The sequence below is a fragment of the Eschscholzia californica genome, unplaced genomic scaffold (genome assembly GCF_041429995.1).
Source record: "Eschscholzia californica isolate CP2 unplaced genomic scaffold, dmEscCali1.0.p SCAF_5, whole genome shotgun sequence".
In the NCBI taxonomy this organism is placed as follows: Eukaryota; Viridiplantae; Streptophyta; class Magnoliopsida; order Ranunculales; family Papaveraceae; genus Eschscholzia; species Eschscholzia californica.
In genome coordinates, this window is record NW_028238472.1 from 18743677 (window position 1) to 18815765 (window position 72089).

A 72089-nucleotide genomic window follows, 5' to 3' on the forward strand; every position below is an offset into this window, starting at 1 on the left:
AACTTGTTGCTAGATTTGTGTTGGGGTCCCTCCTTATATAAAAAGGATTCTTTGTTGGAATAGGATTTCCCTTATTCCTTATTTAGGGAGAAATAGAAGTTTCTATTTCTAGCCTAAAAAGGAATCCTATTTCTAGTAGAATACCTCCTTATTTATCATTATAAATAGGGAATGAAAGGGAAGAAATTATTCATACTTTCAGGTTAGAGAGTATCCTCCCAGTTGGGAGCTCCCAGTTGGGAGAGTTACAAGAGAATCCTCTCAGATATATCTTCTCAGGTTAGAGAGAGAGATAAGAGAGATGACACAACTTCCAGAACAAAGAGAAGCCAGAGAAAGAGAGATTTCTGAAGTGGTTCTTTCAAGAGAAATTGAAAGAGCAGAATATTGGTTTGAAGAGAAGAAGATTATTAATCTTGTGAAGCAATTTAGTTTGTGGTTATCTTCTTCAACCTTTAGTAATCTAGGAGTAAGAGATTTTATTTCTTTGTTTCTTTGTTCAGTTTATCCACCATAGGTTTGGTGAAAAGTTGTGTGACCCATTATTTAATTATAGTGGAAGATTTCTGGACTAGGTCCCGTGGTTTTTTACCTTCTATTTTGGAGGGGTTTTTTGCCACGTTAAATAATCTTGGTGTCTCTGCTTTTACATTCACATCGTTTATCTTCATATTCCTGAACAAGTTAATTAGGTTATTTTTCCTAACAATTTGCACCAGCCGTAAAGTCTATGATTAGTCCAAATCACCAAAACGATACGTAATTATATATTTTTGACGCGAACTCGTGCTTTTTTGTTGTGATTTTATTTTATTTACCTTTTGAAATCATGATTTTTTTAAAATTTGAGTTACAAATTGATAAAATCAATATTTTATTCACGTATGACATAAAAATTGATTAAACGGAAAAACCTAGCAAGAAATCGATAATAGTGAGTCCTAATCTTATGTCGGGACAAATATAATAAACCAAACCTAGATTAAAAGAATAAAAAAGAACTAAACCCTAGATTAAATCAATAAACATAATCAGGATGTTGGATTGAGTGAGCTCTATTTTGGATTGAGTGAGCTCTATTTTGAGGTGGTCTATTTCTAATTAAAATACCGATTAACTAATTTATATGAAGAGTTCTCAATATCTAAGTCTTGTATAGAATTATTATAATTCTTTAAATTTATGAAGATGATCTACATTGTGAATGTAACTCCGTCACAGAAACGAAAGACTTTTGTTAGGTGGTTCAAAAGGACCCTGGGAATCACTCGGGACATGGGACAAATGTGAGGAGGGTTCCCCCTTTCCCTTCTTTTGAGTCACCAAAAATGTGAATTGGAGGTTGCTTCAAAATGACACCCTAAAAAGGGATCACCAAAAGTGGAAAAAAGTAGTTTGCCATGAGAAATTAAGGAATTCTTTTATCTATTCCAAGTGCTGTAATCAGGGTAGGGTAATTCATGTTTATTAGAATCATTACTTTCCTGATACGCGTCAATAGATGTTTGTAAATTCAAATTTGATTCAGAGTTGTAGGTAAATAATTAATAGTATTTAAAAGCTTTATATGTCGAATTGTCAGCTAAACAGTCTCAACAATATCTCAGGTAGTTTTTATCGTATTTTAATTCACAGATACGGTTATCTGTTCAATTACTATTTTAGAAATAAAAATGTATTTTGTAACACAATATTTATTGTGATAAATATTTTTGATGAAGTAATGTTACAATTTGCAATTAAAAAAATTACTGCTACAACTTTGAACTTGAATAAGGAGAATCCCACATCACTTCCACTAGATCAATAGATGTGTAAGATTTCCTAAGAACTTTGATTTTATTTCAATCAACTTTAATCTCAATTACAATTTTGTTTATATAGAGTTTAGAGAAAAGAAGAAGATAACAACTAACTCTAACTAACTCTTAACTACTAATTATTAACTACTAACAGAATTAACAAACTTAGTTCATAACTAACTTTGTTAATCTTTATTTATTCAGGTACAAGTGGTGCTTCTATAGTTTGACTGGAGAGCTTGGAGGTGCTCCTAAACTTGGACTGAGAAACTTGGACTTGCGTGGGCTTCACAAAGACTATTTTACCCTTTGTATTACTTTAGAGTAAAAACCCTAGAGAGTCTGTTTTCATCTTCTATCTCTTTCGAAACCCTAGCTCTTACATCCCCCCTCAAACTGATGATGGCGGCAAAGACAAAGTCATCAGATTGTTCCTTATGCGAGAGAACAGATCATAAGGTAAACCCTTCGTAAATATATCCGCCAGTTGATCCTTCGTCGAGACATGAGTAATCACCAGAGACCCATTCGATACTAAATCACGAACATAGTGAAAATCTACTTCAATATGTTTCGTTCGAGCATGAAAGATGGGGTTGGAAGCGAGATGTTGAGCACTGATGTTGTCACAAAAGAGATTAAAAGGCCGATTCAGTGGACATTTGAGCTCATCCATAAGGTAAGATAACCATACCACTTCGGTTGCTGTATTTGATAATGCTTTATACTCAGCCTCTGTCGATGACTTGGCTACTGTTGACTGCTTTTTAGAACTCCATGAGATCAGACTTGAACCAAGGAAAATACAGTACCCACCTGTTGATTTTCGTGAATCAGGGCATCCAGCCCAATCTGAGTCTGAATAGGCTATTAAAGTAGAAATATTACCAGGGACTACACTAATTCCAGAACCCATTGTCCCTTTTAGATATCTTAATATCTTCTTGACAATAACCAAGTGAACTGTTGTGGGTGTTTGCATGAATTGAGCTGTGTAATTCACAGCAAAAGATATATCTGGACGAGTTAGGGTGAGGTATTGGAGAGCACCCACCAAACTTCTATATTCTGTGGGGTTTTCAAGCACTTCTCCATCAGTAATGGACACTCTTTGTCCACTGGCAACAGGAAGCTTAGAAGGTTTGCATTCTAACATACTTGCTTTCTGTAATAATTGAAGAGTATATTTAGTTTGTGTGAGAAATATACCTTTATGAGAAGTACTTGAGTTAACCTCTATGCCCAAAAAATAAGACAGAACTCCCAGATCCTTCATCTTGAATGCTGAACTCAAATCAGATATTAGCTTTGAAATTTGAGTGTTTGAGCTGCCTGTTAGAATGATGTCATCAACATATAGTAGAAGAATCATCATCTGATCTTGAGAATGATAAAAGAACATTGAGTGATCAGTTTTACTCTTATTGAAGCCATAAGCATGTAAAAAGTTTGCAAACTTGTTGTACCAGGCCCTAGGAGCCTGCTTTAGGCCATAGAGAGCCTTATGAAGATGACAAACATACTTTTCTTTCCCTTTTTGCTCAAATCCTGGTGGCTGAATCATATAAACATCTTCATCCAAAGTCCCATGCAAAAAGGCATTTGAAACATCTAGTTGTTTCATGAGCCAAGACTTTGTGACTGCAATTGTGAGAACAAGTCTAATAGTGTTTGCTTTTACCACAGGACTAAAAGTTTCTGCATAGTCCACTCCTTCTTGTTGATGGAACCCCTTGGCTACAAGCCTTGCTTTATATCTTTCAATAGACCCATCACTCTTTTGCTTCAACTTGAACACCCACTTGCAGCCTAGAATGTTCATAGACTTATGATGAGGCACAAGTGACCATGTCTGATTTTGTTGAAGTGCTAAGAATTCTTCATTCATTGCCTTGACCCACTCTTCATGTTTTGCTGCCTCTTTATATGTTGTGGGTTCAGTAGGTAAATGTAAGATAGATAGAAAAGCCATATCCAACATGTGAGGTGATGAATAATGAGCCACAAAGTCAGCAGGAAGCTGCTTGCTCTTGATTATGCCATTTCTGCCTCTAGTAATCACTTGGTCAGACTGTAAAGTCTGAGAATGCAACTCTGAATTAGCTGGTGTACTAGTGACATCATTAGGTGTACCTAATTCATGAGAGGGCAAGCTCCTATGTCTTGGAATAGTTGGTGAGCAAGTTGAATTTGATGTCCCTACTCCATTGACATTAGACTGACTAGTTGATAAACCAGGTAGAGGTAAAGAAATAATTGGCTGTTTATTCTGATCACTACTAGACTGTTGGGAGGAGATGTTAGCATATGGAAATTTGTTTTCATCAAACACAACATGTCTAGACATATAAATTCTCTTTGTAGTTGGTTCATAACACCTATATCCTTTGTGTTCTTGACTGTAACCCAAAAATACACATAGTAGGCTCTTGGGACTTAGCTTATCTTGTCTAAGTTCTCCTAAGTGAGGGTAACATGCACAACCAAATACCCTTAAGTATTTGTACTCTGGTGTAGTATGAAATAAGACCTCAAAAGGGCTTTTGCCTTGTAAAATGGGTGTGGGTATTCTATTTATGATGTAAACAGCTGTATTAAAAGCATCAAACCACAAAAACTTAGGCAGAGAACAATGAAGAGATAAGGTGTTACCTAACTCTGTGATATGCCTATGCTTTCTCTCAGCCTTCCCATTTTGCTGAGGAGTATAAGGGCAAGAAGACCTGAATAATATGCCATTTGAGTCTAAGAATTTCCTGAAATCACCTTGTTTCAATTCAGGAGCACCATCTGATTGAAAATATACCACTTTTGTTTTAAGTAAGTTTTCTGATGTTGACTTGAAATGAGTGAAACATTTGATGCTATCAGACCTATTTTTCATTGGGTATATCCAGCTGTATCTACTGAAATCATCTAGGAACAAGATGTAATATCTGGCCCCATTTGGTGTGGTAATAGGGGCTGGTCCCCAAACATCACAATGCACCAAGTAGAGTGGAACTTGTGATATAGTAGAAGAAGAATCAAAAGGTAAACATTTACTTTTACCCATAGCACAAGATTGACATAGTTTTTGATCAATAACAGTAGATAAAGTAATCTTGTTCTCCTGTTGAAGTTGTTTAATAACACCACAATGTGAATGACCTAGTCTAGCATGCCAAGTATCATAAGATGTAGCTACTTGAGCAGTATGAGCAGCTGTCCTAGTTTCTAGAACCCCATTACTGACTTCAATAGGATATAAATTGTTCTTAACAGGTCCTTCTGAGAGAACCTTTTTGGACCAAATATCTTTAATACAATATCCCCATGGCATGAATTCCACTGAACAGGAATTGTCTTTTGTAAACTTAGAAATAGACAATAGATTCCTTTGTAAACTTGGAACACATAGTACTTTGTTAAGGTCAAAAGAGCAAGAGGAGGTAGATAATGTAGAATTCCCTATGTTTGTGATAGATAGAAACTTACCACTACCTACCATGACTGCTTCAGAACCCTTGTAAGGCTGAGAACATGTTAAATTGCTTGTTGTGTGTGTCATATGGCTGCTGGCACCTGTGTCAGCTAGCCAAGAAGTATCTTTAGAACATTTTTCTGCTGAATTAGTTGCAGTATAGCATTCATTTACCATATCAATGTCAAAACTATCAGATAGACAATCCATAAAGCATTCTTCTTCTGTTTCAAGTACAATAGCAGTATGGCATTCTTGAAATTCATCATGCTCATCACTACTATACATATATACTTCTGCAGTATTACATTCAAGAAGAGGTTCATCTGCATATGAATAAGATTGAGGATCCACTTGTTCCATTTTTTCTTCAATTTTCATAGATACTTCTTGTTGAGTTTCTGTATGATAACTACTATGTGGTTTATTTTGCATATATCTGAAATAGCATACACCTGCAGCATGGCCCCATCTTTTGCATATCCCACAGGGAACAGAAGAGAAATCAAAATCATCTGCCCTTTGATTATGATTCTTTCCTTGAGGATTTTGAGAAGTAGATGATGAAATGTTATCTTTCTTAAAATGGGTAGCTTGATTCTTGTAATATGAAGGAGAGGGTCTACCATTATATCTGTTAGAAGGCCTAGGATACCCTCTCTTGACATAGTAAGCCTCTTGTTCTAATTCCTTAGTAGATAACCATTGTTCATGTTGTACTAATCTGGACTTTAGTTGAGCCAAAGAAAGGAATTCATTGTTGGCTCTAAGAGCTATAACAAACTGATCATAATCTGAGTTTAATCCTTGTAAAGCTAATCTTACTAATTCTGAATCTGAAATCCTATCATGCACAGATAACAGAGAATCAGAAATGGTCTTCAGTTCTCTTAGATATTCTGTCACAGTTGAATTTCCCTTTTTGATGTTTTGTAATTGCTTTCTTAATTGGTCTTTCTTAGACTCAAGACCCTCATTGTTTGTGAGGTCTAGATATTCCCAGATTTCTCTAGCTGATTTTAATCCATAGGTATCACAATAGATGGATTTTGACAAGGTACTTTTGAGGTAAGATCGAACAAAACTCTCCTTGGATCTCCATTGCTGGAAATCAGGGTTAACTTGCTCTACTCCATGAATTATTTTTAGTTGGGGTGGTTCCTCTATAGAACCATTTACAAAACCTAGCATATCATAAGTATTGAGAAGTGTCTCAACTTGATCTCTCCACATGAGATAGTTGGAGTCATCTAACTTCTCTGTAATAAAGCTAGTAACAGATGATATAGGTGGAAGATTACCTGAATTCAAAGAAGCCATGAAAGATCCTTGGAATTTGGTGATAAGCTCGAAAAAAAAACAGTAAGTTGCTGCTGAAAACCTAATTTCCTTTCTTTCTTAATGATGAAATTGAAAGCTTAAAGCTTTCTTCTGTTGTTAATATTGATTTGATTCTAATATTTGATCTTGTTTGATGTTGAATTTTGTATGAGATGTTGAATGTTGCTGATTGCTATTAAGTTCTTGAAGAAAAACCCTAGTATTTGGATCTAGCCTCGAGCTCTGATACCATGTAAGATTTCCTAAGAACTTTGATTTTATTTCAATCAACTTTAATCTCAATTACAATTTTGTTTATATAGAGTTTAGAGAAAAGAAGAAGATAACAACTAACTCTAACTAACTCTTAACTACTAATTATTAACTACTAACAGAATTAACAAACTTAGTTCATAACTAACTTTGTTAATCTTTATTTATTCAGGTACAAGTGGTGCTTCTATAGTTTGACTGGAGAGCTTGGAGGTGCTCCTAAACTTGGACTGAGAAACTTGGACTTGCGTGGGCTTCACAAAGACTATTTTACCCTTTGTATTACTTTAGAGTAAAAACCCTAGAGAGTCTGTTTTCATCTTCTATCTCTTTCGAAACCCTAGCTCTTACAAGATGAAAGTGAAAGTTAAGCAAATTTGAGAGCTATTTTGTGGACTGAGAACATGGGGTCAAACATCTGATTTTGGAAGGAGACTCTCTCAACCTTAGTAGCTTTTTGAATGGGTACAAAAATTCATTACACTGGACAGCAAGGTCAACCACTAAGGAAATCAAGTCTCGATCGCTTTCTTTCGCTTCTATTTCTTTTTCTTATGTATGTAGAAAGTTAAATAGCAAAGCACGTCAGTTGGCTATAAACTCTAGGAACTCCGGTGTGTCTTACTCATCATGTATTCCTAATTGCAACTCTTCTCATCATAACATGATTGTAACAAACTTATCTAATATGGTATAGATGTTATGTTTTGTTCAAAAAAAAATAAGGGGATCAGAGTCATTGACTCTAGTATATTGGTTAATTTGTCAAAACTAGAAAGAACTCTATTCAATCTGACATTCTGTCACGCTCATGCACATCCATTTTTTTTAATTTGAGGTTAGTTGACACTTGGTTGTGAAAGTGATTGAAAGTGTTAACATAAATTCCAAATTTTTTTCATTTGTAGTTTAATTTCGACAGGTATCGTATTTATCACATTTTGGTGGTGTATAAATGTCATATAATGACTAACGTAGAATAACGTATTTCATTTAAAAAAAAAAGATAACGAGGGAGAAAAACTTTTCGTGACAGTTACTTTCATGCCAACTCAAATGCATCTTTCTCCTGCGATTTTTCATCCCTTGATCATTCATAAAAAGTGTTCTAATTATTTAGGTCTTTTTGGTGGGTTACTGCATCCGATTTAAAAATTAGAGGTCACACACCCATACTTAATGGAGATGAAAATAATCTATCGTTATTGATTTTGTGTTTAATAAGAATTATTAATGACCTTTAAGATAGTTTGTATGACTTTGTGGATGTAAGAGTGTCTTTAGGACAATTCATAGTTGTTAGGAGCACATTACAATTTTAAGATGTATGCTCATGATGATTTCAACAAAAGTAAACACAAATTTATACGGTCCAGAGTTTGTAGCTACAATACCAAAAAACCATCACAAGCAACCCAAACTTCATAACTTCAAATCCCGCTACCATTTATTTGTCTTCATTTTTTAGATCTAGAATGATCTATAAACAACAAATTTCATTCTTTTTTGTCGATGAGATAACAAATTTCATTCTTAGGGAAAGAGATACAAATACCCCATAACCAAAATTTTACAGTGATTTTACTTTTATTACGAAAACTATTTTTGAAAACAATACGACCGTATCAACAATACGACCAAAACAAACTCACCAAACAAACTCCTATACAGATGATCAACCGTATCAACAATACGACCACCACGCCACTCAAAATTGAATCATTAATAACCAATAAATGAAGGAAAAAGCCAAGGCAACAACAATGGAGACCTTCATCGACACCATTTCTCAAAATTAATGTGGATGCTTCTTTTATGCAACTGACGGAACCAGCTGGAATAGGGTGTATTATCCATGATGAAGAAGCAAATTTTATCATAGCCATCGCGGACACTGTGAGAGGACAAAATCCAGAAGAATGTGAAAGCTTAGCTATACACTACGGTATCTTATGGGCGATCCAACTTCAATTCCAACATGTTCACATCGAAAGTGATAACCAAAACATCATCAATTACATCAATGATCAAAGTGACGATTTACACTGGCAATCCAAACAGATCATCTCTAAGTCACTAGATCTCAAGAACCAGTTCACAAACATCATTTTCAGTCATGCTCCCAGGGTATGCAAACTCCAAAGCAGACGCTCTAGCTAAATGGGGTAGAAATAATTGCCAGAAAAAAGTATGGAATGTTGTACATTTTTTTTATTTCCGCTTTAAGTTAGTTGACTTTGTAAGAGTTTTATGGTTTGCTTCATATATATTTCATCGCAAAAAAAAGGATAGGGAACCCGTCATTTGAGGACTCCCTTTGAACCGTCTAACTCATTTAGACAAAAAGACAAGGAAAATTCTAGACAGAGAAAGTGGTTTGGTCCTTCTCCTTTTGTCCAATTGAATTGAACGGTTCATAGGGAGTCCCCAAATGACTGACTCCCTAGACTTATTGTATTCAACATGACTACATTCACATAAAGTTGATTCATGTAACTACAATTTCTTTTACTTGCAAAATTTATTGGTGCCAATTCCCCTCAAACCAATAGTAATTTCACACTCGACTCAAGCAAAATTGGAAGCCCAAAATCCCTGAAATCCTTCTTAAAGAAGTATTTGGTATTTATTTTCGCTTTTCTCTATACACAAAAGGCCCCAATTTTGACTTCTCTCTCGGCTCCTTAACATTTGGATTGACATGTTTTCACCTCACCAAACTGCTCATATACTTTTCTAGATCAATTTTTCGTCATTTTCATACGCGAATTAGTTTTAAGTCACTAAATGTATGTTGTAGCTTGATATTTATGTTTCCCGATAATTCATATCTGTGTTTAAAAATTAACTAAATAAAATTGATTAAGATATTGTTTAGAACTCTATTGATTATGTGTTTCAACCCAAAAAATTTATGGTAGTGCGATTAAATCGTGGGTTGAAGGTAATGGATCAAATGACCGATCAACTCCATTCGACTCGATTTAGTTCAAAGGTCAACAGATTCAGTTTGGTCAGGTCGACCACTTTTTGCTTACCATCTTTTATAATAGCAGCCTGTTAATGTCATATCACTTAGTGATGAATGTTAGATATAATGTAATTGTCATGCTAAATGCATTAGACCTTTGTGCTCTATGTGGATGACTTGTTAGTTTAAGTGGGCTATCTTTACATTTTAATCTACAAGTAATCAACAAGATTTCTTTTCAATCAATTGTGTCAAAGAAATTTCTAACGAAGTATAATTATTTTGTAACTCATTATTTGATGTCTGAATGTATCACGTATAAAGATCATCAGGTGTTTGTTAGAGCTAGATGCTTTTCGTTTTTGAAAAAAAAAGGCAAATGCTTATAGATAGTTTTGAAAATGACCTGGGTGTTTAGAGAGCCAACCGCTTATAATATATACTTCTTCTTCTTCAAATAAAAAAAACCGCTTATAATATAAATGATCAAATTAAGCTATCAAGAGTAATTAAACTAATTTAAGAAAAATAGAGGTAAGATGTCCTGAGATAAGTTGTAAGTTTGGCAAATTCTGCATTTGAGTGACAAATTTTGTCAAATTGCTAAAGGTTTTGAGAAAGATTCTTTTTGGGTGAGGCTTCTGGCCACTCATTAGAGTTTCTCTCATTTTTATTTTTTTGTTGAAAGAGTTTCTCTCATGACTCATGGAGATTTAATCCATCCATAAAGACCATTCTCAATTTTTCATTTGGATACAAATTTCTCCTTTTCTCATCCCAAAGACCCCAAGTCTCTTTCAACAAAAAAAAAACGACCTCAAGTCTTCCATTAGAATACAATCTTAGTATCCCATCGGAATACTAAATCCAAGTCTTCCATTAGAGTGCAAATTGAATTGGTACATGCTTTTTAGGTTTCTCGTGGAAAAGGGCATTGACAGAGTCTAAGTTGTCAAAATTATAGAACCAATTTGCCCCATTTGGATAGCTATCTCCATTTACAAACGTATGTCACTTTCTTAAAAAGAAGCCGGGTCCAAGACTCCAAGGAGACTTCTCAATGGTATCTTCCTCCCTCACTAATATCGATAATTATTTGACGTGGTATTTATAAATTAAAATCCCTCCTCTATATTCGTATGAGTAAGATGACATATTTATACTCCATAATTCGTTATAACAAAATTAGTTAAAATTTATTTCGTTAATTTTTGTTTGGACTTCAACTTTCCTTACGGTGCAAAAGTACAATTTCCTTAATATGCATTGACGAGAGTATAATTCAGGCAGTGGACAAGGAAATTTCTATCATCTCACTCTTTAGAGATAGTTTGGTAGTTATAATCTTACTGATAAATTGAAAAGGCATAATAATGTATACAATTAGAAATAAATTTGAGAGATATAATCTCAACCCTTAAGAGACAGGTTTAAAAAATATAATCTTACACATTGTAGTTGAAAGTATAAGGAAAAAGATATCATATCTTTTTATTATATGGATCTTTACAAATTTACAATAGTTTACGAAAATAAAACAAATTCAACCGTGATGCAATGTCCGACCGCTATCCTGACTCAATTCCGGTCGAAGTATGTAGCCAGCTGGGATTTACACTGGAGAGGAAAATTATAAGGCCAAAATTCGGGTCAAAATAGCAAATGAAGTCCAACCCGGAATAATAATTCAAAAAAAACCCAAAATTTGAAATTACAAAACATTTATGAAAATTTCTGAACAAAACACAATTTGCTCTCAACAATTTTGTATTTGCTCTCAACAATTTTGTAAATGTATGAACAAATTTGTTTTTGTTCACGCATAATTATATATGTTGTCACAGTTTCAAAAGTGTTGTAATAGTTTCAAAAGTGTTGCCAACAGTTTAAAAATTGGGTTTTTTTTACATTATTATTCCCGAGTGGGTTTTTTTTTTCGTATTTGGGCCCAAATCTTGGGCTTTTCTTACATAGTTTCTTTACACTGGGATTGAGCCGGAACAGTGACGGGTCAGTTTCTCATTTTCCAAATAAATGATGGACTAGATGGTGAACCTTCTCCTTCATAAAAAAAAAAAAAGATGGTGAACCTTCTTTGTAATCGTGTCCCAATATTTGTAAGTGCCACGTGTTTGTTTAAGTATGGGCATATATCATTGTAGTTAGCAAGCACTTGATCATTTATGAGGAGTGGTAACTTTTGGAGATGTCCCACTACCAATTGGTACAGGGACATCACAGTCCCACAAACTAGGTGTCTTTTTACAACAATTAGGTGTCCCAATATCAATTACCTTCCTAGAGAACCACATAATCAAATCTAACCGTTCAGATTACATAACTTAACCCTAGTAAAATGAAACACAAGAATTAGACGGTCCAGATTTAGTTAGATCATGTGCTTTAATTTGTTATACGGCACAATACCCGGAACAAAGAAGAAGACCGGAAGATAAGTGAAATCCGTTTTTGTAGTTCCCTCTCTTTTCTCTCTCTCTCTAGTCTACTGTAAAATCTTAATCTTTTTGAAACGGTTTTTATTATAATCATAGATTTAGATTCGTAAGTACTGGTAAAAATTATATTTCAAGAAAAAGAGAAAGCTAAAACTAGACCAGCACAAAACGGTCTGTTTTTTACTAAAAAAGAAAAGCAAGAAAGTGAGAAACCGACTCATTTAAGTTGTAGAGAGAGAAAGAAAGAAAGAATCAGAAATGGTTGATTGATTGCCCCTTCTTCTTCTGGTTTTGGGTTTTAGAGAGAGAAAGAGATTTGTAGAGAGAGAGAAAGAGATTTTTAGAGAGAGAAAAAGATGCAGAGAAGGAGGTCTAGAACCTTGATCTTACTTCGGACGATTATATCTTGCACAATATTTGTGATATCAATAGTTGCTATCCTCTCTGTTCATTTGCACATCTTTCTATTTTCTGAAGTTACTCCATTTCCTGATTCATACAAGCTACCTTCAGTAATACTTCTTACTCCTTTATCTATTTCGATTTGTCTTTCTTTTTCTAGGGTTTTTTTTTCTTCTTCTTTTGAGATTCATGTGCTCCTTTTAGCATTTTTATTCATCTACTTGAATTTTTTTATTATTAGGAATTTATTAGTTGTCTTTCTCTTCACTGATTGCAATTTCTCTTTAAGGATTTGGGTTTTGTAAGATTTTTCAATACATGCTGATTGCTGTTTCAGTAGGATGATCTGTTTGTTTTTTTTTTCTTTTGGGGGATTTGCAGCAACATGACATTGGACATCAGAGATTGAAAGGGGAGTTGAGATGGACTCAGGAGATTTCTCAGCCCCAATTTTCAAAAGTTCCTCTTCCTTCTCACAAGGTTATATTGCTTAAAGTTATTTTATTTGTCAATCAAATTGTCTGCCTAGATTAGAATATATGTTTGATTCTATCTGATATCATATCAAGTGGATTGAACCCATTGTTCAGATTTGGTTTTCGTGTAGATAGGTTTGTTTTATGCGAAGTAGTTATGCATCTTTCATGTTTTCACTCCTTTAGATTTGACAGTTGAATGTTGAAAATCGAAGCCCTTATTTCGACAAGCTTTGGAAGCCTCCCCAGAATCACAATTTCGTACCGTGTATTGATCCCAGTCCATCCTATTCACGTAAGAGGGTTGTTGTAGTCTTTTTTATTTAGTATCTCAAATTGCAATCTTTTCAGTTCTTCAATGATGAATTGTTTTTCTGTGTCGTTTGTAGTTCCTACAGAGTCACGTGGTTACCTGCTCGTTCATACGAATGGTGGGCTCAACCAGATGCGAGCTGGGGTAAGCATCTCTCATGTTGAATCTCTGGGTAATCATAGTCATTTTACTCTCATGGTGTTCTATCTGAATTTTATTGGTGAAATAGCCAATGACACTTTGAAATGTTTTTTGGTAGTTCATTCGAGAAGTACTTCCTCTGTTGTGCTATCATCCAAATCCGCGGTGTTTTATTTTGTTATGAAGTAGAATCTAATAACAAGTAACATGCATCACCCAAAACTGAAGACAATCTCATTTTCAATGCAGATATGTGACATGGTAGCTGTGGCTCGTATTATAAATGCAACTCTTGTTATTCCAGAACTTGATAAAAGATCGTTTTGGCAAGATTCTAGGTGCGAAGTTTTTCATGTTTAAATTTCTTACATGAGCTAACATGAATGAGACGCCAATCATTTGTATTCTTTTGTCTTGCAGTACTTTCAAAGACGTCTTTGATCGAGATCATTTTATAAGTGCTCTGGCTAAAGATGTTAGAATTATTAAAAAGCTTCCAAAGCAACTGGCTTCTGCTACTAGAGCAGTCAAGTATTTCAGAAGCTGGTCTGGTATAGAATACTACCAAAATGAAATAGCTCGAATGTGGGATGATTATCAGGTTCGTGCCCTAGGAAAACTTCTTTCTTATATGTTACTGTATGGATTTCTTATTTCTAGTTACTGACATACAAACATCTTTCATATAGATTATTCGAGCAGCGAAATCCGATTCTCGCCTAGCTAATAATAATCTACCTCCAGATATTCAGAAGCTACGCTGTCGTGTTCTTTACGATGCCCTCCGTTTTTCCCCTCCAATTGAGGAAGCAGGAAAAGTAACTAATCAAATCTGACTATCTTTTCAACATCTTAGAGGACTGGTGGCACCTTTTATTAAACGACCATGTATTTATCGACTTCGCAGTTATTGGTGGACAGAATGAGGTCGTATGGTCCTTACATTGCTTTGCATTTACGTTATGAGAAAGATATGCTCGCTTTTAGCGGATGTACGCATGGTTTGTCTCCATTGGAAGCAGATGAGCTGACTATGATTAGGTAAGATGTTTATACGGCTCTTTCAACCCTGTTTTCACTATTAGACGGTAAGCTTCCTTCTTAGTAGTACTTCGTCAGAAACTTATTTCTCTTGCAGACAGAACACGTCATACTGGAAGGTGAAAGACATTGATTCTCAGGAACAGAGGTCCAAAGGATATTGCCCTTTGACTCCAAATGAGGTTGGGATGTTCCTCACGGCTTTGGGATATTCATCAAATACACCAATATATATTGCTGCAGGCGATATATATGGTGGGGATAAGCATATGGCTAATCTCCTATCTCGTTTTCCATTACTGATGAGCAAGGTATGTAGTGGATTCAAATCCTATAATTTCATATTTTACTATTGCTGGAAATATGTGATTGTAGAATACGTTACTGTTTCTTATTTGTGTGCATGGTGATAGAAATTTGTTTAGCATGGCATCACATCTTCTCGAATGCCTTTTTACTCTTCTCAGTGTACGTATTATAATTTGAAGCTCTTCAGAACCTTCAGAAAAAATCTTAATTTGGGTTGGGTAGAGTGAGACAAAAATGAGTACTTCCCAGTTTACCTTTTGGTAATTGTTCTTCTTTTGCAGTTAATCATGTATTCATGTTTGCATCTCCCATGATGATAGTCTTTTCTCAGTGTCTTCTGATATGCATAACTAATAAAAAAGATTCTCCTTCTGATGTATTGGTGTCTGTTTGTCCCTGCGAAAGGAGGAACTAGGAAGCATATCAAATAAGGGAAATGCTGATAAAAGGATTACCACAAAGTTACAGTTTCCCAGTTGATCGCAAATTCACAATTTCCACAAAAGATTGAATAGAAGGATTTTGTTTCGGCTTTATTTCTTTCTCCCGTCTATCTTCTATGAGCATTTTTTTGTCTACTTTAACTAGTTACTAGTTCGAGATATTAAGGCTTTGAGGAAGCATAAAAATCACCCGACATGGAAGTGTTGGGGACTATGCCTTTTTTTTTGTCTGCAGAGACGAATTAGTAGATTTAGTAGCTCGTTACTTCATTTGAGTTATCGAGATTTCAGTAATTTTTTTTTTATTTCGTTGGCAAATTGAAATTTGTCATGAATTATTTAGCGAGTTATGAGTATAAATATGAAATTTTAGATATCCATTGTTCTTCTACCTGCACAAGCTTAAGTATCCTTCTTACCCTGAAACTCTTTGGCAGGAAAAATTATTGTCTGTCGAGGAACTCGAACCTTTTACATGTCATGCATCCCAGATGGCGGCTCTTGACTACATCGTGTCAGTAGAAAGTGATGTTTTTATTCCTTCATACTCCGGAAACATGGCTAGGGCAGTCGAAGGTCATAGACGATTTCTGGGGCATAGGAAAACAATTTCCCCAGACAGGTAAGAAATTTTGTAACTTTAAGGCGTGCATATCATTTGAAGTTTGTATATCTAAGAATATGGATTTCGCTACCTGTACCAGGAAAGCACTTGTCCATTTGTTTGACAAAGTCGAACAAGGATCCCTAAAAGAAGGAAGGGGTTTATCTGATCGAATTGTAGAAATCCATAAAAGACGGTATGTTCACTTTCTTGTTCCTTCATACTTTTTGGTAGACAATGACGGAATGTGTGCTTACTACATATTTGAGTCTTTGACTATATATTCTTTATAATTTTCATATCATATCCCAATGACTGAGAAACTCATCAGTGAAGAAATTAGTGTACTCAGTCAAAATTATTTCGGTTGTTTATATTAGTTTAATTTGGACTTCACTCCAAAGTGAATGAATTAAGATCTTCCCTTGGTCAGTTAGCACCATACATAACCTCTTTATCCAGTCTATGGTAGCATTTCATATCCAAGTAGTTGGGTTTGGGATAGCATTTCATATAATATTGTATGTGTATATGTAATGGGCTTAGTGTTCAGCAGAGTGACTCCTGACTGAGTTGTATGGTTTCTGCTCGTACTTGGCCGAGCTATGCTTGAGTCCCAACGGCTAATCTTAACAAATGGGCATATCATCTTATACATTGTTTCTTGTTTTGGGCAGGCAAGGGTCTCCAAGAAAGAGGAAAGGACCAATCTCAGGAACCAAGGGTATGGAGAGATTTCGGTCAGAAGAGGCATTTTATGTAAATCCATTGCCGGATTGTTTATGTAGGAAGCAACCACCAAGTGTGAACATTTCTTTACAATAGTATAGATACATAAGATGAGATGACGAAGTACAGAAAACAAATCAAAGTTATTCTTTTTAGGAAGCAACTCAGGTCTTCTTGGTGTCTGGTGGGGTTCATCGGTTCTCTGCTAGAGCTGCTCCTGCTTCTGCCCCGTGTATCCTGAGTGTATAGCTTGGTAAGTAAAAATTCATATGTAGATGGAGAGAGAGCGAGATGAAGGCCATTCATATAGTATAGTATTTATTACAATGTAATCTAGGGTTAGGTCCAGGGTGTTGTTGGGGGAGGGGTTCCGCTGTGGGTTAATGATTCCAAGAAAAGAGAAATTCATGTTCCACTATTTTACGTGTAATTAGTTCCCATCGATCGGTACCTGCCCCCAGAGAACAGCAATACTATAAGAAAAATAATAAATTTCCATGTTCTTTCGTCATTCAACTGTTTCTGTTCTTTCGTAATGTCCCACCATCACTGCTCTAATATGAGTCAAGAAAGTTTATCACCCACATGGTTCTGTGAATGAGACCGTTTGCTTATATATAAACTTACATTTTAACTCTTGTCAACCATGATCATAGTCAATATCTTCATTCAAGACAGTCAAGAGCAGAACCCATGATTCATAAGCCATCAGGTAAGTAGAGTGCACTCAAAGGTAACCACATTCGAACGTCAAATTTATTGGTTTTGAGTTAACTCTATTTTGGCCCCCTAAGGATGACCAACTCACCAAAATGGCCCGTTTAGAGATGGCTAGCTTCTATTTTAATTTCTGTCATTCAGTCATTCAACTTAAACGACTAACTTAGCTTTCCTATTTTTTTACCCTCTCAAAACTCTTTTTCTCCCTACTTTGCCACTTTCTTCTTGCCGGTCCTTGGAGGTCGACCGCCCCTTCAAAACTCTATTCCTCCCTACTTCACCACTTTCTTCTTGCCGGTCGTTGGAGGTCGACCGGTCACCGATCGGCAACCATCATTTAGAATTTGTTTGTTCTTGTCCTCTACCCTCCTCCGGCCACCGCCACCACTTCCTCTGTCTGCCCCTACCATCTCTCCTTCATTTGATCTTTGGATCCCTCGATAGAAGCTTACAGTGGAGCCCTCAATCGAGTATGGAACCCTAGTAATTTGTCAAAAGATAACCCACAAGTACCTAGTCCTACTGCAAGAACGTTTTGTGAAGACCAATGAATCAGGTTAAGATGGAAATCATCTTACAGAGAAGAAGCATCCAAAAACTACAATCCATTAAACCCTCGCTTCAGAATCAATCATGTCAATTATCTATGGGAAGTTTTACAGGGGCTCCCCATTTTTGTCAAAAGACCCCACCTTGTGAATTTGGTACGAGCCTACCGAATTCACAAGAGATCATTCGGTACGAGTCCACCGAATTCACAAGGCAACCTTAAATGTTTTTTTTAATATTTCTCTTATCTCTCATTTTCCGATCACCAAATCCGGCCACCACCATCATCATTTTTCTCTTTCTCTCTCTCTCTCTCTCTCGTTAACTCTCACTCTCTCTTTATGTATCTATCACTCTTTCTGTCTCAAACTACATTTCTCTCTCTCTCTCTCTCTCTCTCTCTCTCTCTCTCTCACTAAACACATTTAGGCAAACCCCATAAAGAGAAATGGACTAGAAATGGTATTATTATTTTGATGAAAACCCAAAATAATTCAAATGAAGTAAAAAAAACGTTACAGAAATAACCCACATTGAATGATTAGGAATGTTTAGAAGAAGAATTGACATTGCTCAACAAAAGAGAAACAAAGAAGAATGAAGAAAAGAGGGGAAGAGAATAAACCGTGATGAGAGTAGGTATAGAGAATTCTCCAACCGTAGATATGATCTCCGACTTTGATCTGGCTTTCTTCAATTCTGTTGGAGAACAATCCCATTTCTCTTCTCTCTCTCTCTCTTCTCTCTCTCTCTCTCTCTCTCTCTCTCTCCCTCTCCCCCTCTCTTCTCTACAAACAAACATTATTCTTAGAAAAAGAGTATAGTCTAGTCTAGAGAGAGAAAGGGGGGAAGAAGAGGTAGACCAACCTACCTGTCAACTACTCTGTTGAGAAATGGATGATAGGGACTAGGTACGTTTCCTGACTTTTTGTATTTCGAGAGAAAAAAAGATAGACAATGAGAGAGAGAGGAGGAAGAAAAAATAGGAGAAAAACAGTACAGGTGATGGTGGTCGGAGTTAAGAACAAGAAATATTTTATTTCTCCTTAAAATTTGTTTCCCCAGAAATCTTCTAAATTTGACATCTTCCCTTTAAAAAATTTCACTCCGGATAGTGTTCTTATTTCCCCAAATCGGCGGCCTTTCTTTTATGTGAAACTCAAATATTATTTTTGTGAGAGTACCTATTAGGCCATGTTTGGCGTGAGGGAATCAAGTGGGGGAATGTGATTCATGGGAATTACAACCCTGACTACTGTTTGGCTCGCAGGAATGGAGGGGGAATCCTATTCTTCCAAATATGAGATTCTCCCTAAATGAGGTAATAGCAAACCCGGGGGGGGGGGGGGGGGGGGGGGGGTTGTGATTCCCATACCTGGCAATGATTCGGTTTAATATTTGTGAAAAAATAATCCTTAATAAAATATTATAATGACTAATATTAAAATCGTCATTTTCATAATATTTAACTATTTTCTTAACTATAATTTAAGTCACCACCATAACAACTCTGTCTCTCACTCTCACATACACCCACACCCTCTCTATGTCTAGTTTTTTCCTTCTCTCATTTTTTGTTCATTCAAATCATAACGTTTAAAAAGGAAAAAATTTAGCCGATACCTTTAATTATTTATTCTAAACAAATATTTAAATACAACTTAATTAGTGTATCGCGTTATTATTTCATATCTACAAATTTCAATAAATAATACTAACTAAAATATATATAACAAAATTCACTATAATTATGCAGTTCAAGTAAAAAGGATATAACATGATTTTTTTAAACAATTTACATTCCTATTCCCATACGAACCAAACACTAAGGCAAAAATCTATCAGGAATGGAATTCATATTTCATATTCCTGGTCAAGTCAAACATCAAACTAAAGTAATCTGATTTCCAGAAATCAGTTATGGAAAAGCGATTCCCGGGAACCACATTCCATTCTCGCGTGCCAAACATGACCTTAAGGTTTTCAAAATCAGAGATTAGGATTTTCAAATATGAGAATTAGAATTTTTAATTTGGGAACTATGACTTTATTAGTTTTTCAAAATAGTTAGATTATCAATTTGAGACAGAAGACGAGTTGGAGGGGAAAAAAAGTTCAAAACACTAACCTAGTATAAAGAAAAGAAACTCCAAGTTGACTAGAGAAGACGAGATTTTCAATTGGGATACTTAGCGTTAGAGTCAACAAAATGTACCGACATTAACATTTTCAATTGGAATATTTAACATTAGGGTCAAAGAAAAGTACCAACATTAATATTTGGGTCAAGGATTTCTTCTTCATTGGGACTTGGTCACAGACTAACCATTGACCAAGTTGACTAGAGATGGTCGTTAACAACCAGTTAGTCTGTGACCCAAATGGCAATTCTGCTATTTTTTTTTGACCTAAAATTAAATTATGATGCTAAAATAAAACATATTGATCAATCTAGCAAAACTGCAATATAATTCAAATACATAAATGTTCATCGGATTCTATATATCAATCATACAAGGAACATAAAGTAAGACAATGTAAAATGTGACCTATCCTAGCATTTGTAGGCAACATCTAGAACACAACATTTCTAAACTAAAAATTGAATCTTAGAAATGGTTTATTTTCTAGATAAAGGTTCAATTTTAAGCTTCACATTCAGATATTGCGTGAGGGCTTACTATAGATTCATCTCTGAGCATTCACTGTAAGTGTATCTTTCCCGTAGAGATATGTTCTAACTACTCTGCGAGCTGAGTCAACTCATGTTTTATTCTGCACTTAATGCACGCCCTCAAATCATTTCGTCTTTCTGATGTAAAAATTATTTTACTAGTGGCTCGAAACATAGGGTTCTTTTCCCTACAAATTCTCTAGAACACATTCTTTCCGTTCTCATGGCACACGTCTTTCCTTATTTTTATCTTTTTAGTGGGGTGTGAAGTAGGTTTTGGAGGATCATCACAATGTTGTCGCAAGGGTTTGTTGACGAAGATCTTTATCACTATGATGATGTTTTAACAGGTTGTCAATTTTCTGAAGGCTCTATGTTTTCCTCCGCTTCCTCCCCTCTCTCTATTTTATTCCATCAATCCTTTATGAGGAAGTTAGAGTAACTCCCTTGAATTTTGAATGTATACTTCAATCATTACTGAAATTGTGTTATGATTATTCATGGGATGTATATCTCGCACTTGATGAATCTGATGTGAATCTTAAAGTTGACTAGAGACGGTTCCGACGCCAATGTTTCAATGATTAAAAGGTAAACAGATATTTAGTGTTAGGGTTAAAAAAATTACCCACATTAGCATTTGCGTCAAGGGTTTGCTCGTTGTTGGGTTTGGTTCACATACTAATAGTTGACCTTGTTGACTAGAAACGGTTGTTAACGACCGTCTCTAGTCAACTGCAGATAGTCTATGATCCAGACCCAATAACGAAAAATCTCTTGATCCAAATGCTAATGTCGATACTTTTCTTTCACCCTAACGTTACATATCCCGTTCGACTTTATAATGCTGAAATACTGGTAGGAAAAGATGAAGCTCCTCCCCTCTTTGTGTTTGCGCAGCACAAAAAGCTTTACAATATTTACTATTTCTATTTGTTATTTTTTTCTAATTTCTTTTAGCTTTTGAGTGAGGTCAAGTTGAGTGCTAATGATAAACGTGGAATTACCTATAACACTAAGGTCAAACAGATAGCTAAATACAAACAGTGATTGTAGTCAACGTTGGTATATGTCTCAAACTCAAACAAGTTAAAAATCATGCTCCGAACTCATTATCTAGTTTCCACCACCTCTTGATGTAGTAGTTTGACTCCCACTCCGCAATCCAGAGGTCTTAGATTCGATTTCATGGAAGTCAAAATCTTGAAATCTTTGAACTTTGGTATAAATAAAGTAAAGGTAGATTAAATGGACTTAAACCATTAGGATGACCTCTAAGAGTTGATATTAAACCTTTAGGCCATGTTTGGCGGACGGGAATGGAATGTGATTCCCGGGAATCACATTCCCGTAACACGATTCCCGGGAAGCAGATCATTCAGTTTGATGTTTGGTTTGGCCAGGAATAGGAATTCGATTCCTGATAGATTCCTAACTTGGTGTTTGGTTCGTGTAGGAATCGGAATATAATTTTTTGTAAAATTCCTATTATATCCTTAAACTACATAAATAAAACGTCAATTTTATCATGTACTTTAATCAGTATTATTTATTCAAAATTGCAGATATGAAATAGTAACATGACACACCAATTAAATAGTATCTAAAATGCCAACAACCTTTGGTTGGAGTCGTAAAAGGTATAATCTTCCACTTCGGAGGTCAAAGGTTCGAGGGACGCTGGCCATTTAAAAAAAAATTATTTAAAATAAATAAAGGTCATGGCTAAATTTTTTTCTTTTTAAACATTATGAAATCGATTGTAATGAAAAAAGAACAAGAGAAGAGAGAAAAAACTAGAGAGGGAGAAAGAGTTACATTTGAGCGAGAGAAAGTATTGCTATGGTGGTGGCTAACCATAGGTTGTTAATTTTTTTAGTTGTGATATTGTGTGGAGGACGATTTTAATAATAGTCATTCTAATATTTTATTAAGGATAATTTGGTCTATAAATATTAAAACAAAGCATTCCCGGGAATGGGAATCACAAACCCACCCCCCTCCCTGGGTTTGCTATTACCCCATTTTGAGGGAATTCTATTCCCCCGGGAATAAGATTCCCACTGCATTCCCGCGAGCCAAACAATATCAGGATTGTGATTCCCAAGAATCACATTCCATTCCCACGCGATTCCCGCGCGCCAAACATGGCCTTAAGGACTCAGAATGTCTTAAAATCAGGTTGTTACACTATACTACTCAATTCATGTGTTTTAGTGTATTTTTACATTATCTCTTTATAATATATCAATTCCTTGCAATGACTCTTGTGGTCAGATAAAAGATAAAAAAAAATCTTAATACAAGAGTATTTATGACGGCCCTTTGGTACAAAATAACTCTAGATTATCAAACGCAAGAGAGAAACCCATGTTTCATCGTACTTGGGCGTCACATCTACCAAAGATTCAAATTCTAAATTATCAAACATTCAATCGATTCGACCAATATTCTTCCCGCCATTTCCTTCAACTACCCATTAGAACAATCTCTACAGAACAAATTTATACTTATAATGTCAAAATCGGGTCTCTTCTTCGATCTGGAAAACTCGAAGTTGCTCGTAATCTATTTGATAAAATGCCTGAAAGAGACGTTGTTTCCTGGAATGCTATAGTCACTGGGTACTGGCAGAATGGGTTTCTCAATGAATCGAAGAGATTGTTTGAGTTAATGCCGGTAAAGAATATCATCTCTTGGAATTCGATGATTGCTGGTTGTGTTGAGAATGAGAGAATTGATGAAGCTTGTGAGTATTTTTATAAAATGCCTGAGAGAAATACTGCTTCTTGGAATGCTATGATTTCTGGGTTGGTTAAATTTGGTCGAATTCATGAAGCTACAAACCTGTTTGAAGAAATGCCTGTAAGAAATGTAATTTCTTATACTGCAATGATTGATGGGTATGCTCAAAATGGAGAGGTTAAGAAGGCGCGGGCTTTGTTTGATAGAATTCCGAGAAAGAACTCGGTTTCTTGGACTGTTATGATCAGTGGGTACGTGGAGAATGGGAAATTCGATGAAGCGAGAGATTTGTTTGATCTGATGCCTGAGAAGAATGTTGTCGCAATTACTGCGATGATAACGGGATATTGTAAGGAAGGGAAGTTGGAAAATGCGAGAAGCTTGTTTGAAGGAATTCAGTATAAAGATCTTGTTTCTTGGAATGCCATGATTGCAGGTACTACCATTTGACTGTATTTCTTCGTAAGTTGCCTCTATGTTTGAGCAAGTAGCCATAACAAATTCAGAACTTGTTACTTCAACAACAATATAGACATAAACACGATTGAAACCATAAGCATACTCGACTAATTGTTTTCTTGAAATTGTCTATCTTTTGGAACGTATTTGAGTATATAGCTGATGAAATTACACTAACATGGTTTTCACATTTGTCAGGGTATGCACAAAATGGGGATGGTGAAGAAGCGCTAAAACTCTATGTAGATATGCGTGGTAAGGGTATGAAACCAGACCACTCTACTCTAATTTCAGTTCTTACTGCTTGTTCAAGTATCGTATCCCTAAGAGAAGGAAGTCAAACACATGTGCTTGTTATTAAGATGGGTTTGAACTCGAACATTTCTGTATCCAATACCCTGATAACCATGTATAGTAAATGTGGTAGTATCCAAGGTTCTGAGTTAGTTTTTGAAGAAATTGAAACTCCAGATCTTGTCTCTTGGAACACAATCATAGCCGGGTATGCGCAGCATGGCCACTATGAGAAAGCTCTAAGTTCGTTCTCTGAAATGGGTCTCCATGGCCTTAAACCAGATGGTGTAACATTCCTTGGTATATTTTCTGCATGTGGGCATGCAGGAAAAGTGATGGAAAGCATAGTTTGGTTCGATTCAATGGTGTCAGATTATAAAGTTGTACCAAGAGCTGAGCATTATTCATGCTTGGTTGATATATTAAGTCGAGGTGGAAAATTAGAGAAAGCTTATGAGATTATCCAAGAGATGCCCTTTGAAGCTGATGCTGGGGTCTGGGGTGCTATTCTAGGGGCATGTCGAGCTTATTTAAATGTAGAATTAGGGGAGTTGGCGGCAAAGGAACTTGTGAAATTGGAGCCTCAAAATTCTGGAGCATATATTATATTGTCAAATATATATGCGGCTTCTGGCATGTGGGAGGAGGTAACAAGAATTAGGTTGTTGATGAAAGAACTAGGAGTTAGGAAACAACCGGGGTATAGTTGGACGGAGATAGGGAATAAGGTTCATGTTTTCTTAGGTGGGGACATATCACATCCTGAAATCAACGATATTCATTCAGAGCTTGGCAGTATTGCCATGCAAATGAAGATGGCAGATGATTTTGAGGATGCTGTATTATTTTAGGACTATGACTTATACATGTCAAAACGTAGAAAATGGTCTCAAGAAAAAAAGATCAACCGGGGATTCGTAAATTCCTAAGGTGATCTATAGTGTTGTCTTTGACTTCAAATACTGAAAATATACTTGATTACAAGTTCCAATCTGTGAAAGAAACTAAAAACACAGCAATACTATGTCTGATCAAAATCGTGAGTAGAAAAATGCTAGCTAAACTTACAAGCCTTCTAGCCAATGGATGGCTCTTTCCTGTGGAAGCTAGTTTTCCTGATAAGATCTCCGAATCTGCGTAACAAAGCTTTTTTCTTTCTCTGTGAGCTTCTGTCATTGTCATCATCAAGCTGAGAGCCATCTAGCATATCAAATTCTTCGAAGTTTAATGACTCTCCTTCATCTGTAAAAGCTGGAGAAGGTAATCTATGGAGTTGGTGATGGTTGTCATTTGTTGATGATGGTGCAAGTGGTGAATCTGCAACGTCGAATATTGAACCCTTGAGCATCTCAGCCTTTTCCGGGTCCTCAATTTCTTCCTTATGTCCATGTGGGATTTTCACTTCCTCAAGTTTGAGACGCAGAACATCAGCTACTCTTTTGCTAAAACTATGTTCCTTAAGGATTGAGTTTTGTTTCTTGACGGCCGAGTTTTGTTCCTTGATAACTTCTCCTACATGCTTATCATCATCTGAAAAAGCCAGAGAAGGTGTTTTCCTGTGGCTGTGATTTTTTGGTGGTGGTGCATTTGGTGAATCAGCAACATCGAATATTGAACCCTTGAGCAGATCTTCTTCGGAATCCTCAACTTCTTCTTCGTATCCTTGTGGGACTTTGACTTCCTCGAGTTTGAGCGAGAGGACTTCAGGTAATTTTTTACTAGAACTACTTTCCTTAAGGATTGACTTTTGCTCCTTAGTGATCGAGTGTTGTTCCTCTACAGTGCCTCCCACGTGCGTATCTTCTGTCATGGTATCCATTTTTGATGCAGTAGATAGCAATCTCTTGAGCTCCTTGATATTTTCAAAAGCTGCTGCTTCGTTGAGTCTTAGATGCTCATTTTCTTGTACAAGAACCTGCAGCATTTTTTCTTTATCGAATAAACTGTCTTTTAGTTGCACATTTTCGGCTCTTGCAATCTCGGCAACTTCTTTCGCTGCAGAAGCTTCATTAATGGCTTGTTTTAGTATATCCCTTAGCTTGCAATTTTCTTCTCTTGCTATCTTGGCCTGTTTTTCTGCAGCTTTTGATGAGTCTATCAGTTTATTATTCTCTTGTTTTAAAGCTGCACTTTCCTCTTCAGCTCTTTTGATACAATTAACAAACCCAAGTTCTTTATCGTTCCAAGACAAGATTGAATCGTCCGCTTCTAATTTCAATCTCTCAGACTCATCTTTATACTGTTTAGTTTCCTTTCTGGCTTCATCTAAGAGCTCTTCAAACTTCTCCTCTGTGCTTTTAAGCATCTTCTTTAAGCATTCTGCTTCTTCTCTTGCATTTTCTAGTTCAATTTGGTTCGAGCAAAGGTGTTCTTTTATCTCTTTGTTTTCTCTTGAGACTTCGATCATAACTAAGGCTATTTCGTCCATGGCCTTCTTGCTGTTCTCTTCTGCTTCAGTAGCTGCTTTCAGTTCATTTCTAAGTACTCGTACCTCCTGAATTAAACTGGTCGCCTTTGTTGAATCGAGTTCTTCTCCTTCATGAGCACGAGCAAGGTCCTCTTTTACCAAATGAAGCTTAGACCTGAGAGTCCCAACTTTCTCTCTCATTGAATCGGCGTCAAACTTTGCTTTCTCAAGATTCTGATGAGATATATCAAGTTCTCTATTAGTTTCAGCAAGCAAATCCTCCATATATTCGACCTTCTTTTCAAGAGAATTAACCTCAACCTTCGATTCTTCGAGCGTCTCCTTGGTATTCTCAAGCTCCTTCATTTTACAAAGCAATGAATCGGTTAATATTCTCTCCGATTCCTTCGTTTTATCCAATTCACTCTCGAGCATTTGAATTCTTAAATGGCTTTCGGATAATAAATCTCTAGTTTTAGACTCCAACTCTTTTGTATTATTAAGCTCCCATACCATTTTCTCAAAAATGGCTGTTTTTTCTGCAACTTCAGTCTCTCTCTGCCTCATTTTTTCCAATTCAAGCTTGAGATTTTCGATATCCTTCTCTCTAATCTCTAAATCTTCGCTGGAATCGTCTAATTCTTCCTTCACCAAACTTAACTCGGCAGAGAGATCCAACGTCTTCCTAACATTAGCTCGAGCGATATATCGGGCCTCCTCTGCCAATTTACAAGCAGCATCTTTCTCTTCGGTCGTCTCGATTAGTTTTTTACGTATCTCTACAAGATCATGTGTTAAAGCTTCAACGTCTAACGCGTGTTGTTTTTGAACAGCTTCGAGTTCGAGCTGCCATGCTTGATCTCTCTTCTGAGCTGAAAGAACACTAACTTGTTCCAATTCAGTTACTAAAGAATTCTCCATCACTGAACTATTTTCTGTTTGATTTTGTTCTGATAGTACCTCACTTAGTCTCATATTAGCTGCATTTGAGACTCTTTTCATTTCTCCAAGTTCGTCGAGAACACGACTTTTCTCTTCTTCTACAGCTGCTAACTGTTCTTTTATTCTCTGTAAATCATTCTGAAGATCATCAACAAATTGCCCCATCTCTGATCCTATGACAACCCTTTCTTCTTTTTAATTTCAAATTAAGTACAATAAAATCCTTGAACCAAATTTGGGAGTTTTTCGATTCTTAGAATATGTTTTTCTGCAATTTTCAGAAACCCAAATCTAAAAGAAACAGCCAATTTAAAACAGAAAGGTAAGGATAAAATAGCAGGGAATCCAAAATGGTGGAGAAATGGAGAAAACAGGAAAGTAGAATTTTTAGATATAAGCTAAATTTAGAACCAAATAAAGAGGAGAGTGGAAGAATTAATACTTGGTTTTAGAAGTCACCCACCATCTTTAGATATCGATTTTGTATCCGTTAATGGCGATTTAATCTATGTTCATGCATTCTATTATTAGAAGGGACCCAAAAGAATAGGACGAGAAAGAAGATAGAACCAGGAAAATTTTAGAGAGAGATAGTTAGTTAAAATTAAAAAAGAGAGATCCAAAAAGTCGTTGATCTATTGTAACGACCTTTTCTAATGACCTTTTTTAGTTACATTGCCCTTCACAAGAGAGTTATTGTTTGATCTTGTCCACTCGACAATAATTGGTAATGAAAATTAGCCGACTACAACTGAAAACTAATGTGACCGGTCCCTGTTGGTCCAGACGTTTTTCTCTCCACCTGCCTGGACCAGTAGGAGCCGACTACGTCAGCTTTCGGCCTGTAGTCAGCTCCTATTTTCAGGTCAAATGACAGTTTTTATTAGTAATTGAGTTTACCTCTCAATAATTTTTACAGCCCTGATATTATTTCCGGCCGAGGGGCATTTGATCATTTTGGGCATTTGATCATTTTCCTTATTTTTGTTAGTAATTGAGTTTACCTCACAATAATTGGTATCTTGATGCTGAGTCCAACCATATAGACCTTTATTGGACGGGTTTGAGTCGGATCTTCTCCGAAGTTTTAGTAACAACTCAATTGAAGAAAATACTGAAGTGAGAAAAACTTAATTACAAGAGACTTCCGAAGTTTTAGTAACAACTCAATTGAAGAAAATACTGAAGTGAGAAAAACTTAATTACAAGAGACTTCCGAAGTTTTCGTAACAACTCAATTGAAGAAAATACTGAAGTGAGAAAAACTTAATTATAAGAGACTATTAGCTTGTTATTATTATGAAGAAGAAAACGGTAACCATTTATATGTTCTCTCTATCATAAATTATCGACAGCTCCATCGACTTAGAAAGTAAAGACCAAAGACAAAGAAGGTGAAGTAGTGGCTCTATTTGTCCATCCATATTATGCAGCGCAAGCTCTTTCCTTCTGCGAGTAAATCAAATGCCTTGTTTATGTCCTTAAATCCCACCTCATGAGTTATAAATCCGTCAAGTTGTAGCTCCTGTAACACCAAAAAGAAAAAAAAACAAATTATGTTACAAATATCAGTTTTGGTAAGGTTATAAAATGATGGAAAAAGTATTGTTCCGATTTAGGATTAGAGTTTAGTTTTTTTTTGCATGCCCAACAAACGAAACAGGTCGTTTGGAGATGACATTTTAACCCCTACCCATGTATATTTTGTCGAGAGTGTTGTTTTAAGTTGTTATTTTTTGAAACGGTCATATGATTTTTACCACCCTGCAAATGATGTTTTCGATATTCTTTTGAATTAACCAAATAACAAAAGATGTCGCGTACCTTATCAAGATAGCTTTGAGCAAGAAGTGGGATATCAGTTTTAGCTTTGATGCCTCCAAATAGGGAGCCCATTATGCTCTTCCCTCTCAAGAGCTCATAAGTGTTAATGTTTAAAGGAGCTCCATGCATTTCCACTCCTAGTACCACAGTCTTCCCCCAACCCTACACCCTCAATATGCCAACATTAGTTTCGATTTTTCATTCCTTTTATGCTTCAAACTATTATTTCACCATTCTCATCTAATGACAAAGAAACTTGTAAGAGGACAGATAAAATTAAGTGGTTTTGATGAAACTAAGACACAGTCTTCAAGGCTGCCTCTCCCATCACTGAGATCTCATAAACCACAGATGCATTTTTTTTAAAACATATCAGGATACTTAGATAAAATCACAATGAAATCACATATTGATTTCGGATGATAGGTATATAGATGGCATCGTAACGTGTGAAAATAGGAATTATGCACATTTTGTTGTAGGCTCAACCTACGCTACACGAGAGACATGAGCAGTAACGTCGTGGTACATGCACATCCCACATATGTTCGAAGGAAAGGCGAAACCATGAATTTTGTTTGTAAGATCCGAGCCACACATAGTAATAAATTGATTCGTAAATTTATACCAAACTCCTAAAACTTTTAAGTTTCTCCTTCTAAAATTCAATTTTCTTATTCGCTGTTTCAAACTAGACAAAACTCCGCTCTCAGATTTCATCTGTTCTCCTCTCTACCCAACTTTTTTTTTTCTCCATTTTGGTGCTCATTTGTTGTGGTTTTTGTGTGTTTTTGGCTTGACTTTGTGGTTCATCTCTCTCTTTCTCTAAATCACTCATTTTCTATAAAGTCTTGCTTGAATACTCATCTTATTCTTCTGCAATCTTCAAAATCTCTTTTCAACTCTAGGTTCTAAAATCGAATGAAATTCTTCTCATCCCTTCTTCTTTTCTCTGTACCACTCTCAACTCTCTCCCTCCCTCGCCCCCTCCCCCACTCTCTCTCACTCTCCCAGCAATGTCACAAGAGACCGTTAATACTCGTTCTTTCTCACCATTGGATATCTTAAAATACCTACAAAACATTGTCTACGTACTTGATATCTTAAAATAACTACAAAATATTTATATTGACTGTCCTGAAATATCTTGAAATGTTTTGAAATATACGTTTCGCCCAAAAACATCTCCAATGTCCCTATTCACTTAAGTGTATTTAAAGTGAAAGAATTACCGCACGGCAGCTGGTAAAAGCCTCATTCATCAAAGAAGCCAATCCAATGCACTCAAAACAATAGTCAGCACCTCCATCTGTCATTTCTTTAATAACCTTCATTATTCCAATCACATGCAAGTTTAATCATGATTACAATAATTAATTATTACTAGTATTCAATTACTCCATCAGTTAAAAAAAGAGAAAATGATATATATATCAACTGACCTCGCTCACAGATCTGTCTGTATGATCATTAGGATTGATAAAATCAGTTACTCCAAATATCTTCCCTGAATGTAAAAAACGAGGACAAAGGGAAGAAAAGGAACAATTAATCAGGTGATTTGAAATTTAAGATTAAAAACATATAGTCTAAGAGCATATTCATTTCTACCTTCAAAAAAAGAAAATATTTATTTCTTGAAATAAACATACTAGTGTTGAGTAGTCTTGGCCATCTCTCACTCCAAAAACTAGTTCAATATATAGGTAAGGTGGTTTTTACCACACTTATAAACTCAGTTCCTGCCCGCTCTACAACTAATGAGAGATTATAAGAGCATCTCCAATGCAAAACTCAACTAAGATCTCAAAGATGATGTGTCGAGAGTGGAATAGAGATATCTCAAAAGGACACTCTATTTTCAGAGTGTCCTCTTGAGATATCTCTAATTGTCCAAATCATCAATATTTAAATTTCAACCAATAGAAATCAAGTCTTCGTATATTTCCAAAATAACAAATTATTTTTTTACAAAAATAACCATGACACGTAAGTAAAATAAAAGAGTTTAGAGTGTTGCATTGGAGACATACAAGAATTGAGGATCTCTATTTTCGACACCTAGGAGTGAGAATCTCAATTGGAACTTGACAAATAGGACGAATAGAGATTTTTTTGAGTTTTGCATTGGAGATGCTCTAATAATCTCTCCCTCACACATTGGCTCTTAACTTTAGTAAGTATCGATCAGTGAGCACTCCGACTATGGTATCGATGTTAGATAGGCTTGGCCCTCTCACTAGAAAAACTAGTTCAACAGAAATGTATTTACACAATTATACATTCTCCCCTTCCCCATTCAACATCCAATGTGGGACTATCCTGACTAGCACTTGGAAAGTTTTATAAGCACCACTAAAGTTGCTTATAGTTAGACTCCCTTATAGTTAGACTCCCTTATAGTTAGACTCTTTAAAGCGACTATTGATATAGATACTGGGCTTAGGGATATCTGAAGAGTATAGGATTGGGTCTATCATCTAAAGTGACGAAATTCATTAAGACCTACAAACTTACAATTTTAGAGTATTTTTGTAAATCATTTTTTTTTTTCTGTCGGAAATATATGAATAATCAAGAAATAGAATTTGTAATATAAATTTACAAGTATTTTATCAGATCAATACCTGTTTCGAACTTGTCAGGGTTTAAATCGACACCAATTATTTTAGATGCTCCACGGATCCGCGCACCTTCTGCAACCTATAACATAAATTGTTTGAGTATTATCTTTCTTTTATTAGTCTATATACGATATTTTTAATGAGAATGTTAGAAATTGAGGCAGGACTTTATTGAAGGTCGGATTAAAATTAAGGTCATTAGAATAATTATATCAAGATCTCACGAGAATTTTAACTTATATTCCATTTAGTATCTAGTAAATTTGAACATATTATGTATAAATTAACATAGAAAACTAATTTTTATCACAAAATGTGAATTCATGTAAATTCCACATATGCATATGGAAACTTAGCCCGAGAAACATGATTGATAATGGACCTATTGCTAATGCGGCATGCCCAAAGTAAGAACCATAATAAGCATGCCACATCATTAGTCAGATCATTTCAGATATGTTTTGAGTCATGTAGTATTGTCCTACATATGCATATAAGATGATAATCAGTATAGTTTTCCAACTATTGAGATGAAAATTTACGGCAAGTCCGACAGCTCCAAGACCAAATATTGCGACTGTAGATCCTTCCTCAACTTTGGCCACTTTCCATGCAGCACCTAGACCTGATTTCCCAAACAAATAAGCTAAATTTTAGGATAAAAGTATGGGAATTAAGTTTTATTTATTTATTTATTTAACTATGTCTGAATTTTAGTTGGAATGAAAATGGGTTTTAAGTCAAAATATTACACATAATAAGCAAAAAATTTAGTGACTTTTTGAATTAACAAAATATATCTTATGGTTGAAATATTGCCTCCAATTTTTTTGGCTATATATATATATATATATATATACATATTTCATTAAAAAAATACCACAGTATATAAGAGCACATTCTTGTACTTCCCCCTTCTCTCTACTCCTCCTTCTTTCACCATACCGTAACCAAATTACATCTTTCACCATACTACAACTAATGACAGACCTAAGTTGTGACAAATTTGGGGGGTTTGATCTTCTTCCATTGATATTTTTTTCTTCCATAGTTAAGGATTTGTAAAATAAAATAGTGGGTAAGCTGGAGAAGTTAGAACTTAGATTCTCTTTCGTTATATGTTTGAGGTTTGTTTTGACATTGCGAGATGTGGAGGTGATGGAAAAACCTGACAACTTTACTTCCTTGCCCTAGAATTCGTGGCAACAAACTGATCAAATTTTTGTAGAATTCCTACTAAATACAAGCAGGGCAATGTGCCAGTTCGTTAAGAGCAACAAATTGCTCAATTTTAAGGGTTCTAAACTAAAAAGGCAAGATGGTCACATGTTGGGAGCCAAATTAGAATTAACCCCCAAAAATTACCTGTTGAGACTCCACAACTGAGCAAGCAAGCTTTGTCAACGGCGATATCATTGCTGATTTTGGTAACATTAGTAACATCGACAACAGTATATTCTGTAAAACTAGATACACATAGGAAGTTGTGTAAAACCTCTCCATTTGAATCTGTAAATCTGCTGGTGAGATCCCTTGGCATCCCCGGTTTAGTGGTGAAAGGGAATATAGTGCAAACGTTGCTTTTCTCTGATTTACAGTCTGAACATTTTTCACAATTTGTGAGGAAAAATGGTACAACTATGTCGCCTTCTTTCAATTCTTCTACGTTTTCTCCCACACTCTCAACCATTCTGATAAAAAAATGGTATTTTGAACGGTAAGTGATAGTCATTATAATATGAAAGAATAATGCTAGGGAAATACGCGAAAACTAAGCAAACTCTGGACAATAATCATATGTGGCTTGCCGTGATTCGCTGCTTAATATATCAGAATCATCAAAAGTACGAATCACGATATGTTATAACAATATGTTCAATATGATTGATTTCGAGGAATGGACAAATTATATGATAGAAAAATAGTTTTAACTGCTCGAAGTTACAACGATTAAGATGAAAGTAAGAAGTTACAACTGCATTGAGAGTATTCCAAAGGGAGGACAATTTAAAACCCAAAAGCTAGGGGATAATAGGAAACCTGGCCCAATTTCAAATAATATTTGAAAAAAAACATTTGTTAAAAGTACAACTTTACCCCGCGAAATCAATGTGAAAACCATTTCTGAAAATTTCTGAACAAGTCTTAGTTTGCTCTCAAAAATTTTGTAACTTTCTAAACAAATTCGATTTTGCTCAAAATTTGTCAACAATTTCTAACAACACATTTATATATGTTGGCCACGGTTTATAATAACATATTTATATATGTTCTCAACATAGAAGGGTAAAAATGAGATTATAAGAAAAATATGTCTGTCTTGTTGACAACAAAATTATATATGTTGTCGAAAGTTTAAAAAGTGTTGAAAATGAGTTTTTTTTTACAATAATTTTTTTGGGTCAAGATTTTGGGCTTTTCATGCATTCTTTCTTTTCCAAATGACAAAAAATGGGGAGAATAGGATTTATTACTCAAATCATAGTTGTTATTTTGTAACAAGGGTCAGTTTTTTTTCACAAAGCGAAAAAGTTATTTTTTAAGTGGAAAGTAAATTTGATTCCCTGATAACTATTTTTTAGGGTTATTTCATAATTGACCCCTAAAGTATGATCGGTTTCCGCGTGACCCCTTAAGTTTGCATAAACGTCGAGATGACTCCCTTTTCAATTTAACATGCATTGACTGAAAAGCCTGACAAATTCTTTTTAATACTACTCTTTTGTCTTTTTCTTCCTAGATATTCTTTTAATCCAATAGATAAAATCCGGTAAGGAGAAAAAGGCCATGGCCTTCTTCCTCACGAAGAAGACCAAATCAGGTCCTCCACGTTGAAGAAGGGCATACTAACCTTCTTTAGACTAAATCTGCCCTTTTTAGGCTACATCAATACCAGATTTGGTCCTCTTCGTAAAGAAGAAGAATGAATCTGGTTGATAATTACATATTTTCTTGAAAAGGACTTCCATTAGTGGAGATCATCAAATAGAAAGGAAGTAGTACTATACGAAGAAAAAAGATGTGAAAAATACAGAAAAAGTATAATTGATTTTTTTTTTTAATCTTTAATAATATTTAATGAAGAAGGTAAACATGAAGATAATATATAATGAAATGATGAATATGAAGATAAACAACGAAGATGGTGCATATGAAGTTAAAGGAATAAAGCTAATAGAACGAAACATAAAAGATAAAAACGAAGACTGGCATTTTGGGAAAGTGCAAGTTTGACTTTTTAGGCAATGCATGAAAACTGAAAAAAATGCAAGTTTGGGACACGAAACTATGGACATTTCAAGACAAATTTGTTTTGAGGACATTTGGAGACATTTTAGTATAAATTTGGAGAGCTTCTGGAGAGAAAATGTTTCTCAAAATTTGGAAGACACTTGGGGACATTTGAGTAAGGAAGATAATAAAAATTATTATTATTATCAAATTAGATTAATTATATTATATTATATTATTATTACATTATATTATATTATTATTATATTATTATATTATTATTATACTATATTATATTATAATATTATATTATTATTATATTATAATATTATATTATTATTATATTATATTTTATTATATTATATTGTATTATATTATATTACATTATAATATAATATTATATTATATTACATTATAATATAATATTATATTATATTATAATATAATATAATATTATATTATATTATAATATAATATAATATTATATTATAATATAATATAATATTATATATTATATATTATATAATATATAATATATAATATAATATGTTATTATATTAATATGGATGTCTACGAGAGTCGGAAAATATATATTTGAAATATTAATTAATTTTTTTAATTTCATATGGTAAGTTAGTAATAATATTAAAATAATAAATATCAATTAAATGTCTATCAATGTCCACAGATATTCACGGATGTGTACGAAAGTCAAGAAAATATATTTTCCAAGTAGTAATACAAATATATTATTTCATATGATTAGACAAAATGATAATATTAAAATAATAAATGTCTACCAATTGTCCACCAATATCCTCAGATATCCACGGATGTCAACAAAGGTCGAAAAATATATTTTTGAAATATAAGTACAAATATATTATTTCTTATGATTTGACAATAATGATAATATTAAAATAATAAATGTCTACCCGTTGTCCTTTAACAATGAGATAATAATAATAATAATAATAATAATAATAATAATAATAATAATAATAATAATAATAATAATAATATCCACTACACATTTTGTCATTGTCCATGAACTAAATGTGTTGAAATGTCTCCACGACATTTCGTCTATAAATCAAATGTCTTGAAATGTCCATAAAGATATTTTGTTTACGGACAAATGTCTTAAAATGTCAAACATTTTGTCTGAGTGTCCCCCAATGTTATTGCCCAATGTCCCGATCCACTACCCCTTAATAAATAAAACTCAAATTAAAATGTGTAAATTAAATTACCCGACTGCCTCATGCCCAAAAATCCTTGGGAAAATCCCCCCTGGACCCTAAACAAAATCACAAATAGAACAAATTCACAATTGGAATAATTTTGAGCTCATAATTTTGGAAACCAAATTTTATTCTTCTTTTTCTAGAACTTACCTCCATTTTCCAAAAGGTAACATCACTATGACATAGAGAAGTACAGAGAATCCTTATCCTAACTTCATAAGCTTTAGGTGGTGCTACTTCAATTTCTTCTATCACTAAAGCTTCTCCTGCTTTTCTGCATATTGCAGCTGCCAATTTCATATTATTAATTAGAGAAATGAGAGAAACAAACCTAATATATATGAACTTAAATTACAAATTTAGAATATGGGTTTGCATGAATTTACCTTTGCATCTAATGGGTTTTCCTGAGGTCTTCTCTAATGGAGTTTTCTCCATAGTTAAGAGAGAGAAACTAGGTAGAAAAATTGAGAGAGAGAGAGAGTTGAAGAGATAAGAGTTGGAGAGAGGTAGAAGATTTCAGGTTTGGGGAGTTGTTAAATAAAGAAGTGGTGGAGGGAAGGGTTTAGTCTAATATTTCTGTATATGACAATTGTCAGCATTAGCATTAGGTAGTGTTGTTTTTTTGCCTCTATGTGATACAATTGTCAGCATTAGCATTAGGTAGTATTGTTTTTTTTTTCAACTGACTGATTGATTGAAGTAAGATTTAATAATATTTGTCTTTATGTGAATGGTGATGATTAACCCATCTATAACTTATTGACTCGATTTGAGTTGGAGAATTCAGCACGTTAATTAGACAAGGTGCAATTCGGAAGTTAAAGAGAAACAAACACTAACTTAATTATCTTTAAGGGCGCCATCGACCTTTTTGCCTTTAGCACCCCAAATCCCTCTTGACTTCAGTCAGAAGAGTTTGACTGGCGTTTCATGGGCCCGCTTACCTTAGACTGGTTAATGATGATTCAAAAAACTGTCATCAATTGATTGAGGTCAATGACTCAAGAGAAGATCAAAATTTCAGTGGGTCATCCCGTGTCAAGTCAACAGGGAAGTCGAATTCGAAGGAGGTCTGCAACTCAAGTCCATAACTGAGGATCGACACTATCATCCTAGGCGCCTTAAGCCCTGTTTTGACTCAAACACAACCAGGTATGCCTGAGATTTACGAGAAGGCTAAGAAAGTCCACGTAAGCAAGGCTGATACCTTAAGTCCTCAACATGGAAAGGTAGAAGTTCGCCTCATCATCAGCGTCTATCAACAGTCGGCGAAAGCAACATATAAAAGGACATCAAATCACCTCGGAGAAGGTATGTTCACAACGAACTTAAAGGTTCACTAATTACTCAATCCTTCAACTGCAAGGGCAATCAGATTGTATTGAGCGTCAGAGAGTTATGAGCTACTTGCAGGTTCTCCCCCCAAGTTCTCAAGAGCAGGAGCGGGAGTCAACGGAGCAGATTGATCGATCAAGGCGTGGTCCACCATCAAGTCTCTTTTATTCTGACAGATAAAGGATTGACAAATTTTGACATCAACAAATAGTGCGACAGGGTAACTATACTCTTGAATGGGCCTAGGCCAAAAGCTTTCGGACAAGAGAGTTATGAGCTACTTGCAGGTTCTTTAATTACTCAATCCTTCAACTGCAAGGGCAATCAGATTGTATTGAGCGTCAGAGAGTTATGAGCTACTTGCAGTTTTTCCCCCAAGTTCTCAAGAGCAGGAGCGGGAGTCAACGGAGCAGATTGATCGATCAAGGCGTGGTCCACCATCAAGACTCTTTTATTCTGACAGATAAAGGATTGACAAATTTTGACATCAACAAATAGTGCGACAGGGTAACTATACTCTTGAATGGGCCTAGGCAAAAAGCTTTCGGACAAGAGAGTTTGAAATGTCTTAGACTGGACAGTCTGAGATATTGTTTTATGGACCACTCCGAAAGCATTTCAACCTTTTCAAATATGAGAAATTTCATTACTACTCACAAATCACTCTAAAAAACTTTGAAATCAACTCCAAAACGAATGATAAATATTTTTCGAATGTTTAAATACTTCGAAAACCTTTGATACGTTGTATTGAAAGATAAAATACCTTTCAATTTCTTTTTTCAGAGAATGAAATAGCAATGATACCCTTCGAAAAACATGAAAAATCTAAGAAGTATGATAGAGATTTTGAGAAAAAAATCAAAATGAAATAGAAGAACAAGTCAAGAAGTGCTCCTTTTCTGACTCGAGCACTCATAGATGAACATGTTTTCGGTCGGAGGCAATAGACCGGCGGGCTACAAGTGAAAATTGGGTCGCTTACAGACCCACCATTTCATTAAACTATCCAAAGTGGTGTTAAATTAAGGTTAATACCATCAAACTTGATGTCATTAGACATACAACTTATGTGGCCGGCTGTGATTCGTTGTCCAGTGAATTGGAATCATAAAAAACATGAATCAAAGCAAGCCACATAGGATGTATGTCTAGAGTATGTCTAGATTTTCTTGTTCCCTATCATTTTTCATATAATTATTAGTTGTCAACCACCCATGACAATTTCTGAGGAAGATTCCAAAGCTTGAATAGAATAGAATTGAGAGAGTTGGTGGTCCGGTTAAGTTGTGGCTTCCTCAGTTCCTCTCGTTTGGATCTAAAATAGGAGTATTTATTTATACTTTTTGTTTAAATCTGATTTTAAAATTGGGAAATGATAGAGTGACTTAGAAATTGGTACTTAGAGGGTGACATATTTCCTCATTTAGAAATAAAAGCGGTCCCCACCGTAGTCAAACTTTGAAAAAACCTTGTCTTTTAGTGATTCCACATCAGCTGGGCACTAAAATGCCAAAAAAATTTGGGCTCTCTAGCATCTCCCTTTAAAATTTCTGCATATTCAAATAGTTATAACTACCACATGCCTAAAATGAAAACAAGTTAAAATCAATTAAGATTACACGGCATCTGGCTTTTAGGCAAGGTCAACGCATGTCTGCAATAAATCCATCAAACTTTTAATTAATAAATAAGTATTCACCGATTGAATATAACCGACTTCATCGTGCTAGTAAGTGTACGAAAATAATATTACTAATGTATTAAATTGTTGATTCACAGATTGGGGATTGGACAATGAAAAATAAAATCCATTTCAAGAACTTAGCTATTCAATAACTACTCTATTTAAGATTAATGAACTTCGGGACAAAACTTGGTATACCAGCTAAATAATTGACCTAGATACAAGTACGAGAGTCACTTCCGATTGGGTATGCCAACTAAATAATTGAAATTAAATTAGTAATAGGTATGAAATGTGAAATTTAAACTAATATGTAAATCATCTATCCGGTTGAGTTCTTTCATATAAGTCTCCCTATCAGGCTATCCTCCTATTTAATTTAGTATTTTGTTTGATCGAAACTTAAAGGGAAATGCTAAGTGTACAAAAACTCGTTGACAAAATCCTTGACTCGATGAGTCACACGGTTAAAAGAATGGTTCGGATCAAAGTCAAACTTTGAGAAACTTTGAAAATCTTTTGTCTTTTAGTGAAAATGAGTCATCAAGTCAAGAATTTTTCCAATTTTTTTTTCATTGTAGCACTCCCGAGACATAAATATCTGGATCAATTTAATCAGCCCTCCTTAACTCAACTATAAGGGCAATGGGTAACCGTTTATCTAAAGTCCAATCAGAACCGTTTATGTTAGTTTTAAGTCTTCATCTGCAAAATGATAAAGATTTAATAACTGACAGTTATTACCCAATTGAAAACTATAAGATTTTAATGGGAATTAGATATAATCGACGAATGCTCAACAGGGCCGTGTATGACCTGGTGCGGGCGCCCCCGTGTATGACCCAGGGTTGGGCGCCCGCACTGGGGATTGGACAATGAAAAATAAAATCCAATTCAAGAACTTAGCTATTGTAACACCCCTATTTTCTATATATATCAAATTAGGTGGAAATAGCAAAACTCTAGGTCAATTTGGGGTTGGGCCTAATATGAAGAGTAAGTTAGTGTGGGCTTGAGCACCATAAAATAGAAGTGGGTTAGAAGGAAAACTAGGGCTGCTTGAGTTAATTATATAAAAAGGGGTCTAGAGTTCTTTTTGTAGATCTAGAACAAAACTTAGAGAGAGAAAGAGAAATAGTATTCTTTGGAGAAGATTTTGATGAATAAGTTGAAGAAATCTATGTATTGTTTATGCTATGGTTAGTATATATTCTTAATCTTCAACAAACCACTTTTTGTGAATGAAGAATGGATAAAGAAGAAAAGAGGTAGAGATGGAGTTCTCTAGAGAGAGAAAGAGGCATGATTGTGTTCTTGATGTCATCTAAGACAAAATAGGTAGATTTCTTATCTCCTAATTCTTTTGTAGGCTTTTTCAATTGATTCCATGATAGGTTTAGTATTGTTAATTACATGAAGTTCTATAAAGAATGATTGAATGATTTAGATATTAGTTCTATCTTGAATTCCATAAAATATCTATATATGACAATGTTTTGGTCTAACTTCAAAATTAGATCTAGATTTATTGGTAAGGAATCTAGGTGTCTATTTTATATGGTTGGAAAGGTCTGTTTGTCTACTTTTTAGTGCTTCAAATGGTGAGTTAATTGGATTTCCGAGCGAGGAGTTACAATAGTTTTCGTACGAAGTGTCAGAGCAGTCCATACTGTATTTCTGTCTAGATTAAAAGTAAATCTGGTATTGATTGGTAATGAGTCTTGGTGTGTATCTTATATAGTTGGAAAGGTCTGTTTGTCTACTTTCTATTGGTTCAAACGGTTATTTAATTGGATTTCCGAGCAAGGAGTTATACTAGTTTTCGTACGAGGTGTCACAGCAGTCCATACTGTATTTCGGTCTAGATTAAAGTTAGATCTGGTATTGATTGGTAATGAATCTCGGTGTGTATCTTATATGGTTGGAAAGGTTTGTTTGTCTACCTTCTAGTGGTTCAAACGGTGAGTTAATTGAAGTTCCGAGTGAGGAGTTATAATAGTTTTTGTACTAGGTGTCGATACAATCTCCTATGAGCGAATTGATTGAGATAATTCACATGGTTTCTATTCTTTAAGCAATGTATTTCCTAGGTATTTGATACCTTATATAGTGAGTCTATATTTGTTAACTATTATTGTTATTTGTTTGTTTGAGGTTGTGATCCATGTGGGGATCTATCATGAGCATCATTCATTTTGACTTGCTATGTGTTGTTGGCTTGAATGGTTGGGTGAACTTGTTTGTAATTCTTTATTAGAGCCAATATTTGTGGTGTGATGCTATTATGATTGTATGATGCTATTATATGTGTGATGCGATGGATGTGATGGAGGGTTGTATGAGTTTATGTGGTTGGTTCGACCCTCTCTACCGAAGGTGATGTAGGTATGGAGCGTATGGGATCGGCGCTAACACAATGGATGACCTTGTGGGCCACACTCTCATTCGACTTATGTTTGTTGTATGATGCTATTATGTGTGTGATGTGATGGAGGGTTGTATGAGTTTATGTGGTTGGTTCGACCCTCTCTACCGGAAGTGATGTAGGTATGGAGCGTATGGGGTCGGCGCTAACACAATGGATGACCTTGTGGGCCACACTCTCATTCAACTTATGTATGTTGTATGATGCTATTATGTGTGTGATGATGGAGTTGATGGAGGGTTGTATGAGTTTATGTGGTTGGTTCGACCCTCTCTACCGGATGTGATCGAGGTATGGAGCGTATGGGGTCGGCGCTAACACAATGGATGACCTTGTGGACCACACCCTCATACAACGTGGACACCAACTTGTCATATCATTCGACGAGAGTTAGATGATTGTGTCTTTTGGCATAATGTTTTGTTGACTTAATTGTCAAGTTAGGGTTCTATAAAGGTCTATCTTGGTGAATAGTGTGATCTTTTTATACCTATTGAAAAAGAGAAAGATTATTATCACGCGAGTTAAAATTGGATTAGAATACGAGGACGTTGAAAGCCTAATAACCAAGAACATAAATTGCTAATTTCTACATGCGTGTGGTAAATCTCGTTGTATTATGTTAGTTGTCACGTTAAATTTCAGATAACGCTAATAATGAATATGAATGAAATACTTCCTTGATTGGGGATTGAGCTTGCCTACCCGAGACTTAGGTTTGAGGAAATCTACTGCAGTTGGGTTTTAACCCAGCTATTTTATTTTTCAGGTATTGATTGTGCACTCATGGTAGGCGTCGCTCGTGGATCCAGTTTGAAGGTCTCAAATCTTCGATTTCAAGGCGGCTTGAGATTTAGGATTTGGGGCGCTACAGCTATTCAAGAACTTAGCTATTCAATAACTACTCTATTTAAGATTAATGAACTTCGGGACAAAACTTGGTATACCACCTAAATAATTGACCTAGATACAAGTATGAGAGTCACTTCCGATTGGGTATGCCAACTAAATAATCGAAATTAAATTAGTAATAGGTATGAAATGTGAAATTTAAACTAATACGTAAATCATCTATCCGGTCGATCTTTCATATAAGTCTCTCTATCAGGCTATCCTCCTATTTAATTTAGTATTTTGTTTGATCGAAACTTAAAGGGAAATGCTAAGTGTACAAAGAATCGTTGACAAAATCCTTGACTCGATGTGTCACACGGTTAAAAGAATGGTCCAGATCAAAGTCAAACTTTGAGAAACTTTGAAAATCTTTTGTCTTTTAGTGAAAATGAGTCATCAAGTCAAGAATATTTTCAATTTTTTTTTCATTGTAGCACTCCCGAGACATAAATATGTGGATCAATTTAATCAGCCCTCCTTAACTCAACTATAGGGGCAATGGGTAACCGTTTATCTAAGTCCAATCAGAACTGTTTATGTTAGTTTTAAGTCTTCATCTGCAAAATGATAAAGATTTAATAACTGACGGTTATTACCCAATTGAAAACTATAAGATTTTAATGGGAATTAGATATAATCGACGAATGCTCAACAGGGCCGTGTATGACCTGGTGCGGGCGCCCCCGTGTATGACCCAGGGTTGGGCGCCCGCACTGGGCCCCTTAGTCAATTGGGCCCACTAAAGCATACTTTCTGGCGTTTTTGGTGATTGATCTTTCAACTTTCAAAGTGGTTTCAAAAAGGATTTTGGTTTGTGTGGCGGTTTTAGATTGTTTAGCGGTTTCAAAGAGTGGGTTAAATGTTTCTTTTTTCAAGTAACAAGATTTCATTAACAAGCTGGGGCATTGCTACATGGAGAAATTAAGTGGAGATGGTGATTCCATTGTCGACCTAACCCATATTGTTTAGTAGTTGTGAGATAGAGGAGATAGAGGCCTGAAGGAGAGAAGGATCGAATGGTGAAGGAAGGTTTTAGCTTAACTGACTTAACTGTCTTGAACTGAGTTGGTGCAAGCTATGTTGAAGATGTTTAAGGGCGCTCCACTCACACACACAACTCACACGTTTTAGTTAATTAGATTAGTCTGTTAAGAGTCAGTTTAGTGTAACTAACAAGTTAGTTAAGATTACTTTCTCTCTCTATAATTGTTGTTCTTTATCTCTCTTTAGCTGCGAACTCAATGTATAAATAAGGGTAAAGAACTTCTTAATAAATCAGTTTTTACTTTCATGGTATCAGAGCCCTAAGTGTTTTCGATCAAAATTGAAGAACCCTAAATTGGGACGAGAGTGAAAGTAATCATAAGAGTTGGATTGTCTGTCATCAAAGAATCAGCAAACCAATCTCTTCTCAAAACAAAAGTAATCATAAGAGTTGGATTGTCTGTCATCAAAGAATCAGCAAACCAATCTCTTCTCAAACGAAATTGAAATTGAATCATCTGTGATCAGAGAATCAGTCATTCAATTAGGAATTTAACCAGCAAACCACCAAGAAAGAAGGGGATTCATCTTCTGTATCACAGAATCAGAGAAAGAAATCACTCGTGATGGAATTTACAAACCCTAATTCAGGTCAGATCTCTTATAATGCTAACATTACCAATTTAATTTCCACTAGATTAGATGGATCGAATTTCCTAATTTGGAAAGATCAAATTGAAAATGCTCTCATGGGTAATGACCTAATATGTTATATTGATGGAACTTTAGAAGAGCCACCTCAATTGACTGTCATTGAAGGTAGGGATGTAGTTAATCCAGCCTTTCTTCAATGGAGGAAGAATGATAGCTTTGTAAAGGCTTGTATTAAGGCTACTATAAATCAGTCCATTGCTTCAGACATATTAGGATTGAAAACTGCTAGAGAGATTTGGAAATACCTAGAACTTATCTATCTTCAAGAATTTGAAGCCAAGAAGTCCTCTCTCAGGAACAAGCTTCAAAACATTAAGAAAGGGCCTTCTTCTATCTCTGAGTTCTTGAGTAAAATAAAGAATCTTGCTGATTCTTTAGTGGCAGTAAATGATCGAGTTAGTGACTCAGAGTTATCTAGGATTGCATTACAAGGGTTAGGAAAAGAATACTCTCAATTTGTGATAGCAATCCAAAATAGAGATGCTGTTCTTAATTTTGCAGAGCTTAGGAGTAGACTCATACACCATGAACATTGGATAAAAGAACAAGAAATCTCTGAAGAAACCGAGTCCTATTTTGTAAAGAAATTTCCAATCAAAAGTGGTTTGAGATCACCATTTCAAAACAAAAGAATGGTGAGTCAAAACCAACCCTTTGATGGGAACTACCCAAGAACCCAAAATAGGCAACCTGTGAAGTCTAATGTTTCACAACAAAAAAACCCTTTCTTTGATTACACAACTATTCCCTGTGGAATTTGCTACAAGTGGGGACACACAGCAAGACAGTGTAAAATGAGGTTCAAGGACTTCTCAGAAGGAACCTCAAGCAAACCAATACAAAGGAATTTTGCTAATTTACATTTACAAGAAATTGAAGAAGAAGAAGAAGAAACTGAGTTCATGGATCAATTTACTGAGGAAGAGGAAGAACAAGCACACTACAGTGTGAATACAAAGGAACCCATCATTGATGAAACCTATTTATCTTGTTCAAACAAAAGAGACAAGAATTGGATAGCTGACACAGGAGCAACCAGCCATATGACTCACACTAAAGAGAATTTGAAAGATACCACTCCTTATCAAGGCAACAATGGAGTGATGATAAGTGATGGTAAGTCCTTGACAATTGATCACACAGGAGAAGCCACTGTTGTTGCTGGAACAACTGCTTTCCAACTCAAAAAGGTACTCCATGTTCCCACTATTCATAAAAACTTGTTATCCATCTCAAAATTCACGAAAGAGAACTTCTGTAGTGTTGAGTTCTTACCTTGGGGTTTCCTCATTAGAGATTTGTGGTCAAAAGATGTCCTTGCTGATGGGCCAATGGTAAACAACTTATATAGCATAGACTTCACTATTAGTCCTTATGATCCAAAACAAAGGAGTCCTGAAACAGCATATTCAGTCAGTGCATCTGCACAAACTTGGCACAACAGACTTGGACACCCTTCTAAAGACATAATTTTGGGATTAGATAAGGAGAAGATGATCAAATTGACTTCCAAAGACTTTCTCTCTGTCTGTTCCTCATGTTAGCTCAGTAAGAGCCAGAGATTACCTTTCTCTTCCTCTGAAAGTGTTACAAATGGTCCTCTTGAGCTTATACATGGTGATATATGGGGACCTGCCCCAATCACCACCAAATCTGGTATAAGGTATTATATTCTTTTCATGGATGACTTTAGTAGGTTTTTTTGGATATATCCTATGCATCTAAGATCAGATTCCTTGAAGTGTTTCCAACATTTTCAAAGACACTATGAAAAGCTTCTCTCAGCCACAATAAAATGTTTTCAAAGTGATGGAGCTCCTGAGTTAGCAAAAGGAGATTTTCAATCACACTTAAACAAATGTGGTATTCTATTCAGATGCTCTTGTCCTTATACTCTAGAGCAAAATGGAAAAGCCGAGAGGAAGAATAGACAAATAACATCCATGGGCAACACCTCGCTGTTTCAAGCTTCTATGCCAAAGAGCTTCTGGTTCCATGCCTTTGACATAGCTTCTTATATTATAAATCGAACTCCTAGCAAGGTATTATCCTATCAAACTCCCTATGAGGTCTTATTTCACAAGAGTCCAAACTACTCTATGATCAAAGTGTTTGGGTCAGCATGCTATCCTTATCTAGGAGACATTAGACATGATAAACTAAGTCCTAGGTCTGCTAAGTGTGTCTTTATAGGTTATAGTCCATCTCATAAAGGTTACAAGTGTCTTGACATCTCTTCTCAAAAGGAGTATGTCTCAAGACATGTAATTTTTGATGAATCATGTTTCCCATTTGCTGAAATGACAACCACTACCTCAGCTGCACCATTAGAACCCTCATCCACTTACCAAATACTTCCCTTACCATCTCTTTCCCAAAGTCCATTGTTATCAGTACCTTCTTATCATACAGAATATTCTCAAACTGATCAGGAGGTCTCTTCTGCTGTCCCTCCTTCTTTGTCATCCACTTCCACTTCCACACCCTCCTTTCCTATAGATGACCAGCCCTCCACATCAGTCCCAACTCCAACTTCACCTTCTGATATGGTAACATCTCCTATTACAAACAGACACCCTATGCAAACTAGACTCAAAAGTGGCATTACCAAACCAAAAGGGATTCCAGACCATGTGTCTCATTTTACTATCCCTCATCCCCTTCCTACCTCATATGTAGCTATTGTGTCTTCTATCATTGAACCAAAAACTTATAAGGAGGCTGTCAAGGATGAGAATTAGATGCTGGCTATGCAGTCAGAATATGATGCACTTATTCACAATAACACTTGGACCCTCACACCCAAGGAGTCTTCTATGAACATTCTTGGGTGTAAGTGGGTGTTTAAGGTTAAGTATAAGTCTGATGGTACTTTAGAAAGATACAAAGCAAGGTTGGTGGCCTTGGGTTATAACCAGCAAGAAGGACTTGATTACCAAGAGACTTTTAGTCCAGTGGTGAAGATTCAAACAATCAGGGTTGCTTTAACCATGGCAGTCACTCATGGGTGGTCTATCCAGCAGCTTGATGTATCAAATGCCTTCCTTCATGGGGATTTGAATGAGAAGGTGTATATGAAACAACCCCCTGGGTTTGAGGATCCTCATAAACCTGATTGGGTTTGTCTTCTAAATAAGTCTCTCTATGGGTTGAAACAGGCCCCAAGAGCCTGGTTCACAAGGATAGCCTCTTATCTTCTTTAATGGGGTTTTCTGCAGAGTACCTTAGATACTTCCATGTTCATCTTTCACTCAGGTGATCATATTTTAATCTTTCTCCTTTATGTGGATGATATCATCCTCACTAGTTCTAGTACCAATCTTATGAAGCAACTTATTGGTGATTTAGGCAAGGAATTTGCCATGAAACAGTTAGGCCAACTTAGTTCCTTTCTAGGCATAGAGGTGCAGCATTTTACTTCTACCTCCACACTTCACCTCACTCAGACAAAGTACATACTTGATCTACTTCATAGAGCTGACCTCCTTGATAGCAAACCTAGCCTTATCCCTGTTTCTCATGGAAAGAGGATCTCCAAATTAGATGGTGACTCTATTGACAACCCACTGTTTTTCAGAAGCATTGTTGGAGGCCTTCAATATGCCACCATGACAAGGCCAGACATTACTTTTGCAGTTAACTATCTAGCCCAATTTATGCATGATCCTAGAACACCACATTTGGTCCTTCTCAAAAAGGTCTTAAGGTATCTCAAGGGCACCATTGGTGCTGGCACTTCCATTTCCTCAGGAGACTTGTCAATTCTGTCTGGGTACTGATGAGACATGAAAATGTCCCATCTGAATCTCTTAACTCGGGTTAGTTAGTCCAACTCGAGCGGTTACTCTGACGATTTGTTTATTTCTTTTGTTCGGGTGTCTTTTACAGAGTTGAATGCGGAAAACGGATAAAATCGGGAGAAAGACACACTTGAGGGCATTTTGGTCATTCTGAAAATTTGGCTGTTCTAGAAATTTTAGTACCCTGTTGAAAAATAGAGTCCAAAAGGAATCCGTAGGCGAAGACAGAAGTTGAATCGGAGTCCGAATGAGAAAGAAAGACCAAGTCAAAGTTTTGGTTAAAGTCAGTTGACTGAAATGAAACAAAGATCCGTCGGAGACACGTGGCGTTCATATGGGAAGCAAATCTGATGGTGCGGATAATCCGCGGTATAAATTCGGGTAGTCCGGGTGTACTCCGGGCTTTTCTGGTTTGCGCTAGACAGATCCACGACCAGTTCTCTTTCCGCTACACGTGGAGTCATCCTGAACCCGCGTTGCACCTTTATCTCATTATCCGCGAAGCACCATATCGAAGTCCTCTTTATTGCCAGCTTTAAACCGATTGGGTGATTCCCCAAATTAATGGGAAGTCCCATCCTCTCGTCTCTATCCTCTCATCATACACAGTAGAGAGATAAAGAGATCTTTTTAGAAATGGAAATATATAGAAAAGTTGAAAGTGAAATTTTGAGGTTTTAGGGAAAGAATGAGATTGATAGAAGATTTTTGGTATGAGATTTCAAAGAGATAACATAAATTATAGAAAGTGATTGAAGATTTGAGATTCGGTTGAACTTCATGGAGATGATTAACCGAGAGATTAACAGAGAATCATCTCTTGAAAACCAAGTTTAGAGAGATAATCTCTCGGCTAAACCGAAATGGATAAAAGATTTCTTAGAGAGAGAAAGAGATTAGACGATATATTACAGTCAGACTTATGAAGATGTTTTTATTAAAGGAGAGAATTGGATTCGGTTTTGGAAAGGACAGAGAGAACTTCTCGTTTGGGATTCGATTACGTTAATTTTAGAGAAAGAAATCAGGGACTGAATTTGATGAGTTATTCTTTTTCTCCTACATAAGTGAACAGAGAGGAAGGGAGAAAGATCATCTCGGATTGGGGGAGCAATCCACTGAATTTAATTGGGTTTTGATCTTCTTCTCTTTTCTTCTCATTCTCTCCTGAGCTTCATCGAAATTATTGAAAGAGAGAGAAAGAAAGACAGAGTACTGTGAGCTTATTAAGACAGGTTTTATGTATAGAGAGAGAGATAGGTCTGAATCACCATCATCTTCTGTATTCTCTGTTTTGTATTTTTAGAGAGAGATAGAAACAGAGATTGTAGAAAGAGAAAGAAAGAAGAAATTACAGAGAGAGAGAAAACAACAAGAGTTTCAATCTATTTCTTCCTTTATTTTTATCCATTCGGATTGGTTTTATTATCTTCCTTGTTCTTATTTTACTATTGCCATTAGTGAGGAAGAGAAAACAGAAAGAGATAAAAGAAGCTTAAAACAGTAGAGAGAGAGAAAATAGTTGGGGAAGATGAGAAAATTGATGGGAAAATAATTTTCTCACAAAGAAATATTTTCCAGGAAGACGAGAAAATCGTTTTCCTGGAGGGTGCGTTTGGCAGAATGGTGGGAAAAACAGAAGGAAATCACTTCCCTAAGGCCCTGTTTGGTTTGAAAATAGCACGAAAGGTTATGATATTTCTTCCATTTTCTCTCTTGCTTTTCATATTTGTTTAAATCTCGATCATGATTAGCTAATACTCTCCATCTAGGATTTTACGATGAAACCCATTTTTGATCTTTTAGAGATATAATTTTTATTCATTAACTCTTGATTAGTGCTTCATAGTTTAATTCGTTTTAGTTTGATAAATAGATTTTCTTTACTATTTATACTGTTCGATTTGATGCATCGTGCTTATGTTAAATCATTTGACGGTTCATACTTATTAATTGATAAATAGTAGTTTAGAGATTTATTCATTTAAAATAAAATGATTACATTGTTATGTTTTATTCGGTTTTAACGAAAACATCTCCCGGGATTAGGATAGTTCATTATCCGAAATTCTGAGTTATAAAAAAAGAAGAGAATTAACCATTTTAAGTATTTGTTTCTAAAGGTTATTTTATGTGGTGAATTTCTAAAATCCTAGGTTTCTCCCCCACATTTGAGTTCATTTTTATTTCCGTTATTTTATTTAAATATTTTATTTATTTTATTTTAAAAACCAAAACCAAATCATTTTAAAACCGTCTTACTTCCAAGTCTTAGAATAGGTTTCACTTAGTCTCTGAGGAACGAACCGGTCTTACCGGAATTATTACTTGACGCCCGTATACTTGCGGGTGGTGACCTATTTAGGGTAACCTTTCTAGGCCCATCAGGTACTCAGACTCAGATTGGGGGAGTTGTCCAGATTCGAGAAGATCAACCAGTGGGTATTGTATTTTTCTTGGGTCTTCTCTAATATAATGGTCTTCCAAGAAGCAGAGTGTGGTCTTTCGATCCTCAACAGAAGCTGAGTATAGGGCTTTGTCACTTGCTACTTCTGAGTTGCTTTGGGTCTCTTATCTCCTGAAGGAATTACATGTTCAGCTTCATCTCCCTATGTATCTTTACTGTGATAATATGGGAGCACAGTACCTTGCCTCTAACCCAGTTCTTCATTCTCGAACCAAGCATGTGGACATTGATTTTCACTTTCTCAGAGACTTGGTGATGCAAAATACTTTGAAGATTCAATTTGTCTCCTCAGAAGCAAATTTGGCTGACATCTTCACCAAAGGGCTTTTACATTCCAGCTTGGTATTCATTAGAGACAAACTCATGGTTGTTCCTTCCTCTCCCCATGAGTTTGAGGGGGGCTGTGAGATAGAGGAGATAGAGGCCTGAAGGAGAGAAGGATCGAATGGTGAAGGAAGGTTTTAGCTTAACTGACTTAACTGTCTTGAACTGAGTTGGTGCAAGCTATGTTGAAGATGTTTAAGGGCGCTCCACTCACACACACAACTCACACGTTTTAGTTAATTAGATTAGTCTGTTAAGAGTCAGTTTAGTGTAACTAACAAGTTAGTTAAGATTACTTTCTCTCTCTATAATTGTTGTTCTTTATCTCTCTTTAGCTGCGAACTCAATGTATAAATAAGGGTAAAGAACTTCTTAATAAATCAGTTTTTACTTTCAGTAGTTTTGGCCATAGCATCAGATATGAGATTGACATATCTATTTACATGGTTAAACTTCAAACAAACAAAAAATTTACACATAAACATAGTTTCTTTGATCCATCTTTCTGTATTCCAATATGTGTTGGCGAGGTTCTCTCCATCAAGCTGAAAATTACATTCCTTGAGTCATCTTTCAAAATAAGTTTTGTAACTCCATTGGCCCTAGCAAAAGATAGAGTCTGTAATGCTGTTAAGGCCTTGCCTTCGTCTACTGATATGCAGTAGATGGTCCTTGTCTTCCCTACAACACAAACTGAATTAACATTGTAATATAATGAAGAGAATCCTGATTTTTCATAATATGATACTTATGATACATCAAAGAGAGCTGTAATAATGTCTTCACAAATAGGATCCTCATTGGTGTGTATTTGTGTTGTGTGTTTTGGGAGATGAGAGATAATAGGTTGTTGTGTTGGTATCTTTTGGAGAAAGAACTTCGTTAATTCTAAGTGTTAGTGGTATATTAGAAGCTTTGTTTTGGAAAATAGCTTCACATCTAACTTTCCAGACAATCCAAAAAAGGATTGACCATTGTGTAACAATTGGGCAGTTATTTGGATATGAGTTGTTGACCAATTGAATCCACTGATTCAACCATTCTTTGAAGGTATTGGCAACTGTATTTGTAGCTCTATAGGTTTTTGTTTAGGCAAAGGAGATAACTCTAGTAAATTCACATTCCCAACATAAGTGCTTCCATGATTGTTGACCCTTGTGACATAAGGGACATCGCGTATCACAGATTGAAATGAATTTGGATAAGATGGTAGTGAAGGGTAGAATATCTTGTGATACTTTTCATAGAAACAATTTGATTCTCAGGGTAACTTTAAGTTTCCAGAGTGCTCTCCAATAAGCTACATTCTCATTTGTTTCCTTGTTTTCCTGTTTGTGATTATAATAAGATGAGACAGTATAAGTGCCTTTGGAATTGAGTTTCCATCTTATTTGATCCTCATTGTCAGGAAATATAGGAATTCTCTCTATTCTTTCAATAGTGTCTCTGTCAAAGAGTTGGTGCAAGAGAGTATAGTTCCATTCATTATTCATTTGGAGGAGGTCTTAAAGAAACTTAACATTTGTGTTGTTATAAATGAAGTGTGAGAGACTGAGATCATCGATCCAATTATCCTTCCAGATATATGTGCTTTTTTCCATTCCCTATTTCTCATGTAGTTAGCAAACCAAATTAATTTTAATATTTCATTAGAAATTGCCAAAACCAGGATGCAGATCTAACCTAAGGGGTTGGTATATGTTTTTTGAGGATAATACTTCGTTTTTAAGAAGGTGATGTATAAAGATTTTGGTTGAGCTTGAAGATGCTATAACTGTTTTGTCATTAAGCATTGATTCATGAGACTAACATCCTTAATACCCAATCCACCTTGCTTCTTTGGACCTGTTATTTGATTCCATCTTCTGAAATAAAGTCCATGTTGATTATCCTTCTTTCCCCATCAGTAATCCCTCTGCAGGGATGTTATGTTTTGTTTTATCTTACTTGGAAGATTAAAACATTGTATCTGGTAGTAAGGGGTAGTAGTTGGAGAAGAGTTTATCAACACGATTCTACCTGCCTGAAATGGCAGCTTTGGTTTCCAATTTGTTAGTTTTCCTTTTATTTTGTGTAAGATAGAATTGAAACAATCTATCTTAGATCTTCCTACAAAAAGCTTGGTACTTAAGTATTTTACTTTGTGATTCATCTTTGAACCTTAAGCATGCTTGAGATCAATTTTTCTAGCTTAGAAGGAGTGTTTTTGGTGAAGAAAATTGATGATTTGTTGAAGTTTATTAGTTGGCATGAGAATCCACCAAACTCTTTTAATATATCCTTCAAGTGATGTATTACATCTATTTCCATTTTGGTGAATACAAGACAGTCATCTGCAAACAAGTAAGTGTGTTATTATTGGTGTAGTAAAATTTCGTTTGAACTCCTGAATATTTCCTTCAGTTTGTGCTTTCCGTAATCTCCGACTAAAGTACTCCATGCATAAAATGAAGAGGTATGGAGAGAGGGGATCTCCTTGTCTCAATCCTCATATGGGATGAAATGTGTTACATGGAGATCCATTGAGTATCAGTTACGTAGTAGTTGTTGAGATACATTGGAAAATAAGTTGACATACTTTTTCAGAGAAGCCTAAACTATGCAAAATATCAACTACCATTCCACTCTATCGAAAGCCTTGGACATGTCAAGCTTGAGTTCCATATATTTTTGTTTTCCTTTCATTTTATTCATTGTATGAACTATCTCATGTGCTATTATGATGTTATGTGTAATTTTTCTTCCTAGGACAAAGGATACTTGATGTGGAGATATTATTTCATCTAAATATGGCTTCATTCTGTTTGCTAAGAGTTTTGAAATCACTTTGTATGTTGTGGTGCAGAGACTTATTGATCTGAAATCAGCTGTTGTTTGAGGAGTAGTTGTTTTTGGTAAGAGTGTTATTTAATTGTTGTTGTGTTGTGCTATTTGAATGTTAAAACTACTCATGAATTGCCTCAAGATGGTCCAGAATCACCTTTGTTTAGAAAGTAATTTTTCTATCTCTTCCCATTTAATAATCTTTTTTTTTATTGAAAGTTCCCATTTGATATTCTAACATTCCACAAATAATAAACTCTCCAATAATTTTATTTTGTTGCCGACTATTTTCAACTTATTTTGTTTTTAAACTCTTTTACTTAATCTATATTCTTTTATACTAAAAAAAAGAGTTGAAGTTTATTCTCTATAAATTAGCTCTTGACATTTGATAGTGTTCTCCAATCTACAAATTCCTACATCTTCATTAGAAAAAGAGAAAAAACAACATTACTCGAGTTTTACTTGTATAATAATATCTGTGGCATTAAAAAAGTTTTCTTCAATCTAAAAATTTCTACATCTCCAATCTACAGATTCCTACATCTTGAGATTTAATTGTTTGTTATTTTCTTTTGAAATACATTTTCTTACGTTTGATTACACAAGGAGCCCCAAGTAAACTTTGATACCGATTAATTGATTATTATGCAAATCTCTAAGGTCTCCATTACTTCATCTATGTTAATTATATTATAATAACGTCACTTGAGTTTCTCACTAAGTATAAATTTATTAATTGATAATCAAAATATATTTCATTACAAATAGTAATACCAATTTCGAATATATAATAATAAAATTTGTTGTATATTTCAACAATCAAATTTATATCTCTTATTAAATAAGTTCTAATAAAAATAATTGGATTTGTGAATGAAGTATAACCTACCAAATATGTGTAAAAATGATTTAATAACTAGACTTAATGAGAACAATAATACCCGATCCCCGATGGATATCGCACTTTTCATAGGGTGTCATTTTGGACCCTTTTATTATAAAAGTGAGATTATTACAAATTAAAAGGGTGATTTAGTAATTGGCCCCCATTTGTTTACCGATATTAGGACTACACTCTTAAAATGATTATAGTTTAGGCGTTAACCCCAGTGGCCTATTTTTCGTCAAATGATCGTTACATGAAGGGTGTGCGACCTACACGCTTCTTCTTGAACGAAACTACTCCGTCTAAATCTGACCGTCAGAAAATACCAATGAAAATTCACTGACTAGATTATATAAGGTACCAACCCCAATGTCTCTCTCTTAACCATTCTCTGTCTCTATCACTTTCTCCCTCCCTCTCACTTTCTCTCTCCAAATCTTTCATTACTCAATTACCTAAAATTGATCGATCGTCGGGTTCAAGCCCCCGAAAGGTCTTAGTTGATCCATGATTTATGTTTCATCTTTCGTTTCCTTTTCGTTTCTTTCGAGAAAGACATCGATCCATTCTGATTCTTTCTTTATTCTATTACCTATAATTATAAATCTAATACCAATATCTTTCTTTGTTTTGTACTTGATGATGATGTCCAGACGTTGACTAACGTCTGAAGAGTCAAGATCAGACCTGAAGTCTACTGGGTCAACTCGGCTTAAGGCAGCAGGACCGCTAAGTCCCTGATGGTCCACCGAATATTCCCCTAACTGGGAGATCGGTCAGATGAAACCAGCTCTGCAAAACGCTCTTGGCATGGACAGATCAGCCCTGGGGTCTTCAAAGGAGTAAAGGGGGTCCACACAGGTTCGGCCAGTGTCTTACACCCATAACTGGGGAGGCAGCAGCGCCAAGCGACCTACCGACTTAATCCCGAAACTTCTAGAAAGATCTCAGTCGGCCACATATCTAGAAGTGTTTAAGCCAATTTGGACTCCACGTATCTGGAGGAGGAAACTTCTCCCTCAAAGTCTATCACTTCGGCAAGATATCTACGAAGGATCCTTAAACTTAAGAACTTCCGCTTATCAAATAAGATTCTTGTGGCTCAAGAGAACAAGAGTCAGAAGAAGATACCCGTGTTAAAAGGAAAAGGCAAACGGATTGCTAAACCTCAAAACAAAGTTATTCCTTCTACATCAAGATGTTTCTACTGCAACGGCATGGGCCACTGGAAAAGAAACTGCCCTAAGTTCTTAGAGGACAAGAAGAATGGAAAAGTGGTTTCCACTTCAGGTATAAACAATTAATTTATCAAATACCGTAAAATTCCCAATCTTTGGTATGTGATACCTAAAATTCCCTATCATTGTGAATGTACAGGAGCAGCTGGGAACTGAGTATTTGGCTAAAGAAGACAAAATCCAAGAGGGAGTAAAAGCCTAGACTGCTAAGGATGCTGAAAGGGATCGGAGTTTAGTTTAGGCACTAATCTAGATTAAGTGTTTTTCTAGTTTTAACCTCAACTTTGTACTAAGTATTATGGAGAATCAATAAATAAGTTCATTTCTATATTGAGATGTTATTAAGTGCTAAATTAAACAAACCATACCGAGAGATTCTAAACTTGGTTAAAAACCTACAAGACAGGTTCATCCAAATCAGAAAGGGATGAGGACAACAAGTCCAATTTAACCAAAACATGAATCAACTGACAAGAAAGAAAGTCTTGAGTCAGAAACTGAGATTGATCGTTGACGTACTTCTAACCTATCCATATTTGGAGTGTCCAAAAGGATAAAGATGAAGAATACGAATCAAACTCTATCCTCAAAAGTCTACTAAATCTAGACATAGCTTCCCACACATTTACCAAAAATCCGTCTAAAAGGCTAAACCTTGTGTAAAAGCGTTTTACGAGGATACAAAAAATTAGTTGAAATCTGACGCAATTTCTTTAGAAGAAATTTGGGCTTTTTCCACAAACGATCAAGAGAACAAAGTGATTGTTGCTCATGATAGTATTCTTATAGTAATTAGCATACCTAGTGTTCTGGGAGAAAAGTACTAATTATTACAAGAATAAGTGGGAGAAAAGTACAAATCGAATTAATTCGACCATGAGAAAAATCATGAAGAGTCATGAAGAACAATAATGAAAATTTGTATAGGCCGATTAAATTCGACCAAGAGCAACAAAACTGTTGAAAGACAGTAAACCGCAGTTCATCCGAAAAGGAAGAGGTAAAGATGTGATCTTAAAAACCTACCGCACTAAAGCGAATGTTAATTGGCAGGAGAACTCTCAAGCGACTGAGAGTATTTCAAATTGTTGTTCAAAAGCCCTTAAGGTCAAAAGTAATCTCAAAGATTCAGAAGGTAAAGGTTATTTTTGAAGAGATAAAAGACCTGCGCAGAGACGGAAACTGAACCTAGATTTTGGCTAGAAGCCAAAATCATCATGGAATCCATATCTCCTCATGACATGTAGCTTGATAATTTAAGTCAACGGAAGACCTAAACTAGTTTTCCAGAGTAGAAAACTGAGAAGGAAGGTAACATTTGAGTTTCCTGAAACTAGACAAGAGGAATGAAATTCTTCCAGTCCAGTTATGTCCATACGCATGCTTCAGGAATCCATCGACGAATTATAGCACGCAAGAGTCAGAATCTTCGATTCATAGAGGTAATCAAAGTAGTTTTGATTCCTGAGGAATGAAGAAATTCTTGAATCACGAAATTTCAAGAAGGTAAGTGGGAGTAACAAACCTTCCGGATCCGTATGCAGAGTACATACAAAAAATTGAGTACAACATAAGATATTGTATAACAGAACTGACTCAATAAAAGGACCACACACAAGGATAAAATGCTATTTTGGGCATCTAAGATCTATAAGCATTGATAAAAAAGATGATAGGATTAGAAAGACTTAGTACGCTGAGACGCTTGAGATCCAAAAACCGAAAATCTGAGACTCGGAAAAGTCAAAAAGAATTTTGACCCAAAAACTCATGACAAAGAGCGTTACAAGACTCGAAGCTTAAAAGACACCGATGAGCAAGCACGCATGAGAGAGACATTTATGTTCGAAAACATAAAGTCAATCATGCTGGACATGATTAGCATTTAAGTATCTAAATTCGGATTGAAAACCGAAACACTACTTAGAACATCCTAGAAGGCTAAAGGATGAAGTAGTACAAAAGTTGAAATAAGTCATCATAGCAAACTTCCAGACATGGAAGGAAAGTAGGCTGAAGGTATTTCAAGTCAGGAACTGTTGCAAATTCTACATAAAGAATAAAATCCTTAACTCTAGTAAAGGTTACTAGAAATTATCAAGGTTAAAGAAAGCAATCTTCAAATTAATTGATAATTAGCAAAGTTTAAAGCGGACTACATCGGTAGTCAAACTAAACTGTCACCTAAGACAAGGTATGAGATTCATACACAAGTCTAAGGCAAGAGGTATATTCTGAATAAACCTCGACAAGTAAAACTGAGCAGGTAAAAGGAATTTTACAAAAGAGGCTCAAAATTTACAAACTCTCGTTATCGGAAATAAGTTAATTATTTCACAGTCGTCTAAATTTAGTTTAGTATTTAAGTGACAGTCCACAGATAATAAAACATTCCGAATAGGTTTGTCAGATACGTGATCTGATGAATGAAACCCTATGAAGTGAACTTGAAATATTTATTATCATCTCCCTAGTCCAGGTCATTGCTTGGACAACAATGACCAAGGAAGACTAGCACGTGAGGTCGATAAGATTGCGCAATTTCATAGGCTATAGAATGGAAGTATTCGAGTCAATTACGTGGGTATGTAAAAGGTTTATACACTAGATAACCCTCTCATGAGAAGTACATCACTCGTGATAAACGTCAAACGCTTCTCATTAAGATAATATTGGAGAGATTCCTCAAAACATGAGTGTTTCACTCATCTTATGTAAGGAATGTCCGACTTTGATTCCGTCAAACGCCGCACCGTAAAAGGAGGTTAGAAAGACGGATACTGGGAAGGACAGGATAGATATGAAGTTAAGTGGGAGCGCAAGAATGGATTGTGTCATCCTAATCACATTAGGTACAAAGTGTCTCAAGGCCACTTGATGACTTGACAACTGAAAATGCGTGGCCATGCTCAAACGGATTAGGAGTTAATCGTTTGTCTTTTACAGTTGTACTGGATATCAAGAAAGTCTGAATGACGTGACGTATCAGATGAGATACTAATTGACACGGGAATCGAGCATTGCACTTGTTCTAAGTTCAAGTGGCAGTCTGAAGGAGATGTCCTTCGACCAAGATTGCATTACGAGCAATTTGTCGGCTAGAACAATTGATGAAGAAGGTCATCCAGTCCGATTGATTTAGGGGTGGTAGTGTTTAGATAGAAACCAACTACGATAGTCGAATTACGAAGTAACGGCTAACTTCGATCGGATCCTACAACGGGTTACACATAAGAATGGGTATTTAATCGGATGATATGACTAGTGGGAGTGTGATATAACCATGGGAATGTCCCATAAACATATCTCATTGGCCTAAAGAGAATTTAGGCAAAAGATAGCAAAAAGGCCCGAAAACGGGGTTTTGGGCCTAAATCGATTCGGGCACTTTTAGGGCTCGGATTGGGTTGATTTTTGGAGGGTCGTTTTCATATATTAGGAAAATTAATTATGCCAATTTTTGCTGGGTTTAGACGTCACCTCCTCAAGGAATTGAGAAAATATCAACTAGTTGCTATTTTCGGCAATTTCCTTAATCTTATTCAATAGGGTCTTTTAGGAAACCAAATTAGAGGTGGACTCTTATTAAGGATCTATATAAAGACTTTTAGGGCAGAGAATAATGTGTGGAACTTCTCTCTAAGCTTTCTTACTCTACCACATCAAGTAGAGAGGAGAAAGTGAGCTAATTCCCAAACTATCAACTAGTCAAACAAGAAGAAGGAGTTCTTATTATCAAACCACTATTAGAGGCTAGCGAGCTTTCAAGGAGGGAGATTAAATACAACGTTTGGTGTCCCAGTAGAGGAACGACAATTGGAACTCTTGGTCTTCTTAATCGATTGGAAAGGTTCGCGAGAAAATAACGATTAAGGTAATCATCTATTTTCTACGTAGTTTAATTGTTGGTTTATGCATAGTGATCTTAGGACGTACTAATGTCAAGACATGAGATGTCTGAGATTCCGCTTATACGACATTAGTAGACACCACCATAACCCAACAGCCAGTTCGGCAAAAGAGGCAGAGGTTTGCACCTGAACATAACAAAGTAATAAACGAAGAAGTAGAAAAATTGCTTGACATAGGGTCTGTCAGGGAAGTCCACTACCCTGACTGGTTAGCCAATGTTGTGGTCGTAAAGAAGAAAAATGGGAAATGGAGGGTGTGCATTGACTTCACTGATCTGAACAAAGCATGCCCAAAAGACTCATTCCCTTTACCCCACATAGATATGCTAGTAGATGCAACTGCTGGTCATGAGCTTCTCAGCTACATGGATGTCTTCTCGGGGTACAATCAAATTCTTATGCACCCCGAAGACCAAGAAAAAACCTCTTTCATAACAGAGAGAGGCATCTTTTGTAATAAAGTTATGCCATTCGGACCAAAGAATGCAGGAGCCACTTACAAAGGTTAGTCAACAAAATGTTCCCCAATATGCTCGGCGACACAATGGAGGTGTACATTGACGACATGCTTGTCAAATCCTTGGATGCTGCACAACACATCAACCACTTGCAGCAGGCCTTCGAGGTCCTAAAAAGGTCCAACATGAAATTAAATCCAAACAAATGTTCATTTGGTGTATCTTTAGGGAAGTTCCTAGGTTATGTAGTCACATACAGAGGGATCGAGGTAAATCCGGACCAGATACAGTCGGTAGTAAACATCCCTTCTCCCAAGTGTGTGAAAGACGTGCAAAAGTTAGCGGGAAGAGTAGCGACCCTGAGCTGGTTCATCTCTCGATCATCCGAGAAATGTCACCTCCTCTTTACTACTCTGAAGAAACCCAAAGACTTCAATTGGACACCAGCTTGTGAGGATGCACTTCAACAACTAAAGCAGTACCTTACTTTGCCTCCGTTGCTTTCGAAACCCAAGCCAGGTGAACCCCTTTACATTTATTTAGCAGTATCTGAAACAGCTGTCACTGCTGTCTTGGTAAGAGAAGAGGGCGGTAAGCAACTCCCAATTTACTACAACAATAAATCTTTACTCGATGTCGAGACTCGGTACAGTCAACTAGAAAAGCTGGCATTAGCTCCGGTGATAGTCGCTAAAAAGTTGAGACCGTACTTCCAGTGCCATTCTATTGTGGTCGTCACTGCCTTCACGATGAAGAATGTCCTGCACAAGCCAGACATGTCTGGACGCTTGTCTAAGTGGGCAATCGAACTAAGTGAGCACGGCATCACGTACCAACGAAGGACGACGATCAAATCCCAGGTATTAGCTGACTTCATTGTCGATTTTACTCCTGACTCTCTAACGCAGGCCCAAAAAGAATTGCTCTGTCTCATTGAGTCAGACCCTCAAAATAGGACTTTGTCCGTGGATGAGTCGAGTAACATGAAGGGAGCCGACCTTGGTATCATTCTGACCTCGCCACAGGGGCACATGGTCTAGCAAGCAATCAAGTGCGAATTTAAAGCAACTAACAATGAGGCAGAGTACGAAGCTTTGATTGCAGGTCTAACCATGACTAAATAATTGGGAATCCAGAACCTTGATGTAAGGTCTGACTCCCAGTTGGTGGTCAACCAACTTCAAGGTACATACCAAGCCAAAGATGCTAGGATGACAGCCTACCCCTGGTCTTGCTCCAATGGCCAGCCATCTGGAAGAGTCCACAACCAGAAATAACAGCTACACACATAGTTGACACCTGGATGACCCCTGTCATAAAGTACCTGACCAATGACGAGCTTCCCTTAGACAAAAATGAAGTCAGAAGATTAAAAGCAAAGGCCACAATATTTTGCATACTCGATGGTCAACTACTCGAAGTTCGTACTCAGGCCCTTACCTCAAGTGCATCACTCCAGAAGAAGGTAAGTATGTTTTAAAAGAATTACACGAGGGAGAATGTGGCAACCACTCTGACGGTCGCAGCTTGGTCAATAGAGCTTTGACTCTCGGCTACTACTGGCCGACCATGAGGGCTGATTCAGTTGATCATGCCAAACGATGTGCAGATGCCAAAGGTTCGCCCAAACTTCTCACCTCTCTCTAGAGAAATTGAATTTCATACTATCACCTTGGCCTTTTATGAAATGGGGCATGGACATAGTGGGAAGACTCCCCACCGCCCCAGGCCAGCGCCTATATATATTGTCCATGACCGACTATTTTTCTAAGTGGATCAAAGCAGAAGCCTTCCACCAAATAAAAGACAAAGAGGTCATGAATTTTGTCTGGAAGCACATAATTTGCAGGTTTGGGGTACCTAAAGAGATAGTCACTGATGGGCCTAAAAAGAGAAATGAAGTTTTTTTTTAAAGAGAGAGAAAAAAAGAATTTTAGTTTGAAAGTCGCCGGCCGGAAATTTGGCCGACCGACGACCTCTGTCGGAGAAGGTGATGAGGTGGCGTAACAGATGATGTGGCGTGAGTTGGCAGAGAGAGAAAACATGATGGAGGGACGGTGTTATAACGGAAGGGGGCCATATGGGTATTTCTCGTAAAGTAGGGGGCCAGGCGGGAAACTGGTCACAAAGTTGGGGGCCATTAGGGAAATAACCCAAAGTTTCCTAAATAGGTCTACACCCGCAAGTGCACGGGTGTCAAGTTGTAAATTCTGGTAAGACCGGTTCGTTCCTCAGAGACTAAGTCAAACTCAAATTCTAACCTTAAAACTATTATGACTTCAAAAAGTGGTTTGATTGGTAATATGATTCAAATAAAAAAATAGCAAGTAAACTTTAAATAACACTTAAGTTGATATTTAGAAAAGGGGAACCTAGGGTTTTCGAATCCATCCATATAATCAATTCTAAATATGAGATATTTGCATTAGTTAATCAATTTTCTATTTAACTCGGGTTTTATAACATTAATGGTATAAAATCCGGAATATATCATCGCTTAAAAGCAATAAGACTTTAAAATATAGGAAATTCGTTCTAAGAATTGATTAACTCACATATAAATCATATTAATAAAACTAATTATGGACTTCATCTAAATCCTAGATGGGAAAATTAGTTTTTCATGATAAAAAATGGAAGTTTAACTACATCAAATGTGGGAGAAAAGTAGAAAAAGTTGGATTTCTTACTGATTTTGCAGCCAAACAGAGCCTTAAGGAAATATATTCCAGCAGGTGAGAAAATATTTTTCCCCGATGAACCAAACAGAGCCTTAGGGAAAACGATTTTCTCGTCTTCTCGGAATTGAATTCTCTGTGAGAAAATGTTTTTCTCGTCTTCTCCAACTCTCTTTCTCTCTAACTTTCTGTTTCTCTCTCTCTTTCTACTAGAACTCTCTGTAATCTCTTTCTCTTTATGTATTATATCTCTCTCTCACCAAGAAAACAGAAACAAAAAAAAAAGAAAAATAGAATACAAGATGAAGCTAATAGTTTATCAAAACCGAGTCTCTCTGTTCTATTTCTCTTTCTCTCTACAATATCTCTCTTCTTAGTCTCTCTGTAATCTCTCTATCTCTCACAAATAAAGAGAAGACAGTCAAATAGATTAAGGAAAACAGAATAACCTCCCAAATTCTCTCTAAACCGTGATCTGATCTCTCCAAAACGTGATGCCTTTTTCTTTGGGAACTCCTTCTGTTTTATAGACCCAGCCAAAACCTCTCCAACTCCAATCCGAGATAAACTCGCCAGCTCTCTTTATCTCCTCCCTCTTTCTGTTTTGATTTTGAATTTAAATAATATCCTCTCTATCAAATCTCTCGGTCTAATCTCTTTCCTTCTCAATTCGGTTATAATGTCCAGCTTTCTTGTTGAAGCAGTTTCCAAAAGAAGCCGAGTCTCTCTTCTTTACTGTTTTATAGGAAAAGAAAATCTCTCTCTTTCTCTAAGGTTTATCAATAGAGATAAGAGAGAGAGAGAGAGAATATAATTCCACGTAATATGGGAACTAACCAGTTGCCGTTAATTACCATTAGGAGCTGATGGTGTATGCTGCGGGACACCAAAGGAGATTGAGACGCATTCCCAGATAATGCCACGTGTACGGGTAGAACCCAGGCCGTTTGATGCTCGCGGATGTACGGTAGTCTTTTGGTCGCGGCTATACTGGATCTTTCATTCCAGTGGACCCTGGGGTGCACCTGCAATGCCCCGGAGGAAGAGGTCCGCCCTCACCTCCTCACCCGACCGAAATAGATAAGCACTTCCAGCTCTGGATAAAGAAGTCCGTCCTCACTCCCTCAGCAGACCAAAATACGGAAGTACATCCGGCTCTGGATAAAAGAGGCCCGTCCTCTCCTCCTCAGCTGACCTCTCTTCGTGTACCAGTTGGAGGCGTTACCGTCATTCAAGATGACAATATCCCGAATATATCCGTTGGATGGGAGTTACGATATCTCCATTCATGGTTATAACTCCGTGCGTTACCGTACTCAAGGCAACAACTCACCACCAGGTGACGGTTGACTAAAATGGACAGTTGACCACAAAACTCTATATAAAAATCAATTGGTAATCGATTAGGGTATCGAACTACGTATAACAACAACCGAGGCCTAAGTTCATTTGCAATCGGCTAACCACCTATTTTCTCTCTCACATCAATCATAAAAACCACTAGCAGTCAACTAACACCTGCTCAAGAAAGGACGGTCAGACGACCCTTCATTTTCTCTCTCATACAGAGGGACCAATCAGTCATCTATGACACTTCCACCACCACCATCGTCTTATTCCTTCCCTGTGATCGACTAATCAAATATGCATTGAACCACATACGACTGATCAGAAGGAGGTCGACACATATTTCTTCCTCCTGACGACCACTCATTAAAGGAGGTCGACTTACAATCAAAGGAGCCCTATCTTTATCTCTCCTACGACTACTCATCAAAGGTGGTCGACTTACAATCCAAGGAGGGCGACCTATCTTTATCTCTGCTACGACTAGTCATCAAAGGAGGTCGACTTACAATCAAAGGAGGACGACCTATCTTTATCTCTCCTATGACTACTCATCAAAGGAGGACGACCCATCTTTCTCTCTCCTGACGAAGTAAGCGAACCACTTTATCTCAACAGGGTTGTCTCATCCACGAGTATTGTGACACACTCTCTTTCCAATAAGTCAGTCAATCCGTAGAGAGCGAGCTCCGGTCACTCTACGAGCTGTGCCTAAACTCCGACACCAACCAACGGTAATATTTTCAAGGATATCATTTACGCCTCGATTACTCCTCTTGCAAGTTTACTGACTTGACCGTCGGAGCCCCTTAGGCCGGCACCATCCCGGTGTCTTACGATCACGTGTGTTGTTGTCTCTTTTGTCACAGGTTGAGCCCAAAACGTCATCAGTGGCCGCAAAATTATTAACAGGTGGAGGTTCGACGTTCGATCAACGACCCGGTCCTGCTGACTTCTTGACCCGCGATTTCCTACCCTCACAAGGATGTCAGCGAAGCTAAGAGGGTACGCAGGAACGCTTAGAGATATACCTTGCTTGGAGAACTGTTATACCGGAAGTCCCTTATTCATCCCTTGCGTCGCTGCTTAGCAAAGGATGAGCAAGAATACGTAACGACAAAGATACACGGGCGGGGGGGGGGGGGGGGGGGGGGGAATGAAGCAGGTCCATGAACATTGTACAGATAGTTGACCCTAGCTGGGTATTACTGGCCAGGAATGCTAGAGGATTGCATAAAGCATACAAAGTATTGTGAACCGTGCCAAGTGTACGCCGACGACTATCGACTACATCCCACCGAGCTAACGCTGATCACGAGCCCTTGGCCCTTTGCGCAATGGGGAATTGATCCGGTGGGACCCTTCCAAGCAGGAACAAGGGGGAAAAAGATGTTGTTGGTCATGGTAGACTATTTCACCAAATGGGCGGAGGCGGTAGCATTAATCAAGACTCAGACGAAGGAGATTATCAGCATATTGTGAAGAAACATAATAACGCGGTTCGGGGTTCCAAGGATTCTAATCATGGATAACAGGCCGCAGTTCAACAATGAGGCCATGAAGGAGTTTCTTGCAGAATATGGGATCAAACCAGCGTACGTTAGCCCAGCACATCCTGCCGGAAACAGACAAGTCGAGGTAGCTAACAATACTCTGGTTAAGTACATTAAAACCAAATGCCATGAAAATAAAAACTGGTTGGACGACCTCTCTGACGTACTGCATCACACCGCGAAGAGCCACAGGAGAAACGCCCTTTCGGATGGTATACAACATGGACGCGGTGCTACTCGTAGAAATAGGTAAACCGAGTTTAAGGATAAAACACTTTGACTCCGAGACCAATGAACGACTAGCGTTAGAACATCTGGACCTAATCGATGAAGTCCGAGATTGGGCAGAGTTGAGAAACCTCGCCTTCAAAGATACAATGACTAAACAGCACAGATCTCACATGAAGATAAGAAAGTTTAATGTCGGAGATATGGTATGGAGGAATTCCAAATTTAACCAAAAACCATCGACAGCCAAACTCTTCCCCACATGGGAAAGGCCTTATAAGATAGTGAAAGTCATGGGTCCCGGTACATATAGATTGGAGAACACATCAGGACAGATCCTCACACATCCCTGAAACGCGGAACATCTCAAGCTCGCCTTCCAGAAGAAGAATACTGATGTACCTTGAACATGGTGAAATCAGCTAGGCCCACAAGACAATAGATAAACCCGTCTGTATGATGTTATATCAAATAAGAATGCTATAGAAAATCGAACCAGATTTTAACGCACTTAGAAGCATGCACAAGTAAAACTCACTCGACCCTAATAGAGCCGGCAACCTTGACAACTGAGGTAACGATCAGAGATGCCAAGGAGGAATCCTGGTTAAACTCATTTCACTTCGGCAAAACTGACAACTCTGGTAGCCATGACGATGACCCGAGGCCGAAAGGAGGAGTCCTAGTTAAACTCACCTTGCTTCCGCAAAACGGATAGTTATGGTACCTAAGGCGACGACCAGAAGCCTCAAGGAGCAGTCCTAGTTAAATTGAAACTTTACTCGAGTAAAACTGACCCTTCACCAAGGTCCCAGGGAGAAGTCCTAGTTAAACTGACCGTGCTCAAGCCGGCAAATTAGGCAGCTCTGGTAGCTGCGGCAACGACCAGAAACCTTATAAGGAGAAGTCCTAGTTAAACTCCCTTTACTCGAGTGAAATGCGGTCCCCACTGAGGATCCTAAGGAGAAGTCCTAGTTAACCTACAACCCTGCCAAAGGTGACCGGGGGTATAAGGAGAAGTCCTTGCGAAACTAGTCATGCTTAGGCAGACAAAACTACCCTGGTAGCAAAAGCAACGACCGGGGGTACGGGAGGAGTCCCGACGAAAACTAGTTGCGCTCAAGCAAACGAAACTAGCCCTGGTAGCGAAATCCACGACTAGGGGTCCAAGGAGAAGTCCTAGCTAAACTAGTTGCGCTGAAGCCAACGAAACCAACCCTGGTAGCGAAAGCAATGACCAGGGGTCCAAGGAGAAGTCCTAGCTAAACTAGTTGCTCTCAAGCCAACGATAACAACCCTGGGAGCAAGGGCCATGATCAGGGGCAAAGTCCAGACCCGAAAATCATTCTAAGCTACGCTAACTTGGGTTTTATTTTGCAGAGGGAGTTAATCATTTAGGTCATGCTAGAATAAATCTAACTTTTCTTTTGTGCAGGAGCGATCATTCAGAGCATGCGTAGTAAGCTTAGGGAAAGTGCATTAGTAAGCTAGGTCTTATGTTAACAATGATAACTAATTAACTTTGTAGGATCACCAGAAACGAGAAAAACAAGTATGAAAGCAACCCTGCAATCAGCAACAGAGGGGACACAACAGTTCAGTGAAACAAAAGAAAGATCCAATTAATAAAAGAGGTCTATTACAGAAAAAATTGCAACCAAAGTACATCAAGAAGAGTGCGACCATTCAAATTTATTACAGAAGAAATTGCTAAAAGTTAAAATAAGTTGAAGGTAAGAAAGTGCCAAGAGGACCGAGATCACCCCTATCTCGTGGATCGAGATCAGAACTTCAAAATGACACACAGGAATTCCCATTTTGTTCTTCGAGAATTTTTCTTGTTTCCCCAAAACATTGACCAAAATAAATTGTCTGAAATTCGACTCAAGTCAATTGATCAAATATCAAACCAGAGCACTTCAACCGTCATCAAATTCACAAAAAGAAACTAAATAGACTAACTTGGAAGTATAAAACTAAAAGAATACTTTAGGGTGTCTTGATACCTAGCTCCTCAATGCACATAGGAAATTCCTTACTTTACCCATGCCACCCATCCATTCGCATTAGTAATCTCCTTCTCTTATTGCTTTTTGTTTTGTTTTCACTTTTTTGTTGATGTGGAGGGCTTTTAAATGATTGTCTGCAATTAGTCTATTAAGACGATGAAGTAGGTTTTGTCGATTGGTGCTTCTCTTTCACTTCGTCTATTAGTAACATGTCATGTACCTGTCATCTGACATCAATACGTGATTTCATTCAAAATCAGTACATGATTTCAGATGGTAGTTACTTGCGTGACTTTACCCGATGTGAAAATGAGCACCACGGTCCGTGCACGTATGTGTATATATAAGCTCGACCGAAGATGACGTTAGACGAAGTGAGTATGAAATCACGGTACACACACTCAGAGATTGATGAAATGTAACTTATGTGTAAGATTGGGATTTAAATCTCCGTTAGAGCACCTCCAATGCAAGACTCAATCTTAAAATCTCAAGTGACACTTAGGGTTTTAGAATTTTTTCAAGAAAAAAACCTCTCAAATGCAAACCTCAATTGAGATCTTAAGATGATGTGGAGGCTTAATTTTAAGATGTCTCAATTAGAAACTCTATTTGTGAGATCTCTTTTGAGAGTTTTATGTGTTCGCGTCACCAAATTTGGGAGCCCCGGGATTGGGCTCCCGGTGGGGCTGGGAGGCTCCCAACCCCAAATGTTACCGTTGGGAGAACAAGTAGGGTGGATCCCACTAAAAAGGGATCCACCCCACTTTACTTATTTTTCTTTAAAAAAAATTTCAATTGACTTTTTTTTTTGTTTAATGGTTTTGAACTATCTTTTTCTTTAACTTTCTCTTTTTTTTAATTGTTTATGTTTTTAAAATTATCTCTCTAGAATAATATCAAATTTTATATTTTCTATTTTATATTTGGAACTAATAATTTATAGTTAGGAATAGAAATCAAAATCTCATACACATGCATCACACACGTACATAATTTGCGTTTGAGAGCTCGACGTTGAAATTGAAAAAAATCAGGGGCTCTCAAAATTGGGAGCCCGAACCCCTACATTGGACTTGCTCTTGGCAGCAATGAAGAGTGTTTATCTCTCAACTACTTTTTCCTGATAAATATGTGTGTGACATGTGTAACTATTAGCGTTTTTTAGAGTGTTGCATTGGAAAAACACTTGAAGTAAAGACAATCATATATGCCATATAAAAAAAGAGAATCTCAATAAAGAGTTGACACATAAGCTAATTAGAGTTTTCTTTGATTTTTGCATTGGAGATACTCTTAGCCTAAAAAGACCTACCGTACCCGTAGGATGAGGTAAACACCTAGTATATGTATATAATATGATTATGTATGAGAGAAAGAGAGAGTGGGAGATGGGTAGTGGAGATTCAGAAACAAAGGATAAGGAGAACTTAAAATGTAGAGGAAGAGGTTGTCTAGGTTACCATTTTAGGATTTATTGGTTGAGACTTGAGAGAGAGAAAGAGGAAAGTCACTCTTATAAAATGGGCATTATTGGTTAAAATATCGTTTAGTTAGGCATGCTTCTGCCTATTAGATTCTGGGCACCTGCCTAAATCTGATTTGTGTTCTTCACATGGTGGCCCCTAAAATAGGTGGCCCCCAAACCGAAGCTTTGCTCGATTTCGGTCTGGCCTGGTCCTGAGACATCTTAACCGATTTTGATATTTAGCTTTTTTTTAATTATTGACAAAATACATTTCTACTATGACTAGATTCACATGAAGATGATTTTATATTACCTGTTGAATGTGATCTTTATAAAACTTAAAAAAAAAGAAACTAGACAACCTGACTTATCTCTCCCATAACCGATTGACATATTTTATTATAATAGATTTTTGTGAGAGACTCATACTAACATTGACAAATTAAACACAAACTAACGGTTAATATTTAACAAATTCACCCACAGTTGTGATTGAAGTTAATCGGCAGTTAAATTCTCTCACAGTTAATATCAAAAGGTTACATCTTTTTCACAAGATGGAGAAGTTATCCACGCCTTTTACAAAATAAAATGATAATCTTGCTTTATTAGCGCATCTTATTTACTCCTTTTTTTGGATTTTTTTTTCAATCATATGAAAATTTTACACTTTAACAAAGGAAATGAATTGAAGAGTTTTTCATGATGTAAGATCCTTGAACCGCAGGGAATTGGAGAATTATTCTTATAATTACGACCTTGAATTCACGTGAGGTAAAAGCGGTATATTTGTAAAAATAGAGATTCACAATGTGACATGGAAAACAATATTTTAGAAAAATAGACACATTGAGTAAGAATGGTATTTAAAGAAACTAGAACCTTAGGGTTCACATCATACGGAAGAAGTATTTCTTGAAAACCATGGTTTTTCAAAACTAGGGGCTCGTCGCCGCAGTTTAGAGAAACAACTATGGGCTGTAGCTCTATATAAAAAGATACACCATAGACACTTTCTTTACCATCTTAAGAAAATTTCTGTCTCAAATGATAGATATGGCGTTTGAGATACACAAAGAAGAGGCCAAAGGGATCAAGAATGATGGTAAGTTTAGCTCGTTCTGATTTTGTCCAATTTATTTTATTTTGAATAAATTTTATCCTCAGAGTTGTGTCTGGATCTAAGTTTCTTCTAAATTTTCTTTCACATTTTTGTATGGAATCGAAATGTCATGCCAATAGGGATGTTGGTGAAGTGAAACAATATAGGAATGTGTGGCATGGGAAAGCAAGGAACTGGCTCTCTAAAGTGATGGATTGGTGGGAACCCCTCATATCCCTTAAAATGGTAATTAAATCACTCGATATATCCTGAATTTTTTTAACGGATTTAATCTGTCCATTTCTTTACTTGATTGTCAAGATGTAGGTAGCATTTGTTTTGTTTTTTTTTCAAAATTAGATCACTAGTCTAATTTGATATCTGAATTGACTCGGATGGATTTGAGGTTGTTTGATTTATTATTTGACACATGTGTCAGATTCATTTGAATTGTTAATTCAGAATGATTGTGGTTCTACTCGAACCAGACATAAATAAGTCTGAATTAAGAACTCATTCATCTGAAATGACTCTTATAACTATGACCATAATAAGTTCCTTCTAGATGATTAAAATTCAGATAAATCTGGCGCAGACGCGTCATATTCAGAGAATAAAACTACAACTACTATATAACGTTATTTGCAACTTGAATACCTTAACACGATCTTTGATTGATTGGACTTTTCTGTGGATAAACAAGAGTAGAGTTATTTTCATGTCTCCTAGTGAAGCATGAACTATTAAAACCAAATGAAGTTCAAAATAACCAAGAATACAACGTAGAGAGATTCTACCGCAATACTCATACATATATATAACACATAATAACATACTTAACTACATATAGGTGTTGTGGTGGACCGTGGCTGTATGGTGGTGGTGACTAAAGTGACAATATGATGATGATCCGGTGAAAGGACGCACAAAAAAGATTAATAAATTCTTAATATTAAATGTAGTTTAATATTTTATAAATATTTTAAATAACTATATATACATATTGGCGTTTGAGGTGTTCTTTTCTTGAATAGTGAAAACTGAAAACCTGATACCTAACCACCCGATGCCTGATCCGGACCGATTCCCAACTCTCGTTTCTTGAAGTCAAAAAAGACTTCTACAACCACTTCCCAGACATTGGAGAAGGCAAAAGAAGCAGAGGTAAACAACAGAAACTAGCCACGAACTAGAAGATAAAAAAAATCCAAACCATTTTACAAATAAGTCATCTAAAATGTAATTTCTGGTAAGCAAAAGAAGTTAAAAGGTCCTAAACTATAGCTAGATAGA

At 36.4% G+C, this 72089-nt stretch overlaps 4 protein-coding genes and 1 long non-coding RNA gene across 8 annotated transcripts; 3 read left to right on the forward strand and 2 right to left on the reverse strand.

Annotated features, from left to right (window-relative positions):
- The first annotated feature begins 12263 nt into the window (after positions 1–12263).
- LOC147537638 (O-fucosyltransferase family protein) lies at positions 12264–17254 on the forward strand. Its single transcript, XM_086640576.1, has 12 exons — positions 12264–12797; positions 13069–13167; positions 13359–13458; positions 13553–13620; positions 13867–13955; positions 14038–14218; positions 14307–14435; positions 14525–14658; positions 14756–14969; positions 15848–16032; positions 16115–16210; positions 16692–17254. The coding sequence occupies exons 1-12, from the start codon at positions 12642–12644 to the stop codon at positions 16837–16839; spliced, it is 1599 nt and encodes a 532-aa protein (XP_086496702.1). The 5' UTR covers positions 12264–12641; the 3' UTR covers positions 16840–17254.
- A 4688-nt stretch (positions 17255–21942) lies between these two features.
- On the forward strand, positions 21943–26214 carry LOC147537639 (pentatricopeptide repeat-containing protein At5g08510-like). 4 transcript variants are annotated; one of them, XR_015225366.1, is made up of 4 exons: positions 21951–21985; positions 22845–23867; positions 24089–25891; positions 25967–26214. XR_015225366.1 is itself a non-coding variant. In XM_086641044.1 (3 exons), exons 2-3 carry the CDS (start codon positions 23057–23059, stop codon positions 25033–25035), a joined length of 1758 nt encoding a protein of 585 aa, XP_086497170.1. In that variant the 5' UTR covers positions 21943–21985; positions 22845–23056; the 3' UTR covers positions 25036–26214. The 4 variants fall into 4 exon arrangements, 2 of the variants coding, with proteins under 2 accessions (XP_086497170.1, XP_086497171.1); XR_015225367.1 differs by lacking the exon at positions 21951–21985 and having other exon boundaries at positions 22956–22994; positions 23047–23867; XM_086641044.1 differs by having other exon boundaries at positions 21943–21985; positions 24089–26214.
- LOC147537640 (Myosin heavy chain-related protein) lies at positions 25074–27698 on the reverse strand. The gene has a single exon (XM_086641043.1). The coding sequence runs from the start codon at positions 27696–27698 to the stop codon at positions 25260–25262; it is 2439 nt and encodes an 812-aa protein (XP_086497169.1). The 3' UTR covers positions 25074–25259.
- A 950-nt stretch (positions 27699–28648) lies between these two features.
- On the reverse strand, positions 28649–37040 carry LOC147537641 (alcohol dehydrogenase-like 1). The gene is made up of 10 exons (XM_086641047.1): positions 36846–37040; positions 36610–36746; positions 36466–36512; positions 33347–33672; positions 32524–32606; positions 31985–32060; positions 30800–30864; positions 30590–30685; positions 29358–29519; positions 28649–29058 (listed from the first exon to the last, which is right to left on the reverse strand). The coding sequence occupies exons 1-10, from the start codon at positions 36895–36897 to the stop codon at positions 28942–28944; spliced, it is 1161 nt and encodes a 386-aa protein (XP_086497173.1). The 5' UTR covers positions 36898–37040; the 3' UTR covers positions 28649–28941.
- Positions 37041–40584: 3544 nt separating this feature from the next.
- LOC147537642 (uncharacterized) lies at positions 40585–43208 on the forward strand. Its single transcript, XR_015225708.1, has 2 exons — positions 40585–40822; positions 42679–43208. It is a non-coding gene; the product is annotated as an uncharacterized LOC147537642 (long non-coding RNA).
- The last annotated feature ends 28881 nt before the right edge of the window (positions 43209–72089 follow it).

Coding starts and splice junctions, on each gene's coding strand:
- LOC147537638 (XM_086640576.1), top strand. CDS start 12,642: ATGCAGAGAAGGAGGTCTAGAACCTTGATCTTACTTCGGACGATTATA. Junction 14,970..15,847: donor TTCCATTACTGATGAGCAAG/GTATGTAGTGGA, acceptor ACTCTTTGGCAG/GAAAAATTATTGTCTGTCGA. Junction 16,033..16,114: donor AAAACAATTTCCCCAGACAG/GTAAGAAATTTT, acceptor TACCTGTACCAG/GAAAGCACTTGTCCATTTGT.
- LOC147537639 (XM_086641044.1), top strand. CDS start 23,057: ATGTTTCATCGTACTTGGGCGTCACATCTACCAAAGATTCAAATTCTA. Junction 23,868..24,088: donor TTGGAATGCCATGATTGCAG/GTACTACCATTT, acceptor CACATTTGTCAG/GGTATGCACAAAATGGGGAT.
- LOC147537640 (XM_086641043.1), bottom strand. CDS start 27,698: ATGGGGCAATTTGTTGATGATCTTCAGAATGATTTACAGAGAATAAAA.
- LOC147537641 (XM_086641047.1), bottom strand. CDS start 36,897: ATGGAGAAAACTCCATTAGAGAAGACCTCAGGAAAACCCATTAGATGC. Junction 33,673..36,465: donor TTTGGGCATGAGGCAGTCGG/GTAATTTAATTT, acceptor TTTTTTTATCAG/AATGGTTGAGAGTGTGGGAG. Junction 30,686..30,799: donor CAGACAGATCTGTGAGCGAG/GTCAGTTGATAT, acceptor GGAATAATGAAG/GTTATTAAAGAAATGACAGA.